The sequence below is a fragment of the Elaeis guineensis genome, chromosome 10, assembly GCF_000442705.2.
Source record: "Elaeis guineensis isolate ETL-2024a chromosome 10, EG11, whole genome shotgun sequence".
Lineage (NCBI taxonomy): Eukaryota > Viridiplantae > Streptophyta > Magnoliopsida > Arecales > Arecaceae > Elaeis > Elaeis guineensis.
Window position 1 is genome coordinate 79,658,958 of NC_026002.2, and position 72,089 is coordinate 79,731,046.

Below are 72,089 nucleotides of genomic sequence, written 5' to 3' on the forward strand. Positions count from 1 at the left end.
GAGGTTTTAATTACTTTGCGACGGTTTTTTATTTTTTTTCTTCTTTAAATTAGCACTTTGAAGGCACAGATAACCACAGATCTTCTCCCATTACGATTCTTCTATTAGAAATCGTGTAGGTTACATGTATGAATTTTAAAACGATTTTTGATCGTAGCAGAAAATAGATCTAAGTTAAACCCCTTTAACCCCACATGCAACAGATCTAATTTATACTACCCAAGCCCCTGGATCTATGACATGCACATAATTTGAAAAATAAAAGAGAAAATATTGAGATCGAATCTCAATATCTTTGCGTGGGTCGATCTACACCACAGTCGATGATCGTGAATCTGAACAAATTTTTTTAGCCGCGCATGTGTCCGGCTTCCACAGATATCCGCACGAGAACTCGTTCTGATCAAAGGTAGGTATCTTCACCGAAGTGCTAGCTTCCTTGCAGAAAACTCCTCTTTGATGGCTAAGGTTGTTCTCTCACAGATCTTACAGACTCTCTTGAGAACTAGGGAGAACGGGGAGGAAGAGAACTCAGATTTTTCAGAATATTTTTCGCTTAACTTTTCTTGACTTTTCTCATTCTCTTTAGGATCTAAAAATTAGTCCCTATTTATGAGGAGGACTAGGGCTTCTTGGGAGAGGGGGAGCCACCTATTACATGCCAAACAATTTTGGCGTCCAAAAAATTATCGCCAAGAAATAAGGAATGGCTTGAGAAATCAAATCTTATTTCTCACGCTATTCCTTTCTCAATGCACCAAGGGAGAGGTTGTTAGGTGCCACCAAAAAATTTCATAAAAATCAGATTGGTTTTCCTTCTTATCTCTATCCTTGATTTGAATCAAATTCAAATTAGGAAAGAGATCAAGAGATAAGGCGGATGAGTCATCAACCAACTATCTGCCATAACAATCTCTCTCTCATATCTACGTCTAGAACTCTCATGCAAATTATTTTTCATGCCAAAATATTTTTGTCGTGGAATATGGGATGTGAAAACCAAAAGGGGGGTGGTGGAGAGAGAGTCCCAGCTCCAATGGACTCTAGGGTTTTCAAATTTGAATTAAACCGAATCCGATTCGATTTGATCCAAATAAGAAGAAGGAGCCTTATGAAATTAGGAATCCAATGTCCTCAATTAAATCCTAATCTTATTAGGAATTAACTGAATTCAAGTCTTAATCAAATCAAGAATTAATCTCCCTCACAATTAGGTTTCATCTAATCAAACTTAACCCTAGTCAAATTGAATCCAATTCAATTAGACTTGATTTGATCTCAATTGCTTAATCAAATTGAGCTAATTAGCAATCCAATTATTAATTAATCCTCCTATGATTTACTAACACTTAGTGAATTACCTAATTACAATATTTGCATAAGATTAATCATCAATCAAATTGACGATTTTATTCTTCAATGATTCATAATCATCGATCAGCCATCTGATCAGACAAGAACCTCTTTTGTGTATGACCCCATAGGTTCCATTTTATCTAGTAGCGAGACATACTGTGATCTCCATCACAGTATCATCGAAATTTCTTTCGATGGACTGGAACGATTCTAACACACCCCAATAAGGATCATTGATCCGAAAATGATCCTAGTGAGTTCTCACGATCCACCAGTAATGCCTAATAGCATGTAGTGGCAATCTAGCAGAATGAAAGTGTGAATCTCTAGATGCAGTTACCGTATGATATAGTCCTTCTATCGTGAGTCCCGACTAGACGGAGGTCGTGGAGAACTCGTCAAATTTCATCGTCAGTCATATGCCAGATTGGCTCGATTCGAGTTCATCTGTGAATTTTGTAGAAACTCTTTTTCAAAATTCATACTTACTCTGAGTAGAGATTTTCTGAACTCAGTCTTGTAAATCGCAAAGGACTACTCCTTTTCTACCAAGGTCGATAGATTTTATCTAGATATATCTTACTCCAAACATCAAACTTGAACCTACAATAGCCAACATACACAGCAAGGACCCGAATGGCTAGGGACCAAGAAAACGTGCAATCAAACTAAGTAGCATTGCTGTGAATAGCTAACACACTGCAGGTCAAAGAATCAGTCATACCACTGCAGCATCGAAAAAATTACTGACAAGTGAGTAGACATCCAAGTAGTTTCTCGTATTGATCACGTTTAGTGCAAGTTATTCTCTAACAACCACCTGCACTCTTACCTTAGTGTTCCCACACTGCAGATCAAGATCCACTGCTCAGAATAGAGGTGATCTGTGCATCAATTTTAAATGAATTGATCACTGTCCTCCGTAATGATTCTACAATTGAAAGTATTTAGAAATTAATTGTTAATGATGTATGTCTCAAATTTTTAATATTTTGAGAATATACAAAATCATCTTTGTTAATTTTTTAGACAAATCATGGATACATACAGCATGATTGGTAATTAAAAGTTATCCGACAAGTACAAAAATATGTCGTAGAAAAAAGTATGCATTAGCCAAAATTGACTTCTAGGACACACATCTAACAAACTCCTACTTGTACTAAAACTAATCTGCTATATACCTAAGCCCCATCTTATGAAGATAGACTTCGGTCTTTAACTGGCTAAATGACTTGGGCCTACTACAATTCATGTGAAATCTATTCTCTGTACCTCTATATATTTTTACTTGAGATAATCGCGTATATCTCTGTTCTATGTGTTTGAACTTCTGATGAGACGTTGGCTCTTTAACAAGAGTTACAGACCATTATCTTTGCAGTACAGTGTCATAGCATCTGATATCATGACATCAAGTTCCACAACTATTACAAGAATCAGAATTCATCCTACACATCTATAGCATATTCAACTTTCATTGATCAATTGCTTGGAAGCCTTCCAATATACCGATTTAACAAAACTCAAGAATACATACTGATGTAGGCATTCTACCATCAGTGTATCCTTTCTCTCTTAGCTCTAACCTTTCTCCAAAGATCAAAATTTAACTCTTAGTGCTTCTCAAGTACTTAGGGATGTCTTTCACAGCAATCTAATACTATCTACTCATGACTCTCACAGTAAGATATACGAAATTGACTACATAGTATGGCATACATTTATGCCCAAGAGGATAATGGATCTCTCTTGGAAGTTTCTATGCTGAACCCTTTCAATACCTCTTTCATGTACTTATAAAAATAAATATCCTTTAAGATCTATCTCTATAGACCTTTATTCTCTAAATATAGGACGTTTGTAATAGATCTTTGATGAAAATTCTATATTCAACTCATTATAATTGATGTTAGTATTGGATCCTCCCACTAACTTTCATGTAAACACATGATTCCTCCTTATTTTTGATGAAATCAAATAATATGATCACATCATTCCGAGTTGTTTGCTTAAATCTATGAATAGATCCTCGCAGTGTGATTTCTTATTACTGGAAGTGAAATCCATAGGCCACTGTATATAGATACCTTCCCAAGATATCCATTCAGTAGGGCTATTTATACATCTATTTCTCGGGGTCGATGTCCAACATCATCTCGTTGTAGGTTTCAGGATCATCTCTATGTTTCCAATCTTTCTAGAAAAATACTTTCTCTTAATCCTTTGTAAGAATACTAAGTTTCTTTTAGAAGGATGGAAGATCCTACTAGATCTACGAGATAGAGGAGGTACTACATATACTGACTCATTATGAAAAAGTTCTATAGATTCTATGACTTGTTGTTCTTTAAAGACTCTCTTTTTGGGTTTATCTCCCATTATTTTCAAGAAAATAGTATGATTGATCACAATCACATTGTAAACCACTGTGAAGAGCAAGCGGCATCTCAAAACTTTTAGGATATCCCAAAAATGAGCTCTCAAAGATCTTTTCTCTAACTTGTCCATCATGCCATATCTCATACGGTGTGATGGAACCAACTTTAGAGAAAACCTAATTTAAATTTTAGAAATTTAAGCTTCTCTAAAGAAACAAAGGTTAAATCAGTGGAGTTCATAATGAACTGGACCATATCTCATATAGTGTCATTCCTCCTCACAGATACCCTATTGAGCTGAGGTGTACTAGGAGGATTCCATTATGAAACTATGCCATTTTTTAAAGATAATTATAAAATTTTCTATTTGATATTGCATCATCGATCTGATCGAAGTACCTTTAGGGTTCTTCGGTTTACTTCTCTACTCCATATCTGAATTCTTCGAATCTTTCAAAAAATTTCAGATTTGTATCTTATATATATACTTATACCATGACTGCTCATCGGTAAAGATAATGAAGTAGAGATAATCTTCTTCGTATAGCTCATCAAATGTGCCGTATACATCAAAAATGTACTAGAATAGGTATCTCAACAGTTCTATCTTTTTATTCTATAAAAGACAGCATGGTCATTAATCCTCAAAGAGATGATTCATAGACTAGATATGACTCAACAGTCAATGAGCCCAAAAGCTCATATTTCTCCAGTCGATAAATTATTTCTTCTCCTATATAACCTAGCCTAAGGAACCACCTATATACTTCAAGTTATTTGATTTTTAGATCTCTCAAAACTAATGATATTCACTATTTGCTCAAATAAGTTCATATTTGCATCACTATACAAATATTAGAGAACTAAATTCAAAGCGATAATCATCAAGATTAGGTGTCCACGGTCACAATGCAACTTTTGCGCCATCACCGACTCAAAAGAGTCACTACACTTTCCCTCAGTCCTCTTCCTTCCTTTGGATCCTATATTGAAGTGCGTAACATGCACTAGAGTCTAATACTCAAGAAGAAACTGTAAAATCAAATTTGAGTGACTCAACATATTTTTCAAAGGTGTGTCTATGTTTCTTTAGGCTTTCTAGGTATGTACCTCTGAACTTTTTAAGGTCCCTTTAGTTACCAATATATTGACCAATTCAGTTAAGCTGCTATAATGTTTATTCATATAATAGTTTCACAAACTATCCATATGAATTAAAAATTGTAAGATCAAATTCATTAGCAATTCCTTGTGCATGGTCATGTTGAGCTTCTCAAGCTCTTCAATGTCCTTGATCATTGTCAAACAGTGATCATAAACAAACTGTCCATCACACATCTCATATGCTGTGCGACTGATCATCTCACAAGTATTGCAGATTAATCAGCATGTCGTTGGTAGTCTTCATATCCTTATGCACATATTGGAGTTCATCAACTATGGACTCCAATTTATAGTACCTAATCTAATTGTCAATATCTAACCATTTATCAAGTATAGCTTGTTGACTGTGGATTGGATAAGTTAATGACATTGGGTTAATCTAGTCAAGAACATGACTTAATTTTTAAAAATTAAGAACTATTCTTAGGTTTTTGAACCAGAATATGTAATTGGTTTCAGTTAAATGGTTGACATCTAGGATTCAAACTAAAGGGTTGGAAGCTGACAGAATTAACTACAGAGAGTAAAGATTTAATCAGATGATTGTACTTGTAAAAATTTATTCTAGAGACTTAAAAAATAACCAAAGGCTCCCACTAATTTTTTGAATCTCTCATACTCTTCGGGTCGAGAAATAGAAACTCTAATGCGATAAGTGGTTCTAGTGGGTACTGTGGTCTCATCGATGTACAGCACCTTACCTAACAATTTTTGAGGACACGTACACCAATGTGTGGATAACTCTTTGTCCAGATGCTTCTCCAAACATGTTGCAGCGACTTGATCTCTAAGTCCTGTAGTCTCACCTAACAGTTATTGGTACATTTTTTAGTTAAGTCTGACCCATCATTCACAAGTGGATGTAGAGCCATCGTTGGATCCCTCACCTAATAGTTATTGAGTCCAACCCCATCTTCATCTCGGGGCATCAGATGTCAATAGAGTGGTTGTGCCTCTCTGATACAATCAAACCACTGTAACCAATCGAGAACGATCAACGTTAGGAAAGGCATCCACATCTCTACAATGATGGAAGACCGCTAGACATAATATTCAATCGAAGAGATTTAATTTAGGTCTCATCTACTTAGTCACATACATTAAATGTAATAACTAAACTGGTTTAGGTCAGCCCATCTTATGTTTGGCCCATCTAGTTGGCATGGGTGAATACGAATCACTAATCAACTAGACTCAATCCATAATCTACCAAATGACTAGGTAAGTGAGATCGATGGGAGGAATATGCCATTAACTCACCATAGATGTCATCTATGTGAGTAGCTCTCAATTAAAGACCACCGGTCAGGAATGTCAAACTTACCTTAGACACCAAATGGTCTATTAGAATCAAATCCATTGACTTAATTATTCAAGCTCCAACCAAGGAGCCAAATTCAGTCTTGAGATAATCAATTTACATCAAGTACGAATCGATTGATCAACTACAACTAATCTCAATTTTGAGCCCCTATTAACTCAAACCCATCAATATCTGATTGTGTTCGATCAACTACTCAAAATTGAAAAAAAGGTTCTAACCTGATCTAATCATGGATCCTATTGTAGTTAATCTTTAGACCTAATTGGTTCAACCTATATCCAAGTCCATGTTTTATGCAATTAAAATTTAGATCCTGAATTCACAATTTTAGATCCTTTAAATTCAAATCTTAATTCTTAATTAAGTGCATTATGCATTATGGACCAGTCGTAATTTCATATTTGCTTTGCATCATTTAAAGTTTCAATTTAGATAAGAAATAATTTTCAAATCTAAACAACTTTACCATGCAACAAAAATAAAGATCCTATGGTTTTAGATCTAAGATTTGACTGAAAAGTAAGTTTTAGACCATGGGTGTACAAACCATGTATCATATACATCATTTTCAGATATAAAATAATCAAAAATATATATCAATATATGTATAAACATCTAGATGTAAAATAAATCAAAATACATATCTAACATATGTATTAAAGGATCTATATTTAAAATATGTCTCACATACATGCAGTTTTAGATCTAAACTACAACTATATATCACACATATATTTTAAGTTTCAGATTTAAAACTAATAAAACATATATTTCATACATGTAAAATCAGATCTAAAATAATGATTAAAATATTTTAAAAATAATTTTTCAAAAATCGATTCACATCAGACTAAGATAATTTTTTCAATATAGGAGGTAAACCCTATATCAAAACAATCTTATATCAGTCTGATGCAAACTTTTAATTATTCTAATTTTAGATCTAATATGATTAAACACATCTAATTTCAGATCAAAAAGATCAATTTAAAAGTTTTGAAAATAATTTTTTAAAAGCTATTAATCTTGTGCTAGCACAACCTTTTTAATATAGGGGTTAACCTTATATTAGGACAACCTTATATCAGCACAAGATCAATTTTAAACCACTCATATTTTTAGATCTAAATCAGAAATAAGATTATACATGTCAAAAAAAATTAGTGACTTTGATACCACTGTTAGAAATCGGGTAGGTTGCATGTATGAATTTCAAAATGATTTTTTATCACAGTGAAAAACTGATCTAAGTTAAACCCCTTTAACCCCACATGCAATAGATCTAATTTATACTATCCAAGCCCCTGAATTTATGATATGCACATAATTTGAAAAATAAAAGAGAAAATATTGAGATCGAATCTCAATACCTTTATACGAGTCGATCTACACTGCAGCCAATGATCATGGATCTAAACGGATTCTTTTAGCCGCCCACGCATCCGGCCTCCACAGGTTCCTACATGAGAACTCATTTCAACAAGAGGTAAGTGTCTTCATTAGGGTGCTAGCTCCCTTGCAAAAGACTTCTCTTTGATGGCTGAGATTATTCTCTCACAGATCTCATAGACTCTCTTGAGAACTAGGGAGAATGAGGAGGAAGAGAAGGAGGAAGAGGACTCAAATTTTTCAGAATATTTTTCTCTTAATTTTTTTGACTTTGTTCATTCTCTTTAGGGTCTAAAAATTAGTCCGTATTTATGAGAGGGAGGACTAGGGTTTCTTGGAAGAGGGGGTGCCCCCTATCACACGCCAAACAATTTTGGCGTCTAAAAAATTATTGCCAAGAAATAAGAAATGGCGTGAGAAATCAGATATGATTTCTCACGCTATTCCTTTCTCAATGCACAAAGGGAGAGGTTGTTAGGCATCACTAAAAGATTTCATAAAAATTAGATTAGTTTTTCTTCTTATCTCTATCTTTGATTTGAATTAAATTTAAACTAGAAAAGAGATCAAGAGATAAGGTGAATGAGCCATCAACCAACTACCTGCCATAACAACCTCCCTCTCTCATATCTACACTTAGAACTCTCATGCAAATTATTTCTCATGCCAAAATATTTTTGTCATGGAATATGGGGTGTGAAAACCAAAGGGGGGCGGTGGAGAGAGAGTCCCAGCTCTAATGGACTCTAGGATTTTCAAATTTAAATTAAACTGAATCTGATTTGATTAGATCTAAATAAGAAAAAGGAACATAATCAAATTAGGAACTCAATATTCTTAATTAAATCTTAATCTTATTAAAAATTAACTAAACTCAAGTCCTGATCAAATCAAGAATTAATCTCTCTCGTAAGTAGGCTCGATCTAATCAAATCTAACTCTAGTCAAATTGAATCCAATTCAATCAATCTTGATCTAAATCTCAATTACTCAATCAAATTGAGTTAATTAACAATCTAATTGCTAATTAATCCTCCTATACTTCACTAATACTTAGTGAATTACCTAATTACAATATTTGCATAAGATTAATCATCAATCAAATTGATGATTTTATCCTTCAATGATTCATAATCATCGATCAGCCATCTGATCGGACAAAAGTCTCTTTTGTGTGTGACCCCATAGGTTCTATTCTGTCTGATAGTGAGACATACCATGATCTCCATCATAGTATCATCGAAACTCCTTTCGATAGACTGGAATAATTCTAACTCACCCCAACAAGCATCATTGATCCGAAAATGATCCTAGTGAGTTTTTACGATCCACCAGTGACGCCTAATAGCATGTAGTGGCAACCTAGCAGAATCAAAGTGTAAACTCCTAGATGTAGTCACCGTATGATACAATCCCTCTATCATGAGTTTCGACTAGATGGAGGTCATGGAGAGCTCATCAAACTCTATCGTCAGTCATATGCCAGATTGGCTCAACTTAAGTTCATTTGTAAATCTCATAATTTTTTTTTTCAGTATTTACACTTACTTTAGTCAAAGACTTTCTGAACTATCTTGCAAATCACATAGGACTACCTTTTTTCTACCAAAATCGATAGATTTCATCTAGGTGTATTCTACTTCAAACAATGAATCTAAACCTACAATAGCCAACATACACAGTAAGGATTCGAATGGCTAGAGATCAAAAGAATATGCAGTCAAACTAAGTAGCCTTGCTGCGAATAGCCAACACACCGTAGGTTAAAAGACTAGTCATACCACTGCAGTATCGAGAAAATCACTGACGAGTGAGTAGACATTCAAGTAGTTTCTCGTATTGATCATGCTCAGTGCAAGTTGTTCTCTAACAATCACCTACACTCTCATCCCAGTGTCTCCACACTGCAGACTTGAGATCTATCTGTCCAGAAAGAAGGTGATCCGTGCACCAATCTTAAATAGATTGATCATTGTTCTTTGTGATGATCCTACGATCGAATGTATTTAAAAATTAACCACTAATAATGTATGTCTCAAATTCTCAATACCTTGAGAATATACAAAATTATCTTTGTTAATCTTTTGGATAAATCATAGATACATACAATATGATTGGTAATTAAAAGTTGCCCGATAAGTACAAAAATATGCCCTAGAAAAAAGTATGCATCAGTCAAAATTGACTTCTAAGGCACACATCTAACAAATGAGGCAAGATGGATTCATAGTGCGTGAAGAGACTTGAGCAAATCCTGGTTCATAGGAGATAGGTTGTGGTTTTAGTTGCTGAAACAGAATCTACGATTAGGAAAGAAGAATATGCCGCTCCTGTCGTTGAACTCATGTCCCCACCATTGGAAGCCATGGCGCAGGCTTCTCTAGAGAAAGTTCTGATCGACGGGGTGCCGACAAAGACAGCACCAAAAATGAGCACCGAAGGATGCTCCAAAAAGGATTCGACGAGGTAGTGCAAATGGAGAAGATGGTCGACAATCCGGAGAAGGATCTGACGACAGTGATGAAAACTGAGAGATCTCTGGAGATAGCGACTCCTGCTTGACGCTTTCTTGTATCCACTTCTCCAGTGGGACCCTCAGATTTGACGCTTCATGTTCCATCCATAGGGGAGAACCTCCAATCTGCGATGGAGTATCTGAGAAATCTCCTACCGTCAGTCGAGAGGTTGTTCCTCAACGAACAAAGATGGGAGAAGCGATTTGCCGACACTTTAAGATCCCTTATGCATGTGGGCTAATATTTGGCAAGCCTCGCTAGTTCCAATCTCGATGTTCCGGCAATGAAGAAGGAGAAGATCGATTTGCTGAAGTATTGATTAGAGCAGCTAGAGAGGAATAATACTGAGCTGGTCAAAGAACTCAGCTTTACTGAAGATGCTCTTCAGGAAGCTCAGGAGTCGATTCTTTGTCGGGATGAAGAACTATGGCAGGTCGAAAGATAGATTGTGGCCTTCGAGCGGCAGAAATCCAGAGATGACAGGAAGGTTGAAGGTCTTGAAGAGCAGATTAGCACTCTTGAGAGATAGAGGTCCGAGGTCGAGAGAGACGGTCGTCGGGCCTATGATGACCTGGAGTATCTAAGGAGGATGCTCGAAGCGGGAAGAGGTTCCCCTCATCTTGGGATTCACTCTCGAAGGAGCCCCAGTGGTGGTCTGTCCAAGAGGGCCAGAACATCCGAGGAGACGAGCCATGGAGAAAGAGCTCCTCGAGGAACCGGACGCTCCACTTTCAAAGAAGTTCAGGTCTTCCCAAAGCCACTCTCGGGAGTCTAGGAGATCGGATCGGAGGTGGAGCATCTAAAGAAAAGGTTGGAAGAGAGAAAGATAAATCATAAGCTTTTCTGGAGCAAATTTATAGATCAAAAATTTTTACTCAAACGTGTTGAAAGCAAGAGAAAGCAGTTGGAGAAAAAATAGGTTAAGATCATAGCCCAAGCTTGCAAGGCGGCGTTCTTCGCGGGCTTTGAGAAGTGCAAGTCCATTATCCAAGTGCACCTTCTTCCTGACTTCATTCAGCATCTTCAAACTAATTGGCTGGATGAGGATTTACAGACGATGTTGTCAGGTAACCTGTCAAGGTTTATGATGATGTCCCACCTTTCAGATGAGGTGGACATGACCGATGCAGCCGTCCAGACTGAAGGCGTCATCAGCGTCAAGGAATACCATCCTACAGACGACTGCTCCAACAATCCTCTTGAGGAATGATTTATGCCCTCTTTTTCTTTTATTCTTTATGATCCGAGGTCCCTGATCTTGTAATAAAATCTTCACAGAAACAAATAAAATCTTCTTTTGATAAATATAAATCATGTTTTTAAATGTGTGAATCAAAATTTTTAACATATACTTGATTTCTGGCTATAGCTATAAAATTAATAGCCCAGGCGAATACTTAGCCTGTGTTATGCTTCAAGCGAGGCACGGGCCAAGCTAAAGATAAGACAAAAATCTGAGTTGGCTCTAGCTATGGTTTAGAATTTCAAGAGATTATGATTCTTATTATGATCTGGGGTGGATTTCCATACCTATAGTACAGATTTTGAAAAAAGTTGGAATTTGAGTTGCATCCGCATAGGAGCAATTGGTGCATGTCTATGCACATTCCTTCAAAAATGGTATAAAGTACGTTCGTCTGCCACTAGCATTAACTACCATATCGACAGCAGCAATCATATCCATTTGCAGTCTCCACGTGTCGCACGTACGCTAGTCTTCTGATGATGCACGTCTCCTGCAATTAATGCGTAGATGGGAGGTGGCTTTTGGTGGTCCCGTTCAAGTCTGAGGTTATTTAAAATTTTCAGACTGGATGAGACACAGACCTTGCAAAGTTTCGATTATCTTCTCTTTCCATTGCGAGTTCCTCTCTTCTTCATCTTTTTGTGGCTTTCCTACACAAGAGAGAAATGGCCTCCACGGAGCCTAACTTTGCACTATTGGGCTTCAAATCAAAAGTGAAAAAGCAAGACATAATCATACTGCATGAACAATATCAAATACCTTTCGCATTTCAACTTGAAGTCTCAGGATCGGATGATCGAGTCTACTGTCCATCTCCAGGATGTATGGACTTCTACGATGAGTGCTTCCGAGCTGGACTGAGGCTTCCTCTCCATCTTTTTTTATGGCATTCCTCCAATACTTCGAAATATCGTCGTGTATGGTGGTCCCGAATGCATGGCGGCATATCTGTGGCTTCACTGCGGTATGCATGCTAGTCGGGGTTGTGCCAAATGACATATTCTTTCGCTTTCTCTTCAGCCTTAAGCGGCATCCAGACTCGCGCGGGTGGTGGTATGTGACTCCACAGAAGAAAAAAGATGGCTTCCACCTGGTATTTTCGGATATGCCTTCTGTTGTACACGTTTGGAAGTCGAGATTTTTCTTTATCTCAAAGACATCAGGCGAAGATTAGAATTTTACTACCTACGGCGAACCTCAAGAGGCTTCGCTGAAGGAACCTTTGACGGACTAGAGCTTAGAGCAGGAGATGGCAGCTCTGTGGGGCTTCAGAATTCTCGAGTTGAAAGAGCTGCTGTCAGCTCAAATGCTGTTTAATATTAGTATTAGTCAAGTCGCTCCTCAAGGTATGTGAGTCAGCTGTCTAGCCTTAATTCTTCTAGCTCTGTTCATCTTACGATTTGATCACCATGATCACAGAGCTAGATGCGGGGAAGAGTTCGAGCCCATTGAAGAGGGAGAGAAAAATCCCATAGAAAAAAAGTGTCAAACCCGCTACTGGGTGGAGCCTCCGGGCTAGAGTCAGAGATCCCGTACAACCAATCTCGGAGGCCAGGGAATGTGAACCTTCTTCTTTGAAGGATCGTGAGATTATGTGGGTGAGAGAGGACTTGCCTACCATCTCAGCCACCGCAGGCTACTGGGTGAGCCGTGCAGACCAAGACCTGAAAGAGATGATTCTAAGCTTACTTGCTCCTCCCAGCTTACTGTCCCGACCAGCTTCACCCACTGTTGAATCTTCCTCGGATGAGGCTCTAGCTGAGGTTATCAGTCCATCTAGAACTACACTATCTGGGCTGAAGCTTGAGGCCTCGATGCTGAGGGTTCCCACACTGGCGAGCGAGCTACTCTTTGGACCACTCCTCCCTACCGATGCAAATGAGCTGCTGAACATTTCTTGGAGGGAGATGAGGAGAAGAGCCATGGATTGCCTCATCCGGATATGTTGGGACTTTCTCATTTAGCACTTTCAGTGTGCTCATTTATCACTTATAAACTTTTCTTCACTTACTAGCTTATCCATCATCTGAATGGGTATAATGAAAGCTCCCGTGAGCTAGCCAAAGAGGTGAAGAAGTCTGGGCTTGAAGCTGAGATACTTAAAAGAGCAAAAGAAAAGGTTGAGAAAGAGGTCGGTGAAGTCTCCATGAAAGTCGATGCCACCTAGAGGAGAGCCGAAGATACTGAGATGGCGTTGAGGAAGGTTGTTGAGGAGAATTCTCAACTGCTAGGAGAAATAAAATAGTTGAAAGCTCGACTGGGGGCTGAGGAGAAGCGAATAGCCAAGGCCGCTTCTAAAGCTATGGAGGACTTTCAGGCTTCTAAAAAATATGAAGAAGAAAGGGCTGCATACTCCGCTGATGCTTATGACATCAAAAGACAGTCTATCTGAATCTGAGTTGCTGCCAAATATCTAGGTCTGGACTTGAATTTTTTAGATAAAATTTGAGATCCTACTTCGATGGATGTCTCAGCGGCTGGCACCTCAACTCCAGGCATCATCCTGTAATTTCTATATTTCTCTTTTTCGTGTTTAGATCCCTTTGGGATTATTTGTAAGAAAATTTTGAAAAGAATAAAATAAGTAGAATCTCTGTCATACCTCGGCTAGTGGACTTACTTACGTCAATCTGAGGCAGTTTTTATTTGAACGATAACCTCATTTTGCTACCTTAAATGTGGACGATTATGAAGAATGGCGATCGATGACTCACCCGATAAGATCACCCCTGGGAGATGGCACAGGGCCTAAGAAAATGTACCACGTGGGCCCATCCCAGTTTGCGAAGCATCGTAGGGATTTATTCCTACTTCGAGGAAAGCACGTCATTAACTGTTTGGCCATTAACTCTAGAGAAACATCGATTGGCGATTGATGTGGTTGCCAGCACTTATAAATAGGGAGCCAGAGAGCAAAGGGATCCCTACTTCTTTTGTGACAAGAAGTTTTTTTTTTTCGCTTGTTGCCATGTCGTTGCCTTCGAATCTACCACCTTTGGAGCAAATCAAGCAACGAGTGAGAGAGCAGAATGCCTTTGCAAGGGAAGCCCGTCAGAGGCATTTAGATCATGAAAGCGAGAGAGTTAGACGGACTGATGCATCCTCTTCTCATGGGGTTCCCCCTTCTTCCAGAGCTGCCGCTCTAAGGACAACACTGGTGTCACCGTCACCATCCCCTCTACCTGAGCACATCCCGTCGGTAGTTCAGGAGTGCTGTATTGTGGAGTTCCAAAATTTTATGACGTTTAGGAGGAAAATACTCGACGTCACCGCCGCCACCTTCATCCAGGGCTTTGATGATTGCAAGGTCCATCTGCAGAAGATAATATCATATCTAAAACTTCATGGCATACAAGCTGACAGTATTGATGAAGAGGTAGAGACCTCGATGGATGAAGATTGAATTAGCTCACTCGGATAGTGAGGTGGCGAAGTCCTCGATGGATGAAGATCGAACCAGCTCACCTGGCCGATCTGATATTCCATCGATTGCAGTAGGACATCCCTCCTCATCTTCTTTTCTTATTTTGCTCTCCTTCTCCCGTCTTCTTCTTCTTTCTCTTACCTTCCTTGTTTTCTTCTCTTGTTCCTAAGACACTACCTGGAGCAATCGTCCTTTCTTTGTAAAGCATACATCAGCTTTTTCTTTGTAAAAACTTTAATAAAAAGAAATGCTTGGTTTTTGATTTCAAATTTGTATCGGTGAATTTTGTGTGAATTTTACTTGACTCATAGAGAATTGCTTGGCTCATAGAGAACAGCACAGGCAAATTCTTAGATTGGCGCGAGGAGATGCTTACTGCTTAGCTTAGTATGAGTAGAGTTCTAGGTAGTTTAGCTTTAGCATAACTGAGGTATCATAATTATCATCTCAACACTTCAATATTAACCCCCTATTCCTGAGTCTGAAACAATATTTCAGGTGGAAGGAATGCTTGTTGAAATACCTCTGACTATATATTGTTAGTCTTCTTACTCCTCTTTTAAAGAGGCAGTGTGTGCCGATGGCGATCTTGTGCTTGTGGCATTTAGGGTTCTTCAGCAGCATTCTGAGGGTCTGATTAGTTATTCCTCTAGAGATTCTCTAAGGGTCTTCCCCACTTCTCAAATGACTCAGACTCTACATGGATCTTATAAGTTAGTCCTGCCTCAGAGTCATCGAGATCGTCTTAAATATTTAATAAGTTAGCCCTCACGAGTGGCATTGTGTGCCTACGGCGATCGTGTGCCTGCGGTATCTAGCACTTCTCATCTTTGCATGAGAGGCAATATGTGCCAGCGGCAAGCTTGTGCCTGCGGCATCTTACACTTTCGACGGTCTTTTGAAGGTTTAATTAGTTATCCCTTTGGAGATTTTCTATGGGTCTCCCCCTCTTCTCGAATGACTCGGGCTTTGTAGGAGTCTTGTAAGTTAGCTATGCCTCGGAGTCGTTGAGATCTTTTTGAGGGTCTGATAAGTTAGCTCTCACGAGTGGCGTTGTATGCCTGTGGCGATCTTGTACCTGTGGCATCCAGTACTTCTCATCTTCATGCGAGAGGCAATGTATGCTAGCGACGAGTTTGTGCCTGCGGCATCTTGCACTCTCGATGATTTTTTGAGGATCTGATTAGTTATCCCTTCGAAGGTTCTCTAAGGGTCTCCCTTCACTTCTGGAACGACTCAGACTCTACAGGAGTCTTGTAAATTAGTCCCACCTCGAAGTCGTCGAGGTCTTCTCAAGGGTCTGATAAGTTATCCTCACGAGTGGCGTTGTGTGTCTACAGCGATCTTGCACCTGCGGCATCTAGCACTTCTCATCTTCGCGTAAGAAGCAATGTGTGCCAGTGGTGAGCTTGTGCCTGCGGCATCTTGCACTCTCGATGGTCTTTTGAGGGTCTAATTAGTTATCCCTCTGGAGGTTCCTTAAGGGTCCCCCCGCTTCTCGAATGACTCGGGCTCTGCAGAGGTCTTGTAAGTTAGGCCCACCTTGAAGTCATCGAGATCTTTTCGAGGGTCTGATAAGTTATCCCTCATGAGTGGCATTGTGTGTCTGTGGCAATCTTATGCCTATGGGATCTAGCACTTCTTGTCTTCACGTGAGAGGTAATGTGTGCCAACGGCAAGCTTGTGCCTTTGACATCTTGCACTCTTGGTAGCCTTTTGAGGGTCTAATTAATTATCCCTTTGGAGGTTTCCTAAAGGTCTTCCTTCTTTTTTCAAATGACTCAGGCTCTACAGAGGTCTTGTAAGTTAGCCCCACCTTGGAGTCGTCAAGGTCTTCTCGAGGGTCTGATAAGTTAGCCCTCACAAGTGACGTCGTGTGCCTGTGGCAATTTTGTGCCTAGGATATCTAGCACTTCTCATCTTCGCACGTGAGGTAACATGTGCCAGCAGTGAGCTTGTGCCTGCGACATCTTGCACTCTCGACGATCTTTTGAGGGTCTGATTAGTTATCTCTCTAGAGCTTCTCTAAGGGTCTCCCCTCACTTCTCGAATGACTCGAACTCTACAGAAGTCTTGTAAGTTAGCCCCGCCTTGGAGTCATCGAGGTCTTCTCAAAGGTCTGATAAGTTAGCCCTCACGAGTGGTGTTGTGTGCCTGCAGCATCTAACACTTCTCGTCTTTATGCGAGAGGCAATGTGTGTCAGCGGTGAGCTTGTGCCTGCAGCATCTTGCACTCTCGATGGCTTTTTGAGGGCCTGATTAGTTATCCCTCCGAAGGTTTCCTAAGAGTCTCCTCCCACTTCTCGAATGACTCAGGCTTTGCAAGGGTCTTACAAGTTAGCCCCGTCTTGGAGTCGTCGAGATCTTCTCGAGGGTCTGATAAGTTAGCCCTCACGAGTGGCGTTGTGTGCCTGCGGCGATCTTGTGTCTGCTGTATCTAGCACTTCTCATCTTCGTGCGAGAGATAATATATGCCAGTGACGAGCTTGTGCCTACAGCATCTTGCACTCTCGATGATCTTTTGAGGGTCTGATTAGTTATCCCTCTGGAGATTTCTTAAGGATCTCCCTCTGCTTCTCGAATGACTCAAGCTCTGTAGGGGTCTTGTAAGTTAGGCTTACCTCGAAGTCGTCGAGGTCTTCTCGAGGGTCTGATAAGTTATCCCTCATGCCAATAGACTGTTGTTATAGTTCAGGATCTCAAGTAGGTGGAGGAGGAGGCGACTCTTGGAGGACTCGAGTGCCCATTACAAATTGATGAAGTAGGAGGAGACAACTCTTGGAGGTCTCTTATGCTCATCACAAATTGATGGCTCTGCAAATTTTATTTTTATGAAAAGTAAAATATTATTACATCATTGGTAATATATGCGGATGTTCGTCGAGTTCAAATTGGAGTCTACCGAGCTACTTTAGCCTATGAGTTTTTGTGTGCTGGTTCATCCAGGTACATGATCTCCCAAATGGAACTGGCTTTGAGCAGCTTATCGACCTTCTCGGCTATAGCTTCTTGACGCTCCTGAGCAAAACTCTGCTTCTTTTGCTTTATCGGTCGACAAATTGAGTGCACCCTTAGGTGATGGGATATCACCTCAGAATCGATGCTGGATACATTTGCAGCAATTCAAGCGAAAAAATCCGCATTCTCCTACAAAAGATTACTTAGTCACCATTTGGTTACCTCATATGGACGTAAGCTGATTTTCACCATCCTGCTTGGATTCTCCTCCTTGGATGGTTGAGGGCGTCTGTCAACCAGGTCCTCCTTAGAATCCAAGCCTATCGTAAGCCCTAGATAACTCTCCAATAATCATGTGGATTTCTCCTCAACGGATCGTTCTTCTTCCACCATCTGCCCTCCGACCTGCTGCCGCTCCTGCCGTGTTGGTGCTTGCTGCGGCTGAGGCAGAGGGAGAGGCTGCTGAGGCAAAGAGGGTGGCTGCTGAACTCTCAGAGCTCAGCATTGAGGGGTTGCTCTTCGAACAAAATGATTCAGCTGCCCTTGCCTAAGAAGCCTCTCGATCTCGTCGCGAAGCTGGTGGCAGTCCTCAGTGTCGTGACCCCAGTCACAATAATAAAAACAGTATTTATTCGAATCTTGACGACACTCCGACCTTGTTCTTATTAACTGAGGTGCATGTAACTCAAGCTCCATTTGTAACAACACCTCGCTTCGAGGGACAGTCAAGGGCGTGTAGCTATCGTACTGTCCAGACGGTGATGGTCGTTGAACCTTCTCGGAGGACTCCGAGATCGATGACTTCGACATCCATTATTTCACCTCTGGGGAGGGGATCGAGAGCGTAGGCGGCTTTTCTCTACTCGCCTCAGATGGCGCTCCTTGTTGGATCCTGCCGCAGCTGAATCGATAGAAGTATCATTGGTAAAGGCCTCTTCTATACGGACATACTTCTCCACACAAGCAAGCATATCCGGGAGATTTCGAAGATAAGTTTTAATTAATGACTTTTTCAAGTTGTTCTTCAGTAGACCGCTCATCATTGCGGCCATCACGATCGACTAATCTAAGTTTTGGACCTCCAGGGTAGCCATATTGAATCTATTCATGAAGGAATGGATTGACTCGCCCTCCTTTTGCTTGATGGTATGGAGATAGTTGGACTGCTTCTGCTATCACCGGCTGCTGACGAAATGGCCAACGAAAAACTGGCACAGGTCTTCAAAGGAGTGGATTGACATCGGCCTCAAACTCGAATACCACAGCCGAGCGGTCCCTTTAAGGGTTGGAGGGAATGCTCAACAGATGATTGCATCTGATGCTCCCTGAAGGAGCATTGCTGCCTTGAAGGTCTTCACATGATCGACGGGGTCAGTGGTCCCGTTGTAGACCTTCAGCTGAGGCAACTTGAAGTACAGGGGGAGCGGCTCTTGCACAATTCTCGAAACGAAGGAGCTGGCTGTTATACCCTTCATAGGGCAGCACCGAGGGGCCATTATTGTTGAAGATTTTTTCTATTTTCTGGCCTAATTACTGATCGAGCTCCTGAAATCGTCTTTCGAAATCAATCTCACGGACGGTACCAGCCTCAGAGAACAGAAGAGATCGGCATCCAGGGATTGAGTCATGGCTCGATTGTGGGTTTGGAGATCGCTGCCTGGCTGGCTGCTGGGCTCTAGGGTGACTTTGATGAGTCAAGCTCCTCTTCGGACTTCGAGGAGGTGCCTGCGGCTCTAGTTGAGATGGTGGTTGCGGAGCCGCAATCGAAGCAGAATTCTAGAGAGGCGCCGCTGCGAAAGGCACAAGCGGCACCATCGAGGGAACTGTATGACGCACCACTGTGGGGGATGTAGGGACAGCTTGGGGAGGCTGTGGCGTCGTTTGAAAGGACACAAGAAAGGTCTAAACCGCTTGAATTACGGTCGTTAGATGTTAAACTTGCAGGGAGAGCAGACCAAATTGATCAACCGTGACTGGCACTGACGGGACCAGTTGAATCGATGGAGGGATTTCCAGTGCCACCGGTTGAACTTGATTGTCAGCTTGGCTGACTGCCTGTCGAAAAGTGGCAGCGTTGAAAAGCCAGAAAGATGTCCGTCTTGGAGCCATGAATGCAAATGTAGCTCCTTCCTCTATCTGTTGCTGCTTAAATCGGTCAAGGTCGGATGACGGACACCTGATCTTTGTGCAGGGATGCTGGCACTGGAGTGACCTGCAAAACAAGTCCCAAATTGGAGGTTGTAGCTCCGGCGAAGATCCTCCGATGCCAAGTCAGAAAAACAGAGAACAAAAGAGCAGCAACTGGTTCTCTGAAAAGAATTTGATTTGACTTACCTGGGTCCTCAGGACTCTAGTTGTTTATACAAAAAAATATCGGACAGCTTGGTTGTTGGCTGTGAGATCGCACGATCTCGAAATTGTCGGGCCGTTGGATATGCTAAACTAGGTGAGATAATTTAGTCCTTAATGACTCCCGTAAGATCAGGGCAGACGATTACGTCGGATCTTATCTATTCAGAATGGATAGTTGTCGTATATGATGAAAGGATGAGTCGGCTGAGGCAGCTCAGGTTAGACCCCGCGGATATCTCAGCTCAGTAGAGATACGGATTCCTCAGCTCATACGATGGTCAGCGATTGTGTTAATGATCCGAGAGCTTGAAATACCCTATGATACAGTGCCAATCGAGATGCTCACGATAACCACCGTAACCAAAGTAACGAAAGACTCCAGGTTTAACATATAAAATTTATTTGCAAAGCTAAAGGCACCATCAGTAGGTAAAAGTTGAGAACACTGGAATTTCTTGTATCCGAAGACACCACAAACATAATTAATATATGAAACTCAAGATAACTGTTAAGTTTATGAGCAGGATTGATTAGGATAAATCTCCCAGGCAACATTTCCTACAGACGATCTAACCAGTATTACGTAAGGGGATCACCGCCCATGATAGTTGGTTAATAACCCAACTATCATAGCGACGGGATGTTGCACAACTTAATCATTCCTCATTATAGAGTTTGGAATTAGTTGTTTCAAAACAGAAATTACTGGGGAAGTGAACCGAAGAAAACGGGTGAGTGTATATTTTGGATTGATTGCAGTAAATACTTGCACACGTCGATAAAGTATAAGGTAGGTGATCACCGAAGCTCATTAGTTGAAATGGAAATTAGATGCATTTGCTTAGCATGATGGTTTACTTGAGGGACTGTATGACCAGAACGGGAGCCAAAACTACTCTCAGGTCTCCACACAACAAGCGCTCCTCTATTTACCATGTTCAACACCACTTCTGACATCATATGTGTTATAGCCCAAAAAAAAACCCAGCCCAAACAAAGCCCAGCCCAGCAGACCTAGCCCAAAAAAAAAAAAAAAAATAGGGGAATCAAAAATCGAGAAGAAGACTCCCGATAGGAGTCTTCTTCTCCGGCGAAATCCGGGCAAAATCAGGACTCCTAGGACCCCTCGGAGTCCTAAGGTTCCCTATAAGAAGACCCCCTCCCCCTTGAGACCGAACATCGGCCTCCTCCCTCTCTCTTTCTCTCCGATTTTCTCGAATTAGAGCCGCGGACACCGCTTTGTCTTCGCCGTGACTGCTGTCCGACGAAGTCACCGGAGGTCAAGGTAAGCTTCCCTCCTTTTCCTCTCTTCCTTCTCCTTTTTTCCGTGCTCTTGTGCGCAGCTGCCGGCGACGAGAGTCGCTGATTTTCGGTCGGGAAAGAGACCCTGTTTTTGGGCCTTTTTCCTTGGATTTTCCGACGCCGGCGATCGGAATCGATCGCCGGCCACGCTCCTCCGTGACCGGGGGAGTGGCCCCCCTCTGCCGCCGGCCTCCGCCGCGGCGGCCGCGGCCCGAACGGCCGATCAAGGTCGAAGAAACGCCGGTCCCCTGTTCCGGCGCGGGAAGAGCCAAGAAGAAGAAGAAGAAAAAGAAAAGAAAAGAAAAGAAAAAAAAAAGAAAAGAAGGAAAAGAAGAAAAGAAAAGAAAAGAAAAAGAAGAAAAAGAAAAAAAAAAAGAGAAAAAGAAAAGAAAAGAAAAGAAGGAAAGAAAAAAATAATAATAATAATATATATATATATATATTTATATATATATATATATGAACAAATAAATAAATAAATAAATAAATAAATAATAAAAGAAAAATGATGAGAGAGAGAGTTTCTCTCTTCTCTCTCTTCTTTCAGTCTGAACCCTGACTTTCTCTCTCTGGAATTGGACTTTTTCTCTCTACTTTCTCTCTCTAGAATTTTCTCTCTCTAGCTTGTTTCTCTCTCTTGATGGATTTCTCTCTCTCTAAAGTTATTCCTCTAGGATTAGCGTAGTGAAAGGCTTCATATGATTATTTTGATCGAATTTAGGGAAGAGTCTGATTTTAAGTGAGGTTTTGATTTTGGGATTTGTTAGATTTAATTTTGAATTAAAATTAATGTAAAAATATAATTTTGGATAATAGGTATGGAAGAATCTCCTAGAAGTTAGTCGATCTGTTCATTCAGTGCTTCTTGAAAGGTAAGTAATGAATCATCTTCTCGAAATATTCCATATTTATTCTGAAAATAAATAATTATTCTCTGATATTATGCATGATTTATGAAATTATGTTTTGAAAGAAAAGTGCTTTTGAAATGTTATGGTATATCGATTTATGCACATGTTTAGTGAAAGATTATGATATATATTATGGTACAAAGTGTTTTGATACAGATCGGATTTATGCTCTCAGCCTAACTATGTTTCAGTGGGCCCCGCCAATGGGGATTATACGTTGGTACTCAGTGGATCCTGTCAGTGGGGGTTGTGCGCTGGTGTTTGTGGACCCTGCCAGTGGGGGTTGTGCGCTGGTATTTGTGGACCCTGCCAGTGGGGGTTATGCGCTGGTATTCTGTGGACCCCGCCAATGGGGGTTAAACGTTGGTCATAGTCAAGGCTGTTGAGTTACGAGTGTTTTGAATCGAATCGGATTTATGATTATATTATATGTGAATATTTAAAAATATTGAATTTGTATTAAATCAGCATGAAATATATTTTTATATTTATTTGCAGCATTATTCTTGAAAATTATATAATATCTGAAATATCTGATAGAGATACTTGTTACTTACTGGGCTGTCTAGCTCATTACCTTTCTTTCTATTTTTCAGATTCAGATAATTAATTTCGAGCGTGGGAAGAAATATTGGGACAGAGCTTTTAGAGGCGAGATTTAACGTTGTCAACTTCAATTGAACTTAGATCTATTGTTTTATTTTTAGCAAAAATTTTATTGGATGTAAGACATTCGATTTAATTACTTGAATTAAAGTTGAATAATAATTATTTGAATTTATTCCGCTGTGATGCATTGATATCGTGATGAGATGCCTTACATGCTTATGGAGAGAGTTCTTTATGAGTATGCGGCGGTTGCCGCGACCTTCGATTCACAATCTCGGATCGGGGACGTGACAATATGGTATTTTTAAAATTATATTTACACCAACAGTAGCTTCAAACATTATGATCATTAACACCAGCGGCTACCATCAGGAGTCATCAGTTTTCCTTCCACCCTTGGCTCTTCAAGAAACAGAAGAACATGATGCAGTTTGTTTGAGGAGAACATCAAAGGAATCTGCAAAGGAGACCATAGAAAATAAAGCATTATGGTACCCAAGCCACCACATTGGTATCCGATAGCATAACAGCACAGAGGCAACTTGGGTTCTGGCCTGGCTTCTGCACCTCTGCACGGCACCTTCTTTGAACCTGGGCATGGGCATCTTGTGATGCTGATGCACATGGAGGCATCCGAAAGAAAGGTCATTCTAACCACGGGAATCTCTCCACATTCCCCGGTTTTATCTACCCTCTCGAACCCAGTGATACTTGCAGCCACAAACAATCTAAGAATGCAGAGGTGCTTTATTGTAACCTCCATCCGTTCCACTTCAATGCACAGAACATGATCGATATTGGGTATATATAACTAGATTAGCTTCTAGAAGACATTATCTGAGGCCCTAGATGACTGCAAAGCCCAGATGATCTTAACGGAGGCAGCACTACATCAGCTACAATTTTGCTGTTGTCGAACTAATACCCACCATAAGGATGGAGCATTATCACCTACATCGGTCCCCAAGGAAGGGGATATTTGCAATAATCATTCCCATTCTTTGCCTTAGCTTCTTTACAGATGTACAGTGAATACCCTCATTGCTCTGTTTCTCGCAACCTAACCTTTGTTGGTGAGTAAGCCTAGCCAATCGTTTCTGCTCCAAAGGACCCAGAACAAGTAAATTTGGCCCAAGATCATCCTTGTATCTCTTACCCCATGGTCGATCCCCGGCAACTAGGACATAAATCTCTCTCTGGAAGATCTTGTGTCTCCATGAAGACCAGTTTCAGTGCTCCATCATCATCATTCACCGTGGCAACTCTCTGTTGATACAGAGTGCCGAGGTTCTTCTGGACCATGGAGGAGATGTTGAACAATGTCAGAATGCATGGTTTCATAAGCTATGCCATGCCAAGCAAACAGAAAGACGGGTGAGATTCCGAACACGAGTCGACCATGAAAGAGCCCACCCAACACGGCTAGTATGAATCATGTCGAAGGGTTTCTCCGTGGAAAACTTGGAGATGGAGTTGATCTATTCTATTTGACTCGTCGAGTCCTTCCATGTGCATAGTGCTGGTTTTTAGGCGAATTTTGGTAGGAATCCATCAGAAACCACCTTTCAGTCAAACTTCCTTGAAGGTTTTACAGTCGAAAACATGGTTACCTCATCGGTACTAATTCGATGTTTCCAAGCCACGAACAACTCACACTATAAGCAATGAAATAAAGAGAGAACAACCCTACCACCACGTCGAAATTATACATTTCTAACTTCTTGGCAAAATACGAACATAAATTATGGCAAACAGAAAAGATTGTTCGCGAAGTTCCATCCCCCTCCCCCACAAATCAAGTATCTGGGGAAAAAACAAAACTAAGAAAAATGGTACATTGAGAGAAATGACAAGATAAGAACCCCAACCCTATTGCCTAGAAAAGGTTGGTGGGTTTGAAGCGATTGAAATCGTGATGATTAGCGAGTGAAGGCGTAGAAAACGATGGCGGTGTAGATGATCATGGCAGCGGGGATGAGGGTAACGAGAGGGATCACGGCCCCCACGGAGGCGGCGCCACCGCAACCGAGCCTCCCCAGCTTGATCTCGACCATATTAACGAGGGCCAGCATCAGGAATCCGCACCCGAACACCGAACCGACGGCGGAGGCCAGGATGCCACCGCGAAGCGCCGCCCGGTTGATGCGCGCCGCGCGGGAGCCCCTGGTCGGCGGGTGGACGAGGCGGACGGCCTGCTTGAGGCAGAGGGCGACGAGGCTGGAGAAGAGGAAGGAGGCGAAGGCGAGGACGTGGAAGGAGACAAGGCGCTCCTCCGCCCGGTTGCCGGCGGCGCAGTCGCCGGAGGGCAGGCCGCCGTCAGCGGGGTCGGAGGGATTCCAGGCCAGGCCGACGAAGACGGCGAGGGTGAAGAGGGAGTTGACGTTGATGATGCCATCCAGCGCTGTAATGTGGATGCTGGTCCCACCGCCGCCGCTGCCGCCGTAGGATCCGGGGCTCCACGGCCGCTGGTTATCGTATTCTAGTACTTCTCCGTCGTCCATCTTCCGGCGACAGGACGGTTTTGGTGGGTGGCGGATCTCCGGCGATAAAGAAGAGAAGCGGTAGGATGGTAGCGCGAAGACTGAAGACTTTGGGGTTCACTTTGGTCAGGCTTGTATGCGTACGATGTGGACGGCTGAGTCGACGAACCAAACTGTACCAAGATTAAACTAAGCAATCAGGAAGGGGTCCCAAGTGAAATTATTTGAATTTGTCGAAGTCATGACCGATGGACCATCTGATCCGCGTTCCTTCCATGTAGATTTGCTTCTATTCCATCCTTGATTTACCAATAATTCTTATTAAGGGTTGTTTTAGTCAATAATCTAAGCATTTTTCAGATGCTTTTGCATAAATTATATTCATGTCGATCTAGATCTTCCGCTCCCCTTTTTAAATAACTTTCGGCACTTTCTTCTAAAAAGGATTTTCAAATCTCTCTTCAGTATATTCGTACTATGCCACTTGTTCCCCACCGTTCTAACCTTTTTTTCTCAGCATGTTGGCATCCCCTCCCATCCTCAACTGGAGAGAGGGCCTGCCGGTGGACAAATTATCATCTGCTGGCGGAGAAATTATTAGGCGGATCAGGTTCACCCTGGGGAACAGTGGGAACAAAGCTTGAAGGACCAAAAGCTTGTTTATCACCAGCAACACTCCCATTTGGTATCTGTTGCCACAAAGCCCTAACGAGTTACTCGGTTTGAAACTGAGAGAGTTGCATCTTGGTTATGGTGGTGTAAAAACCTGCTAGACAAGTCCACTGACCAGTGGTTGTCTGACTAAAAATCCTCTAATGATGAAGTCAGCCAGAGTTTAAGGAACAGAAAAGTTAAAATAAATTTTTTTTAAAAAAAAATTAGCTTATCATGTTCTCCTGCCTACCTCCCTTCATATAGAGACGAACCTACAGTTGTAACTCCCATTTCGAGAATTTGGAAAATGTAGGAGTAACCGATTCAGTTATGTGCATTGCGGGCTGTGGGAATTACTAGATCAATTGTAGGTAGTTGGCCATGTTTGCATCGTGGGCAAATAACTGTTATTCTCCTCTATTTTTCGGAAGGCAAATGCCCCTGTTCAACAGATGACCGAGTGGAATGTCTTGTAGTCTTGTTCGATAGAAGGCCGAATATGTCTAATCGGTTGTATAGTAAAGTCCATAGCCGAATAATTTCGGCTTGGTCGGTAGTGGTCTGTACATCTTCAATATTCAGAGACAGTCGATGATCGTATCTTTTGAATTAGTCGGAAAAAAATAGAGTGAATTTTTAGTCGCTCAGCATTTTAGTCGATCATTCAGATATTTCAATATTTATCTCAATACTTATCCTCCAACTCTCATGTCTGAATAATGTAATTGGTCGGCCAACGAGAATTTTTTGAACTTAACACTATTTCAACTGTGCACATTTATTATCACCTTAAACAGGAGCAGCTGTGGTTTCATGAAATGTGCACCCTCATTATTGCTCCACTAGTCGTGCCATTGATTTGCCATTTCGAAAGATGCACGGCAGTTATGGTGTAGGCTACGAGAAAATCTTCCGTATTTATTATGGGAGATCAAATAATTCGAATGCCGATTCTCGAACCGATCATCAGTTACATATTACGAGCAGATTGGCTTTGAGCTATTGCTTGCAGATTGTGCTTACACGATAGAATCTTGCCGATGGTACTTTGAACGGCCAAGAAAATGTTCAGCCGAGATGAAGGACACTTGTCAGCATCTTTAGGTTGCTCAAATTTCTGAGTGTTGATTAAGATCGCTATTGGTCCCTATAAATAGGGAAGTCTTCATCGACAGAAGGACTTCTATTGTTGTCTTCTCCATGTGGATCTATGAGTCGTTGTTTCACTGCATTCAAGCACAGTCAAAAGAGAAGATCAGGCCCAGGTTCCAATCGCTGTGAAGGTTTTTTTCTTCTTTTCTTTGCTTTGTGTAAGCCTTAGGCTTCTTTGTCTGATAGACTTTATAGTCTCTTCCTTCTACAAGTCTTTTTTGTTTCTGTTTTCGTTAGTAAGCATTGTAGAATGTCTAGGGTTGAGTCCAGTGGAGTGAATCTAATGGAAGGCTAGGGTTCTCGTGATCTACGACTTACAAGTGGTAGTAGAGCAGAACTACTTTCTCGAGGTAATCCCGAGAAAGGTTCTTCATCTCGTAGAGCTCGGTCGGACTCTGAATAGTCTGAAGAACAACCTTTGTCGGGTCCTCTCCATGAGCGACCGACTTATCTGAAATTGAAATCCATCTGGTATGGGAACATTACTGAGTCTCAAGTCGATATCGATTCTCGGCACCTGGCTGAGATGGTCATGTGACTCTTCCTCTGAATGGTCACATAGCAATCTATGAGAAATTTTTAAAATCTGGTCTTCGGTTTGCTCTGTATCATTTCATCACTAATATTCTTGATTTCTATCGAATAGTTCCGGCTCAGTTGGCACTGAATTCTATTCAAATTTTGTGTTCTTTTGTTGTTCTTTGTAGCCTTCTCCAGATTTCCCCAAGGCCTTCTCTTTTTCGGGCCTTGTTTTCTTTGAAAAAATATCATCGGGAACGAGAGCGGTGGTTCTTCGATCTTCGATACCGTTGTCAATTTATTATCGAGCTTTTATCTTCCATGCATGGATGGAAGAATAGATTTTTTTTTGTCTCCTCTAACCATCCATTGGGGTTTCACACCGTTTGGACTGCTCCTGATCTTTCTTCGAATAAAAATATCGTTGTGCTCGAGAGCGACAAAGAGCATTATCAAATGTTGCTCGATGTCAAAGTCCCAAAGCAACAGCACCTACTTTCGGGGTAGTACTTGTACGATGCCGGCTTGAGTCTAGTAAACACCCTCGGTAGGAGTTCTTTCTTCATCGGTATACCGAATATTTTTTTTGATGTTTGTTTCTATTGAAACTAACCATGTACTTATTCGATTTTACAAAAATGCAGCTTACGGCTGAATCCATCTGACGGGGTATTTGGAAGAAGCCTGCCCATCAGGATGCTCGAAGGCAACCTTCTCAGGAGCCCCTGAGAAAGAAGCATGCTCCATTGTCATTGATGAAGCATCGAGAAGTTCCTCCTCCACTGAGATCGACTCCACCGCCAGCATCTTCTTCGCCTCCACCTATTCCCGCAACTAGGGAGCCTCAAGATAGTTTATCAGAGGGCGATGACGATATTGTCATCATTGGGGATGTGCCGACCAGGGTCATTCCCATTTCTATTCGTGCTCTACTTCATCAGTAGATGTCCGTCGAGGCTGGATCGTCGAGAGCACCATCGTCGGTGGCTGATCGAGGAAAAGCTCCACAAACATCGAAGCCTGAAGACTGAGCCCCTCCCGAGCAAGAGGGGTTTGTCACACTGGGGATGCATGTCCCTAGTAATGCTGAGGCATTGAAGAACCATCAACTTGCTTGGGAGTTGATAAAGATGGTAATGCTCCCAGCCGACCGGGAGCAAAGCAAGTCATGCCCCATAGAGCAGATCATCTCGGGGTGCTATAAATCACTTCTTTCGGTGAGGTTTTCTTCAATTGTCTTTATCTGAGTTTTTGTATCCAACTTTCGTACTTAATGAAATTTTCACCTTGTTTTGCAGCTGATTCATGACACCATAATTTTCTATCAAGGGCTATCCAACTTTGGGCAGCTTAGTCGATCTTTGCAGGATGTGGCCCAGATTGTCAATGCTCAGGCAGAGGTCACAGAGGAACTTCTTTGGACCGTCGAGGAGCGGGAGAAGAAGTACCAAGAAGACTTTTCTTGGTTGAAAGATGAAAAAATAAAGTCGGATGATGAGATCAGCAACCTCAAGGGGTTACTTGCTGATCTAAAGAAAGATATAGACTTGGCCGAAATAGCCATGATTGAGGCCAGGGAGAAGCAGAAGGAAGCCGAGCGAGTTGCTCGAGAAGTGGATGAGAAGATCGCAGCAGCAGAGACTCAGGCCCAAAAGGCAGCTTCTCGGGCACTGATCGAGTATAAAACTTCTCAAGCTTATGAAGAAGACCTTACAAACAGGTCGACCACAGTATACCAGATCGGCTTCGGGGACTGCAAGGATATCATTTCTCGATTACACCCTGAGATAGATTTGAGTGGGGTGCAGCCTCCTGGAGAAGAAGAAGAAGACACCGCTGTCGAGGGAGAAGCTGCTCTGGCTCCTGATGTGGACTCTTATATTTTTCTTTTCTGCTTACTTTTGTATTCGGTTTACAACCGAGAATGTAAAAACTTTTTTAGTAATGAAATAAACTTCCTCTTTTATCTCATATCCTGACTTTCTGTGTTTACTTTTGAAATCTCTAAGTAAGATAGTCGTCTCCCTTTAATAATATCAGGACTATGATGTAATTGTCATTGAGGATAAAATTTTTCAAATCTCTTTCTCAGTAAATAGCCGATTATCATCCAGAGAAAGAATGGATCCATTGGGCGATGAAAATATTCTAAGTATCCTTCTTGGAAGATAATACAGAATAGTTGAAATATTCATCGAGAAGTCATCGATTTTTGATGGAGTATTTCATTAAATTACATTCTCGGAGAACTTCCAATCATTGATGAGATATGAAGAAAATTTCTCCAAATTTCTTTTTCAAAGTATAGACAGTCATCGAAATAATCATCAAACTTGACAAGTACTCAACATTATGTTGTAATGCGGCGTATTCAAACTTTTAGTTAACCAAGTATTAGCCAGTTAACATAAATGTCAGATGCAAACCGACCATTCTTTTTATGATCGAGTATCAATCGATCATGTTGGTACGATCGAGGGTTAATTGATCACAAATTTTGGTTATTTATCGAATAAATATTTTGGCACAAAAAAGTAGACACTGAATGGAAGACACTACAAGAAATAATTTTTTTGCGATGAAATTATTTACGATGAAAATATTTTCATCATCAATAAATCTATTTATGATGAAAAAAATATTCATCATAAATAATTTATTATTTATAATAAAAATAATTTTTCATCGTAAATAGTCGCGTATCAATGACGGAAAAAATTTTTATCTTAAATATAAATTATTTATGATGAATATTTTTATCATAAATAATGTGTCATTTATTTTAATTTTAATTTTTTAAATATTAGTAATAAAAATATTTTTATCATAAATAATTTACATATTTATGATGAAAAACTTTCTTTCATTACCAATAAAATTATTTATAATGTAAATATTATCATCATTAATATTTGAAAAAAAATTAAAAAAAATTAAAAATTACTAATTATTTATGATAAAAAAATTTTATCATAAATAATCAAATTCTATCATAAATAATAATTATTTATGATAAAAATATTTTCATCATCAATATTTAAAAATAAAAATTTAAAAAAATTAAAAATTACTTATTATTTGTGATGAAAATCTTCCATCATAAATAATCAAGTTTTTTGATGAAAAAAATTTTCAACATCAATATCAAATTATTTATGATGAAAATATTTTCATCATTAATATTTAAAAAAATTAAAAATTTAAAAAATCAAAAGTTACTTATTATTTACGATGAAAATTTTTTATCATAAATAATTAAGTGTTTACGATGAAAAAAATTTACATCATAAATACTTAATTATTTATGATAAAAATATTTTTATTATTAATATTTAAAAATTTAAAATTTAAAATAATCATAAAATTTAATTTTTGATTTTGTATAAGACAACTACATCAATTTTTTGTAGTAGCTGTATACATCTTTTATCTTTTTACATGATAAAGAAGCAAATATGAGTTATGATCCAGATCAAACTATTTATATAAAAAAATCATATGAAAGTGGATGATATTCATGGAGTAGAATGAATAGATCTTTTTGAATGAAATAAGTTATATATTTATTTACGACGTAAAACTCATCTATTCATCACTGTCACTATTACTAGTGATATTAATGAATCTTTCTGATGCAGTATCTGTCTTAAGCTGCATGAAAAGAGCCTCATTTCATACAGAAATTATATAATTAAACAACACATTCTAGTATGACTTTCACAATTTTGAAAGGTACCATGCTTTTCGTATCGATCGACGCTCAAATATTTCTCTGTAGAAGTTTCAATAATGAGAAAACAAATAATATGTGCACTCATCTTTCTAGCAATGCAAAGCATAAATATGAGCTTGTACTTTATAACATAACTTGTACTATCCGTAGATTTGCTTTGATTCTCGTTAATTGCTCTTTGATGCTCACACAATTTTTTTTGAATTTCTCAAGCTCGATCCTCACATGCAATATACGAGCTTCTGGACCTCTAACTTTCTGTCTCTATTCTATCCTTCAAATCTCAATCTTGATAGATTTCTCTTACGATCTCAGAATCATCGTAATATTTCTGTACTCCAACTTTCGAAATGAGAACTCCAAGAAGAAGATGAGCTCCTTGGAGATCGAAGACCTCAAAACTATCATTCTCCTATAATGTCCATTCCATTGTGAAAGTCGAAGAGCTATTATTATAACAATTATTAGTGACATAAACTAAACTTTTCATCGTAATTATATTTTTTATGTAATTTTTTTTGAAAAAAAAAATTTATAAAAAAATTATAAATTAACTATTTATATAAAAATTTTTTGATTAATAGAAAATTAATTTTTTTGATGAAATTATTTTGAAAATTTTTTTTAGATCAAAATTTTTTAGATTAAAAAAAATTAATTTTATTTTTCATCATGAATATTTTTTAATATCATTTTTTGTTCAAATTTTTTGGATAAAAAATTTTTTTGATGGAAAAAATTTAAAATTAATTTTTTTATGAAATTATTATTGAGAAGATTTTTTAGACTAAAAAAATTTGGGAGAAATTTTTTTTTAATTATTAGTGATGTAAATCAAATTTTTATCACAAATAGTTTTTAATTTTTTTTTAAAATTCATTTTAAAAAAATTATTTATGATGTAAATTTATTTTTCATTGGCAATCATATTTTAAAAATATTATTTTAATCAATTTTTATGAAAAAAATTTATTAATGGAAAAGAAATTATTAGTGATGAAAAAAAAAATTTCAGGAAAATCATTTTAAAAATATTTTTTTATTTTTTGAAGAAAAAATTATTAGAGGAAAAAAAATTTTGGATGGTATTTATTAGCAACGGAACCTTATTTTTGTCGTTAATATCATTACTAATGATGCATATTTTTATTTTCATTGTCAATTAAATTATTTGGATGAAATTTTTTTAGAAGAAAAATTTTTTTAGTGAAAAATTTTTTGATGGAACTTATTGATAATGAAAATTACTATTTCTTCACTAATAAGCGTATTAATGATGAAAAATTTTTGTCGCTAGTAGTTCTTCATTTATTACAGGTCAAGTCGACGTCCCATCCCTTCGTGTGAAACCCTCTTCGATCCCTCTCCGAGCTCTCCCCCCTCCCTTTCTCTCCAAGCTCGATCTCCCCTCGCCCTCTCTGATCTTCCACCGACCGGCTCAGCCATCACTTTTTGGGGTCCACCGTCGCTTCCACTGACCATCACGGACCAGCCACCAGGTATGATCTTCCACCGACCAACTACCAGAGCCTTTTTTTTTGGTTGATCGGGCCACCAGTGAGCGACCTCCGACACCCCCATCGGCACGTGCCGATGGCCGCCATAGCACGGAGCTGCTGGTGGGGAGGAGGGGGGGATGGGGAGGGGGTCCGATCATGGGGAAGGGGAGGTCGTGGGGTGCGAAGGAGTGACGTTGATGGGGGTGGGGAGCCATGGGGTTCATTGGGATGGGGAGGAGTGAGGTGGTTGGGTCACAGGGGTCCGTTCGGCGATGATGGGTGCGAGCGCAAGAGCCGAGGGTTAAGGGGATGGCGGCGGGGGTTAGGGGGATGGCGGCATCGCGGAGGAGGGTGGAAGGGGTTGCAGGGGGCTGGAGGGCCAGAGGGTAGAGGGTGTTTCATGGGGTGGGGGTGGGCGACCGGGGGCGACATATGGGTTGGAGGGTGGAGGGGGTGGCACGACGGGGAGGGAGAAAGGTCGGCCAGGGCGGGGAGGGAGGAAGGAAAGGGAGAAATGAGAGAAAAAAAGAAATAAAAAAAAATAAAAAAAAATAAAATATCAATCAAATATTTTATTATTTAATTAATAAAAATAAAATTTAGATCACGATCGAAATTGGATCGAGATCGGGATTCGAGACGAGATCTTGATCCAGATTGAGATCCAGATCGAGATCTGATCAGGATCCGAGTTGGGATCCAGGTTATAGGGGGTTGGAGAGGGCGGCAACACTGCAGGGGATGGGTTGCGTGGGGTGGGTGACAGCGGCAGCACCGTGGGAGCGGGAGTCAGGGGGATCGAGTTCAGATGGTGCGGGGTGGGTGACGGCGGCAGTGCCATGGGAGCGGAGGTCATGGGGGCCGAGTCTGAGCGGTGCGGGGTGGGTGACAGCGCCGACACCACATGATCAGGGGTCATGGAGGCTGAATTCGGAGCCCATTTAGGGGAACAAATATTTAAAAAAAAATATTTTTAGGTAAAAAATATTTTAAGAAAAAAATAAAAAATTATTTATTATATATATAAAAGTTAAAATGCAGATTGGGTCAGGATCGGGGGAGAGGAGGGTTAATCGACTCGAACGCAATCGGGTCAGCTCTAGGTCGGGCCAACTGTCTGTCCAAGCCCAGCCAGATGGCCAAACGAGCCTTATTTTTTTGGCTAGAGCCCAGCCTGAATGGTTTGGGGCCGTCCGAAGCCCGGCCCGATCGGCCCAACCCACTTTTAGCCCTATTTGCAGGACTGCCTCCATGGTATTGCTTTTGATGAATTTGAAAGATGAGAGAGAGGGAGCAGAGGATATTCGGCATGAGATTGAATTTTATGTTATTATTTTGCATTAATATTATTTTATACGTTCAACTACTTATAGTTTATTTTATATTTATTACATAAATTTTTTAGTATTACTGCTAAAATTTATAAATTTTTTATTGTTCCACTAGCACTATGCACATTGCTTTTACTTATTACAATTTAATTATTTTGTGTACTGTTTTGTATGCTTTTGCTTATTATAATTAAATTAAAAAAATATTTTTATTTTAAAAAAAATTATTAAAATTTTTGATGAAAAAAATTTAATATATAATTTTTTTTTTGATAAATTAGAAATCCATCTCTAAATGTATGTTCAGATATGGTAGTTAAATTGTATTGAGCCGTAGATTTTCGTTCAAGAGTCGATTTTGATCGAGATCGACTCTTGGATATCTCGTATTCAAATTTTTTAGAAAAGTAATAACCTTATTATTATTAATAGTTGATATTTTATTTTATTATATGGTAGTCAGCAGTTATCTATCCACTGTACTTCGGATATATGGTGGATAGGGTGCGTAGGCATCATATTCACGTCGTACACTTAGAGAACTATGGAGAGATACTGTCAAAATTTTTATAATAATAAAATAAAATATCAATTAATAATAATAATAAGATTATTACTTTTCTAAAAAGGATGAGGCCACATCTGTTAGTAATAATTTGAAATGGATAGGATCATGCATTTTTACTTCATTAAATTAGTAGAAGGAGATTTTTTGTGTTACTGTTCAGTCTGTGTTCTTTAATGTATACTATTTTATATAAAATGATCCATCTCTAAATTCAGATCAGGATTTGATTCAAAATTTGGATCGAAATTTGAACCAAAATTCGAGTCAGGATTCAATCCGAAATCCGAGTCAGGATCCAGTTTGGATGAATACCACTGAAAATTTTTTTATTGTTAATGGTTTTTATGTTTGTTATTAGTTAAATATCAACAAAAGTTGAATGAATGTTAGAGATATTTTTTTGCCTAAATATCGAAAAAATATTTGAGATTTTACTGAGTTTGCACGGCATAAAACTGACAGTGCTAATCGGATAAAGTATCTAAACAAGAGATGTGTCAATATGGTATATCATTACATAACACTTGTTAAGGAGCATCTACTACGTTATGGTATGGATAAAAAGTATACTCGCTGGATATGGCATAGGAAGGATGATCTGAATGAAGTTGTACACGATGATGATACTGAAGATGATAGTGATACTGCTGAACCTATCGAATATAGTGGTATAGAAAAACTATTGAATGATTTACATCTGGATGCTTGTTCAAATGTACGTATGAGTACTAATGCATCTGAAGGCAATTTTGATCGTAAACACAATATCTGGCTTGAGGTAAAAGAGACTTCTAAACAGTTTGCAAAGCTTGTAAGGGATGCACGAGAGTCACTCTATCCAAATTGTGCAAAGCTCTCCAAGTTAGAGTTTTTGATAAAATTACTTCATATTAAAATTGTAAACCGATGGAGTCAGAAGTCATTTGATCAAAATTTGGTATTGATTAAAGTAGCTCTTTTCGATGGAGATAGAGTTTCAAAATCATATTCTGAAGCAAAAATATACATGCAAAAATTAAAACTTAGCTATATTTTTATACATGTCTACAAAATTGATTGTATATTATTTTATAAAGATAACGAATAGGCAACTGAATATCTGAAATATGGTGAGTCTAAATACAAAACTGATAATAGAAAAGAAAAGAAGATTTCTCAAAAAATTTTAAGATATTTTTCATTGATTCCAAGATTTCAAAGATTGTATATGTCCACAAAGACAACTAAAGAAATGAGATGGCATTACGAGCAATGGATTTCGGAGAAGAATATACTTAGCCATCCGACCGACTCCATAGTATGGAAAGACTTCAATACAAAGCATTCATACTTTGTGAGTGATCCGTGTAATATCTGACTTGGTCTAGCGATAGATAGATTTAATCTCTTTGGTAATTTGAGTACTTCCTACAGTATGTGACTTGTGATGCTAGTTGTATATAATGTGTCACCTTGAAAGTGTATGAAAAAATTATTTATTTTTATGTCACTATTGATTTCAGATCTGAAAGCACCAGATAATAAAATTGATGTATATCTACGATCGTTAATCGATGATCTAAAGGAGCTATGAAAAAATGGAGTACAGACATATGATTCTATAAGTCAAAAAAATTTTAAGTTGCATGCTTTGATTTTATGGACCATAAATAATTTTTCTGCATACAGAAACTTATCTGGATGGAGTACTAAAGGATATTTGGCATATCCAATATGCAACAAGGATGCGTCCTCCTTACATTTAAAGTATGAAGAAAAATATGCTTCATAGGTCATCGATGGTTTCTACCTGATAATCACTTTTGGAGGATCCGTTACAACTAATACTTCGATGTTCACCACCTAAGGAGTTAAGTGGAGTGAAAGTTTTAGAACAATTTGAAATCATTGGAAACATCCAATTTGAGAAAATATTGGGTACTCGCAAGCGAAAGCGTACTGAAGCGGAGCTAAATTAGATGAAGTGAAGCATTTTTGTCAAACTACCATATTGGAAGTAGCTACTACTTCGTCACAATCTGAATGTAATGCACATTGAGAAAAATATTTGTGATAATATCATCAGTACAGTATTAAACATCTCAAAAAAAATAAAAGATAGTACTAAAGCTCATCTTGATTTGTAGAAAATGAGAATCTGGCCAGAGTTGTATTTAGTTCGTCGAGATGATAGATTTTTAATACCATCTGCATGTTATTCACTATTTGATGAGGAAAAGAAGAGTTTCTGTGGATGGTTCAAAATCGTAAAATTTTTTGATGCTTAGATTTCAAACGTATCGTGGTGTGTTGTCAACAACGATAGTAATATCTCTGATATGAAAAGTCATGACTCTCATGTGATTATGTAATGCTTGCTTTCTATGATCGTGTATGGCTATTTGGATGGTGATGTTCAAACTGCATTGACTGAGTTGGGAGCGTTCTTTCAAGAACTGTATTGTCGAAATTGAAGATTAACTTACTTGAAAAGTTTGAGAAGGATATCATGCTCATTCTTTATAAGTTAAAAAAAAAAATTCATCATCATTTTTTGATGTTATGGTGCATCTAGCTATTCATCTTCCAAAGAAAATTTTTTTAGTCGGATCGGTACATTATCGATAGATGTATCCTATTTAAAGATAAAAAAAAATATACATACTTTATCATATTAGTTATAAGATGTAAATATATTTTTAAAATTAAATTTATTTTTATTTATAAATTTTTGTGTATCCTAAAAAAATATATGCACAATAAAGCATGGCCTGAAGGGTCTATAGCGAAAGCATAAATAGCTACGGAGTGTGTCACGTTCTGCTCAATGTATTTTGATGATATCGAAATAAGATTTAATCATATAGATCGTAACACAGATCATGAATTAGATGACAATGAACTGACACTATCTATATTTAAACAAATGATTTGATCCATTGGTGGAAGAAGATATGAGTTTATAGACATGAATGAGCTATTCAAGGCACACTTCTACGTTCTAAATAATTATGAAGAAATTGAAGATTTCATTGAGTAAGTACCATCTTAACATACTATTTAATATTCTAAGTAATTTTTTTATATCGATGTAAAATTAAAAATCATGACTTATTGCAGTGAGCACAAGAGTATACTATCCAAAGAGAATAATACGGATGCTGATGATCGACATAGAAAAAAATTTATAAAATAGTTTGGAGACCTTGTAAGTTGCACTAGTAATATATTATTTTTAATAATTATAAAAATAATTATTTAAATCAACATAATTTTTTATGTTATGGTGTAGATGAAATATAAGTATTGCAATAAAGAAGAGGATGTGATCGATGAGTTCTATGATTTAGCATGTGATCCCGATCGAAGGGTTAACCACTACATATTTTGTATCATTGGAGGAATGAGATTTCATACAAGAGAACTTGAGATGCAACGACGGATCCAGAATAGTGAGATTGATACGATAGGATATGAAGGAGAAGAAGAGATTGAATATTATGGTATACTGATAGATATCATAGAACCGTATGGATCCAGTAATTCTGTATTCTTGTTTCAGTGTGAATGATGGGATATTAGCAATAAAAAAATTAGTATTCATATCGATCCATACTTTATCAGTATAAATTATGCACGAACAATATACCAGAATGAGCCGTATATATTAGCAACTCAAGCGAAATAAGTAATATATTTGGAAGATATAAAGTATCGAAATAATTGGCATGTCGTATAAAGAATAACACCTAGAGGCGTATATAACATATCGATCTAACTAGAGATGGATGAAAATTTAGATTTACATAAACAGGAAGCTTTTCAAGAGGAAGATTAAATATTAGCCGAGCTTCTTGTTGATGAAGAACTTGTAACAGCTCCTTTGAATAGGGCTGATCTGTCGCCCAATGAAGTTGAAGCTAATTTTGTATTTAATCTTAGTGAGTCAGAGGGTGACGATCAGTTCATAAATAATGATGAGATAGAAGATGATACATTAGTCGATTATTGTGATTCAAAAAAAGACCTACATATCGAGGAAGATATGAATATTGATAAGTAGATCTATATTCTTTGTTGAATCTTTTCTTACAATAATGGTATGCGATATAATCCTATTCATTAGGATGTAATTTATTTTTTACTATTATTATTTAATATTATATTTATTTATATAATAAAAATTATAGGTGTGGCATCAGAAGACAGATGACGATGTTCATGTTCGCAGCCTACCCCTGAGGCTAAAGTGCCTTCACCCATTTCCAGTGCCACACTAATAGAGTCGCTAGAGGGTCCTGCACTGGCAGATCTCAGTGAGGCAAGTTCGAGTGAAGTGGATCCGAGTGATATTATTATATCTTTTATATAATAAAATTATTTTTTTTATTTGGATAGCTATCATACTAATAATTTATTTATTGTTGTTTCAGGTCACTCTCCACCAGTGGCGAGGTGAGGGCGAGGTCCATCGAAAAATCTCGCTGTAAAGTGTTGGAGATGCAAGCACCCAAGACAATATCTCCATATTGAGATACCACCTAACTACACCAAGCCCATTAAGAGATGGTGCGAGCCATGACAGATCGAGCTGGACATCATATGCTGTAGCTATGCACCCGTGATGCTTTTCGATTGATGTCACATTATACGAGCACAGAGAGAGATTTTCTATATTCAGTTATAGGTAAAATAAATTATACTATAAATATTTAATTAGCATGATATTCTTCTAATATTTATTATTGACAGGGTGTATTTGATATTGTTGATTTTGAGGAGGATCGCGTGCAGCGAGCTATGGATGCTCATTTATACTTGCATTTCAAGGAGTATCACCATCATATGCATCAACATTTGTACCATATGATGCAGGACCATGGGGTGGAGGCAGCATGGCAGCGGCCGTATGACAGCATCACTATGAATAATTGGGCTCTCGTATGCCGGCATTGCGAAGATCCAGCATATCAGATTATACATCCAAACTTATTTTTTTTAGAGTTTAATGATTAAATCATTTATTCTTAAATTCAGTTTGTTACCTACTAATTTGACTGCTAACTATACAGAGATAATGTGCCCAAAACATCGCAAATTAGGCGAGACAAATCATGTCGCATTGTGGGGGTTCGAGGTCGTTCGTCCATCATATGGAGCAAATGGTAAGTAATTTTTAATTAGCATATTTTAACTCTCTAACTATTTTAAAAAAAATTAATTAATTATTCTCAAATTGTAAAGAAATGCAGAGAGTGGCAAGCTTCTTGGTAGGATTGATATCTACTAGTGGATCTACCAGCGATGGTCAGGGGAGTGGACGACAGGGAGCCAGGAGCTTTTTATAATTTTTTAATTATTTTTTTCATTCACAATTTGACTTTCAGTATGAAATTAAAATAACTATTACTTTAATTTTCAAGATCATGTGATAGGAATCAGATCCCAGTCTATCCCTAAGAGCTCAATCGCACCCACAGATGATGAGATCTGTGATCAGGTACTTAGTATGAGATCCTATTATTTTAAAAATCTAGGATATGGGATCAATGCTCCCTCATCCTCATGATCATCCAGGGCTAACATCCAGACTGTCGGTGATGCTCGACTGATGAAGATGCAGAGGCAGGCTACTGAGGATCGACAGCAGACAGAGCAGTGAGCTGATGAGTTGACTGCACACGTCGATAAGTATGAACTACTCTAAATCTAGATGATGGAGTAGATGGCACAGATGGAGCAGATGATGCAGCTGATGAGGCAGCAATAGGCCAATCCGAGCTCTTTCGAGCGCTCCCCTTCCTCAGCCTGTTCTCCTTCTACAGATGCCGATACTTGATGGTCTGTTTATATTATTTTTTATTTTTATTTTAGATCTTTTATAATTTTAATTTAATATAATAAAATGATAAAATTTATTTATAAATTTATTATATAAATTTTTTATTTTAGTTTTAAAGATTATAAATTAAAAATATTATATATATAAATTAAAAATATATATTCATAAATTATTTATAAAAAATTTGTGTAAATTTTTAACGATGAAATTATTTCTGATGATATATTGGTCGCTAAAAAACTTATTAGCGATAAAAAAAATGATCATAAATATTTTTTTAAATAAATTTTAGGGTATTAAAATTTTATATTATATTATTAATGATGAAAATTATTTTATCATAAATAATTATTAATTTAGTAGTGATAAATTTTTTTATCAAAAATTATCGTATTTGCGATGAAACTTTTACATCGCTAATATTTTTTTTATAAATCTGAATTTTATAAAAAATTTTAATTAAATTAATAGCAATGAAAGTATTTCATCATAAATAATTTTTTAAATTATGTTTTATTAGTGACATAATAATTCATCACAAATTACCTTCTTTTACGATGAAAATTTTTCATCGCTAATGGTTTTCGAAAAAAAAAATTTAATGATCAAAATTTTTGATCGATAATATCTATTATTGATGATGAAAATTTTTTTCATCGTAAAAAATTATCAATGATGTCATTATTTATGATGAAATATTAGCAATGATAATTTAGTCACTAATAACTTTACCGATGAAAATATCATATTAGCGATAAATTTTTTACGTCGCAAATATCCTGTTCTGTTGTAGTGAGAGAAGAATCAAAATTTATTATGACTCACTGACAATACACTCATAGATTTTTAGTATTTTAAGTTTGAAGAATTTTTGTGCCATCCAGGATTGTAATTCTATAAGCCCTCGGTCGGAGAACTTTTGAAATTATATAAGGACCTTTCCAATTTGGGGATAACTTTTTTTGCTCGGTAGGCTTAGATACTTTGACTTTTCAGAGGACTAAATCTTCCTATTGAAAAATTTTTGGCTTGACATGGGAGTTATAGTATCGAGCGACTCACTGTTGGTATGCTTCCATCCTCAATTGGGCTTGCTTTCTCATTTTTTCTAGCAAGTCTAAGTCAATTCATCGTCGATCTGCATTCATTGCTTCATCGTAGTGCTCTATCCTCATGGATGGTAGACCAATTTCAATAGGGATCACAGATTTAATTCCAAAGGCTACATTAAATAGAGTTTCTCTGGTTGAGATCCGAGGGATAGTTTGGTATGACCATAGAATACTGTAAAGTTCATCAACCCATAATCCTTTGGCTTGATTCAATCTTATCTTCAGGCCTTGAAGTATGGTCCTATTGGTTATCTCACTTCTCCATTTGATTGCAGATGTTTGACTGAAGTTAGTCGGTGAGTGATGTGGAACTTGAAACAGAATTCTTCATATTTGATATTGTTGAATTGTCAGTCATTGTCCATGATGATTGTTTAAGGAAGCCCAAAGTGACAGATAACCAATTTCCACATAAAGTTTATCATCTTTTATTTGATTATCTGTGCTAAAGGCTCTGCCTCCACCTACTTTGTGAAATAATCAATAGCGACTATGATGAATCTTCTTTATCCACTCATAGAAAGAAATGGATCGAGTATCTCGACTCCCCACTAATCAAAAGGCTATGGGGCTGAAACAGACGTAAGATGACTTAATGGTAGTCATTGTATATTGGCAAACCTTTGACTCTGGTCATATTTTTGCACCAAGTCAACAGCATCCTTCTGCATAGTCGGCCAATAATAGTTTTGTCAAAGATTTTTATAAGATAAGGATTTGCTCCCCAGGTAATTGCCACATATTCCTTCATGAACTTCTCTAAGGGCATCATTGGCTTTGGAAAAAGGGAGGCACTTGAGCAGAGGTAATGATACTGATCATCCATATAATTTTTCATTCATAAGTATATACCGACAAGCCTAATGCTTTAATCATCGAGCGTCGGTGGGCTCCGTCGGTAAAGGCCATTCAATAGATAGTCAACAAAGGCGTTGATCCAACTCGATTCGTCATCGACTTGGATTTAATGCACTTCTTCATCTTTGTCGATACTTGAAACTTTGAGATGTTGAATAAAATTTTTTCTCAAATCATTGCAACTAGAAGTTGCCAATCAAGATAAAGAATCTGCTCAGGCATTTTTCGAGCGAGAAATATGAAAAATATCCAAAGAGTCAAAGTATGACTTTATTGTTTGAAATCTAAGGAGATACGTTACTAAAATTGGATCTCGAGCTTCGTATTCTCTTCGGATTTGTCTAGTAATTAATTGAGAATCGGAGAAAACTTTTAGTTGCTTTACACCAAGTTCCTTGGCCATCTTTGAATTGGCTATCAGAGCTTTATATTCAACTTAATTGTTCGAAGCTTTAAAATCGAATCTGATAGTATATTCAGTAACAACTCTTTCAGCATTAATCAAAATAAATTTGGCTCTGCAATCTTGTACATTTGATGCACCATCAACATGTAATATCCATGCTAGTCCCGAGAAAACTTCTTCAAAGAGCTCTTGAATTACTTTATCTTCTTCGAAAATAGTGCATTCGACAATAAAGTCGGATAAAACCTGAGCTTTAATAGAGGATTGAGGTTGATAACTGATATCAAGCACATTGAGTTCTATCATCCATTTCGCCATTCTCCTAGATGTATCTAATCGTTGTAGCAGAGATCTCAGAGGCAAATCAGTTAGGATTTTCATCGAGTGAGCTTGAAAATATGGGCTCGGTCGTCAAACTGTGAAAATAATTGCATAAACTATTTTCTCGATTCAGGAGTATCTCGTCTTGGCACCATGTAGGACTTTACTAGTGTAATAGATGGGCTTCTGTATTCCTTCACATTCTCAGATCAAAATCGAACAAATTGCTTCATGTGAAATGGCTAAGCACATAAGCATTTTATCACCTACATTCGATTTTGTCAGGAAAAGTGGTGAGCACAGGTATGTCTTCAGGTCATCAAAGGCTCATCAGTACTCGTCTGACCAAGTGAAGTCCCTCATATGTCTTTAGGTCTTGAAAAGTGAGAGACATCATTCTGCCAATCTAGAAATAAATCGACTGAGGGATGCTACTCTTCCCACCAACTTCTAAATTTTGCACTTGGTTGTTGGAGGCTGGATATCAAGAATCACTTTGATCTTTTCTGAGTTGGCTTCTATTCCTTGTTTTATTACTATAAAATCAAAAAAAAAATTAGAGATTATGTCAAAAGCATATTTGGTCGGGTTCAGCTTCTTATTGTGCCTTCTCAATGTGTCAAATGCTTCTTCTAAGTCGGTGATATGTTGAAGATCATCATTGCTCTTCACAAGCATATCATCAATGTAAACTTTCACATTACGATCAATTTGATCTTTGAAAATCTTATGTACTAGCCGTTGATAAGTTGCTCCCGCATTTTTAAGTCCGAATGGCATGACTTTATCACAGTATAGGCCCTTTTTAGTAATAAAGGCCATCTTTTCTTCATCTTTGGGAGCCATCCGAATTTGATTATAATCAAAAAATACATCCATAAAGCTTAAGAGTTGATGTTCAGATGTGGCATCAACTAATTGATCGATTCTCAACAAAAAAAGCTATCCTTTGGATAAATTTTGTTGAGATCGGTATAGTCGATACAGATTCTTCACTTATCGTTGGCTTTTTTGACCATTACCACATTGGCCAATCAATCAAGATAATGGACTTTCCAAATAAAGTTTGCAGCCAACAATTTGTCAACCTCTCCATCAATCATCATTTGTCGTTTGAGAGCAAAATTTCTCTTCTTCTGACGAACAAGTTTGCATGTAGGGTTAACATTTAACCTATGCATATTACGTTAGGAGGTATACCTGGCATATCTGACACCGACCATGTGAAAATATCTGTATTTTGTCGAAGGAGAGCTGTCAGTTTGTCTCAAAGATCTGGACTTAGTGAAGATCCAACTTGAACAATCTTAGTTGGATCTTCTTCTTTGAGTGGTATTGAGATTAATTGCTCGGCAAGTTCTTTACTTTCCTCTTCCCGTTGATCCAGTCCATTGATGGCAAGACTTTCTAAGGGATTTTTTCCTTTAATTATTGTCATGTAACATTGCCAGGCTACATGTTGACCTCCTCGCATTTCATCGATATTATTGTTGTTGTTTGTCAGAAATCGGATGAGGAGGTGGTATGTAGAGACAATGGCCCATAATTTATTCAGAGCAGACCATCCAAGTATAACATTGTAGGCCGATAGAACTTGGACTATAAAAAAATTAATCATCATGGTACTTTATCGAGGGTACTGTCCAGTAGTAATCAATAGAGTTATTTCTCTCTCTACTTTAATAGAATCTTCGAAAAATCAGACTAAAGGGGTAGTAACACATCTTAGTCGGTCTATAGTTAGTTGCATTTGAGAGAAAGCATCATAAAATAAGACATCTGCTAAACTTTCATTATCTATAAGTATCTTTTTTACATCATAATTGGCTATAGTCATTGAAATGACTATAGCATCATCATGGGAAGTTTGAACTCTCCAAAGATCTTCATTAAAAAAAAAAATTAAGTGTCCACCCCTTTGTCGTTTAGAAGAGCCTTCCGAGGATTCTGCTCTCTCAGTCAGTGTTCTTTTGGAGATCATATTAATGACTCCCGTTGTTGACCGATTGTTGTTAACTTTCTCAAGTTGAGGCCAAGATTATTGGTCGGTGGGAGATGATAAATATTTGAATTAAGCCACTAGAAGCATATAATTCTATTGAATTATAATTTATTTATTAACAATTTGATGCTCTCTAGTCTATTTTGTAGATAATTAGGAGTTTGGATTCATACGATTCAAATTGGATCCAAATCGGATCAGATTTGAGTGAACCAAGCAACCAACCCCCATTCTAGTGTGAACGCGACTTAAAGATCAAGGATCAAGAAGCAGCCTTTTCAATTAAGGACTCAGATTAGAAGATGAATAGAATCAAGTGTGAACATGACTTAAATATCAAAGGCTCAGATTAAAAGATCACTCTTCATGAAGATCCAAGGGTCCTTATTCACGCTCCTATCTCTCTTCTTATGAAACCCTAGTCTCCTCATTCTATAAATAGAACCTCAAGGCCTCCATCTTCTCCAATCAAGCCAACCCTAAGTTCTCTTCAAGCTTCTCTCTCTCTCCCTCTTTCTCTTCTTCATTAGTTTAAAGGAGGTACTAACTCTAGAACGACACCATATCCCTGAAGGAAATGTAGGTAGTGCTATGCATGTAATTTTAAAATTTTTATGCAGTGCAAGAATAAGATTAAACTATTTAATCTAAATCACATGCATAAGATCTAATCTAGATTATCATACCATGAAGAAAATATGAAATATAATATATTTTAGATCTGAAAATAAAAATACACATCGATCTCATCGATGCTGAAATCTTAGATCTAATTATTAGATCTAACGGTATGATCAAAATAGGCTAGAGATGATTACCAAATCAATTAAATTTTGATCTTCTCTGATCCAATACTTAGAGAGGGTATTTTTTAGGTCACTCACAGCCACACGAAGTCATCTATCCTCTACAAAAAAATGGATGCGAAGACTGGTGCAGATCAGGGACTTGGAGGTGCTAGCCTGCAAGCAACTTTGACAGCTGGTTTCATCCTTCTTCTTCAAGCAACTTGGACACTCCAAAGCAAGAGAGGATCTAGAGGAGGAAGAGAAGAGGAGGAGAAGAGGCTCTAAAAATAAAAGTCAATAAGAGAATTGATCATGGGACGTCCAAGAGAGAGGACCCCATTTTATAGACTAGGAATTAGGATTTTTATAAAGAAGGGCACCAATCGTCCACACCAAAACTACCTTTGGCATCCCAAAGAATTTCAAAAAAATTATTAAGACATGAAAAAGGATTTTAAAGTCTCACACACCAAAGGATTCTATAAGAAAAATAAGAAAAAAAATAATATGGCACCAACAATATTTCATGTATGAAATTTTTTTTTTCTAGTTAACATCTTATCTCTAATTCAGATCGCATTCGAATTAGGTAGGAGATAAGATTATAACTCATCAAATATTACCACCCACTCTTATTGGACCCTTTACCATGATGCCAAAAATTACAACCCAAATCCAATTAGACGTGAAGAAATTGGCATGGGTTCAGGAGTGGTGCAAGAGATAAGGATAGAGTCTAAGTTGATAAGGACTCTTCATTTTCAATTCTGATTCTAATCCAAATCAAATTTGAAATGAACCCACTAATAAAAATGAATCTAATCTAATTAAAAATCTAGATATCTCATTAAATTTTTAACCCAATTAGAAATTAATCGAGTTTAAATCCTGATCGAATCAGGATCATATTATCTTTATAATCAAGATTGATCATATCAAATCCAATCTGAGTCGAATTGAATCTCATTCAATTAGACTTGATCTAAAGCTCTTTACTCAATTAAATTGAGTCAATTAATAATCTAATTACTAATAATTTTTTTATAAATAGTAGAGTCCTAATCTCAATGAGACTCTGCTTCAAAGTCTGAGTCCCAGTACGACTCTCCACCAAAGTCACAATCCAATTGGACTCTTCAGCCATCTGATCTGACCAAATCTTCTAATACGTGTGACCCCATAGATTCGAATTTATACTGATAGTATAAGAATAACTTTCTATACTAATCGATGTAACCATCTAGCAATGGTGATCCGACGATCGAATAGGTCAAAGTATTGCAAAGCAACCTTCTAGAACCTACTGACGTTTGATTACCGTATAATTCATTCCTTTGACTCAAATGCTCAAGGTGACTTAGGGTTTCACTGTCAACCCTAATTAAGTCGACCATATTGTATTTCAACCTTTCAAATCTATCATATGGATTATCTTCGTCAAGATTTTACTAAATTAAAATATACTGATGCATATCTTCTCCTAATTCAGAGGGGTCAATTCTACCTTCACTCACACACCGACTTGTTAAGTATTTGACTACACCCAATATCCTTCCATCACTGAATTAGAAACTCAGATGGTCCGATACTAAAATATAGTGAGTTGCTTACAAGTCATCATGGTGGTCTCAGGTCTGAGGGACACATACCCATACCCTTCTCAAACTACTCTTGATAGTAGAGTGCCCGATACATGATCATATTCGATGTGCATGTACTCCTACATTTCATCTGCACGTCATAACAGTGTCTCCACACTCCTTAGTTAAGAAGACAACCAACTCATATGAAGCGTAATGACCTACACTTGGTATCACTATCATCTTTGTAATAGCATATCGTTTGATCGCGAATATTTTTAAGGATTTAACGATAAATCCTCCTTTATCGATTAATTATAGTCCTAAGGACTTCATTACAACACAGGAGTTCAAAGATGGTCAACTTATAATAAAAAAGTTAAATAATTTTTATTAATAAAAATTTATATATAATTTATAAAATAAGCACAATCGTCTAACGATTAACTTTGGGATATATTTCTCAACAACTCTCGCTTGGACTAAAGTCAATTAGTACAGTATCGTTACCCATCTTCTATTTGTAATCATCGAACTACTTAATCCTGAGAGTTTTAGTAAATGGGTCAGCCAGATTCTTCTTTTCATTGATCTTCTAAAGATCAACGTCACCTCAATCTACAATCTCACGGATCAGATGGTAGTGATGCAAAATATGCTTGGTGCGCTGATGGGACTTCGGCTCCTTGGCTTGAGCAATGGCTCCAGTGTTGTCGCAGTATAACAAGACAGGGCCATCTATGAAGGCTGCCACTCCGAGCTCACTGATGAACTTTAGCAACCATACAGCTTTCTTCGCAGCATCGGATGCCGCGATATACTCTACTTCACAAACAGAGTCAGCCACAGTATGCTGGTTGAAACCCTTCCAGCAAATTGCTCCACCATTCAGAGTAAAAATTTAATCCGATACACTCTTGCTATCATCATGGTCTGACTGAAAGCTAGAGTTTGTGAACCTCACTAGTTTCAAATCAGTTTCACCATATACAAGCCACTGGTCTTTAGTATTTCTCAAATACTTAAGGATGGTCTTTATGACCTTTTAGTAGTTCTGTTCTAGATCAGACTGGTATCTGCTCACTATCCCTAGTAAATATAATACGTCTGATCTCGTACATATCATGGCGTACATTATAGAATCACTGTTGAAGCATATGAAACTCTACTTATACGCTCTATCTCTCTTGAGGAGTTATCGGACAATCTTTCTTCAAGAGAGAAATTCTTTGACCTATCGAAAGATAGCCTTTCTTAAAATTCTCCATACTGAACCGCTTCAGTATGATGTCAATATACGTGGACTGAGATAATCCAAGCAATCTTTTCAGTATATCTCTATAGATCTTCATCCTAAGAATGTAGGATGCTTCTCTCAAGTCCTTCATAGAGAACTGAGATGATAATCAGACTTTTATTTCTTATAATACAGGGATGTCACTTTCGATTAAAAAAATATCATCCACATGTAGAATGAGAAATACAACCACAAAATTATTAACCTATTTTTAAATGCAGGGCTCTTCTTCATTCCTAATAAAGTCATACGTTCTTATAACTTTATCGAAACGTATGTTCCAACTCTTGGATGCTTGCTTCAATCCATAGATAGATCTCTGAAGCTTGCATATCTTGGACTCACTATGGATGTAAAATTCTCAGGTTGTATCATATACACCTCTTCTTACAGCTCTCCATTTAAAAAAATTATTTTCACGTCTATTTATCAAATTTCATAGTTTATGTATGTCGCTATCGCAAGCATAATCTGAATAGATTTAAGCATTGCCACAGAAGAAAATATCTCATCATAGTTAATACTATAATGCTGATGATAACTCTTGATAACCAAACAAACTTTATAGGTCTCCACCTTTCCATCTGCACCCCTCTTCCTTTTGAAGACCCACTTACACCCTATGGGTTTAACCCCTTCAGGTGTGTCAACTAATGTCCATACATCATTGACCTTCATGGACTTCATTTCAAATTTTATGGCTTCAAGCCATTTATCAAAGTTGAACCTCTGCATTGCATCCATATAGGTAATCAGATCCTCATTATTCTCATCGAGTTCAACAGGATCTCCATCCCGGATCAAAAAATCATAGTATCTATTCGGTTGACGCGATACTCTATCGGATCTCCTTAATGGTGCCTCTACAATGGGTTTCAGATTTGATCTCATCAAATTCGGTTCTATGAGTTCACTAGACTGTGTCGGTTCTATTTGTTGAATTTTCTCAAGTTCAATCTTAGAAGCATTAATCCCTTCCTCAAAGAATTTTTTTTCTACAAAGACTGTCCTAAGACTGACAAACATCTTTTGTTCATCAGCAAGGTAGAAGTAATATCCCTTGATTTCTTTGGGATACCTAATAAAATTATATCTATCAAACCTAGCTCCTAGTTTGTCCATTTTCAAACATTTGATATAAGCCGGATATCCCCAAACCCTAAGATGAGTGAGCGCTGGCTTACGTCTAGTCCATATCTCATATAGTATTTACTTACAGACTTATTAAGAATCCTATTAAGCACATAACAAGCTGACTCGAGTGCATATCTCTAAAAAAATATTGACAGAGTAGAAAAATCCATCATGGATTGAACCATGTCCAACAGGGTTCGATTCCTCTTTTTCAATATACCATTACGTTGTGGCATTCCAGGAGGTGTCTATTGAGAGAGAATCCTATTCTCCTCAAGGTATATCAAAAATTCACTAGAGAGATATTCACCTCCTCAATTTGATCGAAGAGTTTTAATACTCTTTTCAGTTTATTTCTCTACTTCATTATGAAAATGTTTGAAAATTTCAAATGATTCAGACTTATGTTTCATCGAGTAGATAAATCTATATCTCGATAGGTTATCTATGAACGTAATGAAATAGTGATACCCTCCTCTAGCACTTGTGCTCATGAGTTCACATACATCAGTATAGACAATACCTAGAACATCACTGGTTCATTCATCTTTTTCAATAAAAGATGACTTGATCATCTTTCCAAATAAACAAGACTCAGAGGTAGGTAATGATTCATAATCATCTTTATCAAGAATCTCTTCTTGAGCTAACCTATTTATCCTGTTCTTGTTGATATGACTTAGCCAATAATGCCAAAGCTAGGCACCCATGACATCGACAATCTTAGGGTACTTATTTGACATGTACATTACATTAGGCCTAGATACAACATAGATTTCATTGTTCAACTATCCACGTAAAACTGTAATACCATTCAAAATGATATCACAAAAAAAATTTTATTGGTATTTCATAATTTTAATTGGCCAAGAGGCCTACAGAAATAATATTTAAAAAAAATTAGGACAGTAATGACATTCATTTAGAACAATAGAATGAGATTCGAATATAAGCTTGATGATTCTTAAAGCTAGAACTGGAACTGATCTTTCATCTCCAATGTTCAGGAATCTCTTGCCATCTCCAAACCTCTCACTGATCTAAAGACTCTGTAATGAATTGTAAATATTAATGGGGCTTCCAATATCTAATACCCAGGTTATTATATCAAAAAGAGAGAAGTTATAAGATGTTATCACATAAGTACCTTATTCAGCAACTAATTGCTTCTTCTTCTTTTGCCTGATCGGATCAAGAGAAGCTTTATACTGAGAATAATTTCTCTTCCAATGACCCTGCTTCTTACAAAAAAAGTACTCTGCTTGACTCTGATCGGCCTTAAACTTGGGCTTCTAGGTCTGACTCCCAGCACTTTGCACCTTTTTATTTTTTTTCTTTTTTTTCTTAAAGGAATGATGACTGCCCGAAGAAGATCCTCTCACTAAATTCACCGTCTCCTTGTGGAGCTGGTGATCCTTCTCAAAAGTCTGTAGCAACTCCAACATACCATTATAGTTGACTATAGACTTCGTCATTCTAAAATGACTGAGAAACAACAGGTAAGACTTGGGCAGGGAGTTCAGGATCGCATCCTTCCCCAGTTGTTCATGTAAAAAAAAGCCGAGTTTGCTCAGTTTCTTAATCTGTAACAGATGCACCCTCCCTCATTTGAGCATTGAAAATAGTGCACTAGTCTTGTGCCGCTCGACATCGTCAGGATTATCAAAAGAATCCCTCAACACTTGAAGTATTTTCTCTGGCTGAGTTTCTTTAAACTTTCAGCTAAACTCATCATTCATGGAGGCCCGCATGATGCAACGAACTGTAGTGCGATCGTTGAGCCACTTCAAATAAGTATCTTGAACTGTGCCTCAGACGTTGGGAGCAGGCTCCTCAGGTGTCGAATCTGTAATCATGTACAGGATCCGCTCGTGCTTCAGGATGATCTTTAACTTTCGATACCAGTTATCAAAATTGAATCCTGTCAACTTCTCATTATCCAACAGTGATCGGAGCGATAAATTTGAGGTCATATTCACACACACAAGAAAAAATTAAAATCTAATTAATATATGAATTATTAAGCCTAAAGACATAGATTTTAGTCTAAAGATTCTCTCACTATTTTATACGAATCGGTAGCCTCTACCTCCAATTCGAGGAATTACTTTAATTTCTTAGTGGGTACTAGAATCCACACAGACTGCACATGAGCCCGACTTTGGTTGGCTCACCCACGTGCATCTATGCATAGGTTCATTAATCAATTATTTCATTAAATAACTTTTAGTAGTTGATTTAGCCCCAGGTAACTTTTCAATTGACTTTGATCTTCTTTGCAAGCTCCTAGTTAGGTCCAACCATTAAGATGATCATACTTACGAATCTAACTACCAAATGATTAGGCCCGACTTTGATCGGCTAACCTGACTACCTGACAGAGAGACTCGACTAAGTCATCATATTATGAATGATAATTCCAATAGCAGATGAGCATCAGGCCTTTGGATCTCCAATGATCATCATACTAATGGATCTATTATCATCCAACTTAATGGGAGACTATGATCCAGTTATTATCATAACCAGTTCATTTAAGAGACCTAATAATTTAGAAATTTTAATTTTAATTTTTGAGAAAAAAAGAGAAAAAAATTAATCAGTAGACTATAATCCTCCCACTGACTTTACCAAGTCACTGAATCAGGTTAGGGTCATGCTAATTGAAATGGTACCTAAATCAGTCACACTGATCAATCTTAATAGCATGGACTAACTCGAATCACTTAACGATCTAATTAAAATCTAATTCATCAAATTGGCCAGTAAGTAAGATCGATGGGAGGGTCTACTAAGCTTACCTTAGACACCATCGAAATAGTCAGGTAAGCCGCTCCTAATTAAAAATCATTGATCGAAATGGCAAACTTATCTTAGACACCAATTGGTTAACTAATTTCGATTTGACCAACTTAATGATTCAAATTCAACCATTGAGCCACAATCAAGGTCTATTTGGTCTAATCAAAGATATAAATTTGACCATCTACAACTATTGTATTAGAGAAATCCTGATTAATCTAATTCAATATTTAGATAGACTTAATCAATTTCTTTACATGGTCAATTAATTTTTTGATTCTAATCTTAGGTCTAATCTAATTAAAAAGAAAGATCATATTTGAGCTAACCCATACCCCATATTTTATGCAATGTCATTAGATCTAAATCACAAATCTAGATCTATTGAGTTCAATACTTAATTCTTAATTAAGTTTTGCATCAACATGGTTAAGATTTTGAAAATAATTTTTACATGTAAATCTTTTACATTAAATCATAAAATCTTTTGGATCAAATCTAAATTTTTATAATTTTAAATTAAAATAATTTTAATTAAATAAGATTAGATATAACTAATTTTTTCATAACTTACATCACATACAATAACACCTAGGGTTTCAAGATCTAAGATTTTACAAGAAAGTAAGTTTTCTTCTTTCATTTTCTTCTTCATGGGATATCATAGTGGCACCCCTACACGTCATGAAGAGCATCCCATTGAACGAAAAGAGAGGATCATAAAATTTTACTTGAACCTATGATCGGACGGCCTGATGATTATCCAATCCGAGTATTTTGCTACTCAGAACATCTAATCTAAACAAATAATAATCAGATCTAAAATAATTATATTTAGATCTAATCTAAATCATAAATAATCAGATCAAATTTAAAAAAAAAATCAAATCTAAAGGTATAATAATTCATATCAAAACAACTATGACTCTAATACCAATAGAAGGAAATGTAGGTAGTGCTATGCATGCAATTTCAAAATTTTTGTACAGCGACAGAATAAGATTAAACTATTTAATCTAAATTACATGCATAAGATTTAATCTAGACTATCATATCAAGAAAAAAATATGAAATATGATACACTTTAAATCTAAAAATAAAAATACAAATCGATCTCATCGATGCTGAAATCTTAGATCTAATTATTAGATCCAACGGTATGATCAAAATAGGTTAGAGATGATTACCAAACCAATTAGATTTTGATCTTCTCAAGTCCAACACTTGGAGAGGGTGTTCCTCAGATCATTTGCAGCCACACGAAGTCATTTGACCTCTACAAAAAAATCCATACAAAGACTGATGCAGATCAAGGACTTAGAGGTGCTAACCTGCAAGCAACTTTGACAGCCGATTTCTTCCTTCTTCTTCAAGCAACTTGAATACTCCAAAGCAAGAGAGAATTTAGAGAAGAAAGAGAGGAGGAGGAGAAGAGGCTCTGGAAATAAAAATCGGCAAGAAACTTGATCATGGGACGTCCAAGAGAGAGGACCCCTTTTTATAGACTAGGAATTAGGATTTTTACAAGGAAGGGCACCAATAATCCATGCCAAAACTACCTTTTGGCATTCCAAAAAAATTAAAAAAAATTATTAGGATATGGAGAAAGATTTTAGCGTCTCACATGCCAAAAGATTCTCTAAAAAAAATTAAAAAAAAATATTATGACACCAATAATATTTCATGTATGAAAAATTTCTTTTCTAGTTAACATCTTATCTCTAATTCGGATCGCATTCGAATTAAGTAGGAGATAAGATTATAATCATCAAATATTGCTGCCCACCCTTATTGGACCCTCTATTATGATGTCAAAAATTACAACCCAAATCTAATTAGGCATAAAGAAATTGGCATGGGTTCAGAAGTGGCGCAAGAGATAAGGATAGAGTCCAAGTTGACAAAAACTCTTCATTTTCAATTCTGATTCTAATCCAAATCAAATTTGGATTGAACCTACTGATGGCAATGAACCTAATCCAATTAGAAACCTAGATATCTCATCAAATTTCTAACCCAATTAAAAATTAGTCGAGTCCGAATCCTGATCGAATCAAAATTAGATTTTTTTTGTAATCAGAATTGATCATATCAAGTTCCATCTGAGTCATATTGAATCTTATTTAATTAGACTTAATCCAAAGCTCTTTACTCAATCAAATTGAGTCAATTAGTAACCTAATTACTAATAAATTTTTCATAAATAATAGAGTCCCAGTCTCAATGAGACTCTACTCCAGAGTCCCAATCTCAGTAGGACTCCTCACCAGAGTCGCAATCTAATTGGACTCTTCAGCCATCCGATCTGATCAAATCTTCTAATGCATGTAACCCCATAGGTTCGAACCTAAGCCAATAGTATAAGAATAACTTCCTATACTAATCGATGTAACTATCTAGCAATGGTGACTTGACGATCGGATAGGTCGAAGTATTGCCAAGCAACCTTCTAGAATCTACTGATGTATGATTACCGTATAATTCATTCCTTTAATCTAAATGCTCAAAGTGATCTAGGATTTAACTATGAATCCTAATTAAGTCGACTATATTATATTTCAACCTTTCAAATCCATCATATGGATTATCCTGATCAAGATTTTATTAAATTGAAATACACTGATGCATATCTCCTACTAATTCAGAGGAATCAATTCCATCTTGACTGACACATCAACTTGTTAAGCACTTGACTGCACCCAATATCCTTCCGTCACTGAATTAAAAACTCAAATAGTCTGGTACTAAAATACAGTGAGTTGCTTACAAGTCACCATGGTAGTCTCAAATCTGAGGAACACTTATACTTATACCTTTCTCGAGCTACTCTTGACAGCAGAGTGCCCGACACATGATCACGTTCGATGCGAATGTACTCCTACATTTCATCTGCACGTCATAACAGTATCATCATACTCTTTGGTTAAGAGAATAACCAACTCATATGGTACACAACAACCTACACTTGATATCGCTATCGTCCTTGTAATAGCATATCGTTTGAACGCGAATATTTTTAAAGATTTAACGATAAATCCTTCTTTGTCGATAAATTATAGTCTTAAAGACTTCATTATAATACAGGAGTTCAAAGATGATCAATTTGTAATAAAAAAAGTCAAATAACTTTTATTAATAAAAATTTATATACAATTTACAAAATGAGCACAATCGTCTAACAATTAGTTTTGGGACATATTTTCCAATAATTTCTCCATAGATATCTTTTTCACATCTCAAAAAATCTAGAAGAGATCCTAATCCTAGTGCCGTTACCATTTTTCTTCCACACACTCTCTTCCATCTACCTTTTTTCCTTAAAGTTTCTAAACTAAGCCTTCCAACCATTCTACCGCTGTCTGTATAGAAGAAGATGAAGGATTCAAAGAGATATATCTACTATCGGACGTAGCTAGAAGATCAACTTAGTTTCGTTATTCTTGTATCGAACTTTTATTTTTTTTCATTATATTTTTTTATTTAATCAAAAAAAAATATTTTTATTGTAATCTCTTTATTTTTTTCTTAATTTTTTGTAATCTATTTTTTTATTTATATTTTTAAAATAATTGACCTAAGATCTCTGTGATACAATCCCGACTCATCCTATCTACATAGTACTGAGTAGGATTAATTTTGATATACTACGACTCACATCAAATTTTGATACCATTATTGAGAATCTTGACATGATTATTTTGAAAAAAAAATTAAAAAAATTATAAAATAATAAAAAAAATATTTTATTACTTTTTAGATTTTTATTTCTTACTTTGGATTGCTTGATTGCCTTATATGCTTTACTGCTTTATATTTTTTATTGATTATTTTCTTCACTTGCACCTTACTTTTCATACTTTACTTTGCTGATTAGTAATTTATTTTTTATTATTAATTAATTTATTTTAATTATTTAATTATCTTCTATTTATTTTTTTTAAAATTTTTATCTTATATTAATTTTTATATATGGTAGATTTACTGCTCTCTAGCTGGATTACTTTATTTGCATGCATAGAAAAATTTTTTGCTTTCTATAACCTAGTGATTTACTGCTTTCTATAGCTTAGAATAATTTATAACCCTAAAAGTAGATTTAATTTGATTCTTTATTTGTAAGTTATCTACTTGTCTTTTAATCTTAGCATTATTTACTTTCTATTTAGTTATATTCATTAGATCTTCTTATACCTAATTAACCTAATTTAAAACTTATCTCTTATTCCTTCTTGCTTAAAAAAAATAAATATAAAAAAAATACAAAGACACCACATAACACTTGACTAATATAAATAAATTAATTAAATTTTAAAAGCTACTTAACATGTTTGGACACTTTTTCTTTTTGCATTGCATATTTTTATAAAAAATCTTAAGAAAAAAAAATCTTAATCAACATAAGGTGAAGATTTCATCACCCTTTCTTGGCCCACAAACCATCATCTTACAATTGCATTGACCTAAACCTCTAATTTAAAATCAATTAGACGTTGACCCCTAAAGATCTTCGAGCTCAGTAGGATAAGAAACCCTAAAAGTTGGATCGAATTCAGGTTAGTCAGTTTAACTGGTGTCTAAGAAAGTGGTTCAAAGATTCCGTCCTGAAGGAAGGTGGTTCATTAATTGATCCCATTCGCTTACCTAGCCAATGCAGTTGGTGTCTAAGGAAGCAACGGGGGGACCCCACCAATCTTACACTTATCTGACCAATTGAGCGGCTAGTCTACTACTTGGAGTGCTTGAAGGTGACCTTGGTAGTTAGGAGCTGTCTAGATTCAGGATAACCCATAGTCAGGATTGATCGAACCACTTAATTGTTAACTAAAAACATCAAACCTAATTAATCTTTCTCTCTCTTCTTAGCCTTAGAACTCCTTAGGTTCTCTTCATTAGAACTCTTTTCTCTCCCCCTCTTTCTTTTCTCCTCTTCTATTTCAAAAAAAAAACTTGCTGAAATTAAAACTTGATGAGATCTTTTGGGAGCATGCTAGGATGCCGATCATTACAACATGATTTACATCCATTAGACTAAGAGCTAGAAAGAATGATTCGAACAAACTGAAGCAAAATCATGGATCCAAAACAAGAGACTGACCCACCATGACAATTGAAGAAGTATTTTACTCCCTCATCTTACACCTACTCACTATGTATCCAGCCTCCTCTTATGAAGGCGACATAATACAAAATCAAGTCTAGTATTATTCAAATGCTACCATCATTCTATAGATTGACGAATGAAGATCCGTACAAATATTTGGATGAATTTTTTGAGATATGCTCCGTAGTAAAAATTCAAAACTTCTTCGATGATGCCCTCAGGTTGAAATTGTTCACTTTTTCACTTAAAGACAAAGTCAAGCATTGGTTAAACTCTCTAAATTCTATAACCATTTCAACTTAGGACCATCTTCAGAAAAAATTTTTCAAGAAATACTTTTCAATTAAAAAAATAAATCAAATTAGAAAAGCAATTATTAGTTTTTCTCAATTGGATGGTGAACTTTTTTATGAGACATGAAAAAGGTTAAAAGACCTTATTCGTAAATGCCCCCACCACGCTGTCTCCAAATATCAACTTGTTCAATATTTCTATGATGGTCTATCAGAGAAACACCGATAAATTATCAATGTATTGTGTGGTGGGATATTCATGCTAAAGAGTGAGGATAAGGCTTGGCAGCTCTTTGAAATACTTAGTAAGAACTCCTTGCATCACATGTCTGCCACCTCTAGAGAACAACCCATGTCTCAATAGAAAAAAGGTAGAATCTATTAGATTGGAAACATTATGAATATCCATAGTGTTGGGTATAAAATACCCACAGCCGGAACCCACGGCGGAACCGCCATCAGCAAGTGCAGCACCGCCCGGACTCCTACGGGAGTCGGGCTCCGCCGCCGACATCAGCGCAGTTCCACCCAGACTCCTACGGGAGCCGGGCTCCACCGACATCGGCAAGTGCAGCTCCGCCCGGACTCCTACGGGAGCCGGGCTCCTCCTTCAACAGCAGAACAGCTCCGCCCGGACTCCTACGGGAGCCGGGCTCCGCCGCCGACATCAGCGCAGTTCCGTCCAGACTCTTACGAGAGCCGGGCTCCACCGACATCGGCAAGTGCAGCTCCGCCCGGACTCCTACGGGAGCCGGGCTCCTCCTTCAACAGCAGAACGGCTCCGCCCGAACTCCTACGGGAGCCGGGCTCCTCCATCAACAGCAGAACGGCTCCGCCCGGACTCCTACGGGAGCCGGGCTCCTCCTTCAACAGCAGAACAGCTCCGCCCGGACTCCTACGGGAGCCGGGCTCCGCCGCCGACATCAGCGCAGTTCCGCCCAGACTCCTACGGGAGCCGGGCTCCACCGACATCGGCAAGTGCAGCTCCGCCCGGACTCCTACGGGAGCCGGACTCCTCCTTCAACAGCAGAACGGCTCCGCCCGGACTCCTACGGGAGCCGGGCTCCTCCATCAACAGCAGAACGGCTTCGCCCGGACTCCTACGGGAGCCGGGCACCTCCTTCAACAGCAGAACGGCTCCGCCCGGACTCCTACGGGAGCCGGGCTCCGCTCCCAATATCAATTGCTGGTAAGCTCAATCCGGACTCCTATCAGAGCCGGACTTCACCCTTGACTTTGTTTGCAGCGCAGCTCCGCCCGGACTCCTACGGGAGCCGGGCTCCGCCGACGACATCAGCGCAGCTCCGCCCGGACTCCTACGGGAGCCGGGCTCCTCCATCAACAGCAGAACGGCTCCGCCCGGACTCCTACGGGAGCCGGGCTCCTCCATCAACAGCAGAACGGCTCCGCCCGGACTCCTACGGGAGCCGGGCTCCTCCTTCAACAGCAGAACGGCTCCGCCCGGACTCCTACGGAAGCCGGACTCTGCCATCGACAGCAGGGTGGCTCCGTCCGGATCCCTACTCCACCCGCGACCTCGTCCGAAAGGGGGACTCCTCCCGGATTCCTACAAAGGCCGAACTCCGACCACTGCCGAGCCTTGATCAACAGATCCGTGTCCCTTGGCAGATAACAATAACTGCCATGATCCTGTTCCACTTCCTGTAGCGGATTCCCCGTGGTTCCACCCCCTCCTGCGACAGGTGCTGCACGATCCCACTACCCTCTGACAGGCTGTGTCAGCAGCTATGATGTTGCCCCGCTCCCTGCGGCAGGTGCTGCACGATCCCACTACTCGCTGACAACTAGCAGCAACGGACGCCACTCCACTACCTGCAGTAGGCCCTACGTGGCGGGCTGGGGCGATGGCCACGGGTCTACCCCACTATCTTCCGCAATCAATTTCCCTGACCACGAGCGGCCCACTACCAGGCGGTTACAAATGTCGCCATCAGTCCATTGCCTTCCCCGCCTATAAAATGGGGACTCAGATACGTTATTCTTTAAGCTCTTTTGCCTTATCTCAAAACTCTGCTAAATTCTCCGTTCGAGCACTCCATTCTTGTTGAGGCAGAGAACTGACTTGAGCGTCGGAGGGTCTTGCCGGAGCAACCCCACCTCCGGTTTAGACTTCCCTTGCAGGTCCCGACGGCGACCGCGGCTTCCTCAACTCCAGCTTCTCCGGCGCAGGCAGATTTTTGCACCAACAGCCGGGTCCCTACGCCAAGAAGACTTCACCCGGACTCCTACGGGAGCCGGGTTCCGCCGAAAAAAAAAAAAAAACCTTCGCCCGGACTCCTACGGGAGCCGGGTCCCTATGCAAAGAAGCCTTCACCCGGACTCCTACGGGAGCCGGGTTCCGCCGCTAAGACGGCTTCACCCGGACTCCTATGAGAGCCGGGTTCCACCGCCAACGACAGCTGCAGGACAACTCCGTCCGGACTTCTACGGAAGCCGGACTTTACTTATAACTTTGATTGTAGAAAAACTTTGCCCTGGCTCTCACGAGAATCGAGTTACTCCAACTCCCGGAGGGCTTCTCCGTTCGGACTATCAAGGGAGCCGAACTTAGCCCCGACTTCAGCGGAGAAGAATCCAGGCGAACCCGACAAGTGGGTATCCCCGAACGGCACAAAAGCCAAAAAGAAGCTCGGCAAATGACGACCCCACGTGAACTGAAAAAGTCGCCGACGACCTTGAAACAACGTAACACAGACAAAGAGAACGAAAGGAAAATGAAGAAGTCCGGCAGACAACTATTTAACACAAGATGCAAACAAGGTACTGAAATTACTTTTTCATTTAACAGAAATACACATTACAGGACCCGGTGGGTCAGGAAAAAAGAAGATACACGTCATCGCACGTATCGCGGGCACGGTTCGGGCAGGACGAACCGGAGACTGCTCCGAGCTGCGAACTCCGTCTCTATCCTTCTCAATCGCATTCACCAGTGCGTGTAACAGCTCTCGCCCATCTCGCCTCATTCTGTTCCCGAGGTCCCAACCTTGGCAGAAGAGGGGTGGGGTAAATCCCCGGAGGCGGAGGGGGCAAAGACGGCCGCCACCCGAGACACTCCGGCAAGGTCAGCATGCGTTACTTCCACCGCCCCCGCAACAAGTTCTACTGCCCCACCGTCAACGTCGACCGCCTCTGATCCCGTCATGGCTTGTGACGTCTACTCTGCCCTCTTGACCGATATCACCCCGCCTTGCTGCCCCGAGACTCGCGGGCAGAATAGCTTCCCCGACAGCCCCCGTTATTAAACCCCTGTTGTTGAAAGAATTCTTCCTTGGGCTCCCTTTAGAGCGACGGAGATTCTCACCGGCCGCCATTCTCCTCCTCTCTTTCCTCCAAACCCTAAGAATTCCCTCGAGGACAGCCTCCCAAGTAGACAACATGGTTTAAGGGAAGGAGACAGGGACTGGGGCGAGGGAAGCAGGGCTCTCAGATGAAAGAACAACGCCAGAATGAAGCTATGAAGGGGCCGAGGGGTTTAAATAGCCGATGGATCCTGGCGCAGTTATGGCGGCGGATACTCTTGGGCCAACTAAGGTGTGCCGCGTGGCGTGCTTATCCCCTTCACCGCCATCGAGGGTTGATCGCTCACGAATTCCCGCAAAGCGACGCTTAGGATCGCATTTCAGCGGGGGTTCCGAAAAGACTCTTCAAGTCACCTTCACCGAAAAGCGGACTCTGACGTGCGCGCATTTAATAGGGGCGGCAGTGCGCAAGATTCGAAGGGACGGTTCTGGCTGTACTTCTGTGTACTTCCTTCATTTGAAATTCAAAACTCGGATGTAGGGGGACTGGTGTTGGGTATAAAATACCCACAGCCGGAACCCACGGCGGAACCGCCATCAGCAAGTGCAGCACCGCCCGGACTCCTACGGGAGCCGGGCTCCACCGCCGACATCAGCGCAGTTCCGCCCAGACTCCTACGGGAGCCGGGCTCCACCGACATCGGCAAATGCAGCTCCGCCCGGACTCCTACGGGAGCCGGGCTCCTCCTTCAACAGCAGAACAGCTCCGCCCGGACTCCTACGGGAGCCGGGCTCCACCGCCGACATCAGCGCAGTTCCGCCCAGACTCCTACGGGAGCCGGGCTCCACCGACATCGGCAAGTGCAGCTCCGCCCGGACTCCTACGGGAGCCGGGCTCCTCCTTCAACAGCAGAACGGCTCCGTCCGGACTCCTATGGGAGCCGGGCTCCTCCATCAACAGCAGAACGGCTCCGCCCGGACTCCTACGGGAGCCGGGCTCCTCCTTCAACAGCAGAACAGCTCCGCCCGGACTCCTACGGGAGCCGGGCTCCGCCGCCGACATCAGCGCAGTTCCGCCCAGACTCCTACGGGAGCCGGGCTCCACCGACATCGGCAAGTGTAGCTCCGCCCGGACTCCTACGGGAGCCGGGCTCCTCCTTCAACAGCAGAACGGCTCCGCCCGGACTCCTACGGGAGCCGGGCTCCTCCATCAACAGCAGAACGGCTCCGCCCGGACTCCTACGGGAGCCGGGCTCCTCCTTCAACAGCAGAACGGCTCCGCCCGGACTCCTACGGGAGCCGGGCTCCACTCCCAATATCAATTGCTGGTAAGCTCAATCCGGACTCCTATCAGAGCCGGACTTCACCCTTGACTTTGTTTGCAGCGCAGCTCCGCCCGGACTCTTACGGGAGCCGGGCTCCGCCGACGACATCAGCGCAGCTCCGCCCGGACTCCTACGGGAGCCGGGCTCCTCCATAAACAGCAGAACGGCTCCGCCCGGACTCCTACGGGAGCCGGGCTCCTCCTTCAACAGCAGAACGGCTCCGCCCGGACTCCTACGGGAGCCAGGCTCCTCCTTCAACAGCAGAACGGCTCCGCCCGGACTCCTACGGAAGTAGGACTCTGCCATCGACAGCAGGGTGGCTCCGTCCGGATCCCTACTCCACCCGCGACCTCGTCCGAAAGGGGGACTCCTCCCGGATTCCTACAAAGGCCGAACTCCGACCACTGCCGAGCCTTGATCAACAGATCCGTGTCCCTTGGCAGATAACAATAACTGCCATGATCCTGTTCCACTTCCTGTAGCGGATTCCCCGCGGTTCCACCCCCTCCTGCGACAGGTGCTGCACGATCCCACTACCCTCTGACAGGCTGTGTCAGCAGCTATGATGTTGCCCCGCTCCCTGCGGCAGGTGCTGCACGATCCCACTACTCGCTGACAACTAGCAGCAACGGACGCCACTCTACTACCTGCAGTAGGCCCTACGTGGCGGGCTGGGGCGATGGCCACGGGTCTACCCCACTATCTTTCGCAATCAATTTCCCTGACTACGAGCGGCCCACTACCAGGCGGTTACAAACGTCGCCATCAGTCCATTGCCTTCCCCGCCTATAAAAGGGGGACTCAGATACGTTATTCTTTAAGCTCTTTTGCCTTATCTCAAAACTCTGCTAAATTCTTCGTTCGAGCACTCCATTCTTGTTGAGGCAGAGAACTGACTTGAGCGTCGGAGGGTCTTGCCGGAGCAACCCCACCTCCGGTTTAGACTTTCCTTGCAGGTCCCGGCGGCGACCGCGGCTTCCTCAACTCCAGCTTCTCCAGCGCAGGCGGATTTTTGCACCAACACATAGTAAGGTAGATAAGTTGTCCTAAAAATTAGACTATCTTCTGAATATCATACACTCTCTGATTCTACCTAATCCAGTCCAAGATGTTTGTGCATTGTGTGCAAGTCCAACCTATTTTGTTAGTTAATGCCCAACCGCACCTCAATTTCTTGAGTTTGTGCACGAGCAAGTCCAGCAAGCTCAAACCTAACAAGCTCGTAGATCAGAAAATGATCCATACTCGAACACTTATAATCCCGATTGGACAAACCATCCAAATTTTTTTTGGAGACTACAGTCAGTGGTTGGCCCTGCTATACCTAGATCCAACTATCAAGACCCGACATATAGGCATGGATCATACCACCGATTTCAAAATGCTCCTCAACCGTCTACCACTGGTCACAGCTTAGCTTTTGAGAAGAAGATTTTAAAAGTGCTAGAATGATTAGAAGTCAACACTCAGATTCTTAACTCCCATATGTAATCTATTGCTAAGCTAGAGACCCAAATAAATCAACTAGCAACTGTATTCAGTAGGAGGGAAGGAAAAAAATTATTTAGCCAACTTGAGAGCAATCCGAGAGGACAATTCATAGCTAAGAGCTTTAATGCTTCAGAAATCTTTTTTGAACATGCCAAATCAATCATGACTCTTAAAAGTGGAAAAGTCATTGAACACATGAGTAAAATCAATGAGACCAACCCTAGACCTCAGACCAAGCCTGAATCACCCAAGAACAAGGAGGACCCAAAAGTAGAGAATGAACCAACTGCACCGGGATCACCTTACTTGTCTAAAACTCTATTTTCGAGTGCCCTAAAAGCCCCTACTCCTATGGATAAGAAAGGAGGAAGACTCGACGACATGTTGGAATTATTTAAGCAAGTCCAAATTAATCTCTCTCTTCTAGATGTAATCAAACAGGTCTCAGTTTAAGCAAAATTTTCAAAAAAATTATGCACCCAGAAACATAAATCTCGATCACAACTTTTGAAGAAAGTATGTCTAACCGAATAAGCTAGCTCTATCTTCCAGCACGCTACCCTTCCAAAGCTTAAAGATCCAGATACCCCTACCATTTCTTGCATTATAGGAGACTTTCACATAGAACAAGCTCTCCTAGACCTAGAGGCCAGTGTGAACCTTTTATCTAGCTCGGTATATAAACTTTTTGGGTTTGGAGAACTGAAACCCACATCGGTCACTTTATAGTTAGCTGATAGATCAATTAAAACACCACGTGGGATGATCGAGGATGTTTTGGTCAAGGTAGATGAGTTTTATTTTTCAATTGATTTTTTAGTCCTTGACATGGAACTGAGTGGCAATCTAAGGCAAATTCCTATTATCTTAGGCAAACCCTTTCCAACTACGACAAACACGTGCATCACTTGTAAGACAGGAGTCATAGACGTATCATTTGGGAATAAAAAACTAAGACTAAATATGTTTAGTGTATCCCAAACCATCAATGAATAGTTGCTTCGAGATAGATACATTCGAAGATATTATAGAGAAAGCAATATCAATGATTTTTGCACATGATTTTTGAGACACCCACTTGATGTACTTTGAAGTGGATGACTGTGATATGAAAAGAGATAGCTAAGAAGTAAACATTCTAGTTGATACATCAAATGCTGAAACTACTCTCCCTTAGACAATCCAGAACGAAAAATTATCTGCATTAGCCAATACACTCACAGCCCCATCATTAGAATCACCACCTGCACTAAAATTAAAGTCATTTTCGATCGTACTAAGTCTGCATTTTTAGGATCTAATGACACCCTCTCAGTGATCATTGCATCAGACTTGACCTCGGATCAAGAAGCACAATTGGTTGGTATTTTGAAGGAAAATAAAGAGGCTATCGGCTACTCCATTATCGATCTAAAAAAAATTGATCCCTCCATCTGATGCACCACATTCATTGCGAGGTAGATGCCAAACCCCATTGAGATATGTAGAGAAAACTGAACCCAAATATATGGGAAGTAGTGAAGAAAGAGATAGTAAAATGATTAGATACTGGAATCATCTACCCTATATCCGACAGTAAATGGATCAGCCCTACCCAAGTATTATCTAAGAAATCAGATATTACTGTAGTAGAGAATGAATAAGGTGAATTGCTTTCCACTCATACACCATCTGATTGACGAATGTATATTGATTATAGGAAACTAAACACCGTAACTAGGAAGGATTATTTTTCATATCCTTTATAGATCAAAATCTAGAACGACTAGCAGGTCAATATTTTTTCTATTTTCTGGATGATTATTTGAGATACAATCAGATACCTGTATTCCTAGATGATCAAAAGAAGACCACCTTCACTTGCCCTTATGGCACTTTCATTTTTTGACGTATGCCGTTTGGGCTCTGTAATGCACCCGCTACATTTCAATGGTGCATCTTATCTATTTTTTTGAATATGGTGGATAAATATCTCAAAGTATTCATGGATGATTTCTCCATATTTGAAACTATTTTTTAGGATTGTCTTCATAACCTCTCCAAAGTCTTTAAGCACTGTACAGAGATAAATTTGATTTTAAGTTATAAAAAGAGCCATTGCATGGTTCGGAAAGAAATCATATTGATATATATTATTTTCGAAAGGAGGATTGAGGTAGACAAAGTCAAAATTGAGGTCATTTCAAAACTACCATCCTATACTTCGATTCGACAAATACGATCCTTCTTAGGTCACACTGAATTTTACAGATGCTTCATCAAAGATTTTAGCAAAATATCAAGACCCTTGTGTAATCTGCTAGCCAAAGACACGCCATTTATCTTTAATGAAGAATGTCTATAAGCCTTCCACACATTACGAACAATCCTAACAACAGCACCCATAATAAAATCTCTTGATTGGTCCTTTCCATTTGAAATCATGTGTGACGCTTCCGATTTCACAATAGAGGCCGTCTTAAGTCAAAGAATCAACAAAGAGCCATATGTGATCTATTATGCTAGCAAAATTCTATCCGATGCCTAATTGAACTACACCATGATAGAAAAAGAGCTATTAGCGGTGGTATTCATCCTTGATAAATTTCATTCATATCTGTTAGGGTTTAAGATTCTAGTGTATTCTGATCACGCAGTTCTGAAATATCTGCTCTCAAAGAAAGATACTAAACCATAATTGATCAGATGGATCCTTCTACTTCAAGAATTTGATCTAAAAATTCGAGACAAGAAAGATTCCGAAAATATGGTCACTAATCATATTTCTAGAATCTTAGTTGATCATACGATGGGTACAGATGAAGTCAAGAAAAAATTTTTTGATGAACAACTTTTTACAATCCCCTCTGATCAAATCTCATGATTTGCCCATATTATTAACTATTTGGCAATAGGACAAGTTCTTCTCCATTAGATAAAATAGGAGAAGAATCGATTCTTCTCACAGGTCAAACATTATTATTGAGAGGAACCTGAATTGTTCAAATATTACTCTAACCAAGTGATTCGATGCTGTGTCCTTGAGAGTGAGTATCAAAGTATACTTACCTTTTGCCACTCTCATGCATGCGGGGGATATTTTAGTGGAAAGAGAACGGTCGCAAAAGTATTACAAAGTGTGTTTTACTGGTCGATATTATTTAAAGATGGACATAAATTTTGCCTTGAGTGCTTGCACTGTTAGCAGATGGAGAATATTTCTAAAAAAAATATGATGCCTCGATCCCCCATTTTAGTCGTGGAAGTTTTTGATATTTGGAGAATCGATTTTATGGGCCCCTTTTCCCCATCATATGGATACAAATATATTTTGGTTGCGGTAGATTACATATCTAAATGGATTGAGGCTACGCAACCAGGACAAATAATCATAAGGTGATAATCAAATTCATCCAATAGAACATCTTAAGTCGATTCGGTTTCCCAAAGCATTATTAGTGACGGAGGTGCACACTTCACGAATGGGCACTATGAAAGCTTAATGAAGAAATATGGAATCACTCACAAAGTTGTCACACCATACCACCCCCAAACTAGTGGCCAAGTGGAAGTCTCCAATAGAAAGATCAAATGAATTCTCGAGGAGATAGTTAGGTCTGATCGAAAAGATTGGTCTGCACGATTAGATGATGCATTATGGGTCTACCATACTGCATACAGAATTTTGATAGGAATATCTTCTTATCGGCTTATTTTTGGAAAAGCCTACCATCTGCCGGTAGAGCTAGAACACGACGTATTTTGGGCTATAAAGTAATTCAATTTCAACATGAAAAATATAGATAGTAATAGGAGACTACAATTGAACGAATTAGAAGAGCTATATAATGAAGCATACGAGAGTTCGTAAATTTATAAGGCTCGACTAAGGCTTATCATGATAAATACATTTCATGAGAAATGTTCGAATCTAATCAAAAAGTGTGGCTTTATAATTCGAGGTTGCGATTATTTTCTGAAAAACTCCATTCACATTGGGATGGACCATATGTCGTAACTCAGGTGTTCTCTCATGGAGCAATTAAAATCAAAGACCCTAAACAGAAAAATATCTTCAAAGTAAATAGCCAACGATTGAAATATTATGTGGACGAAATCAGAGATGACGAGCAAGTTGACTCAATTGAATTGCAGAATCTAATCTACAATTGAACTTTGGCTTGATCTGGCTTAAAACCTTAAACTTAGCAGTTGTTGGGAGGCAACCCAATATTTTGTTTTTCAATTATCCAATTTTTTTTTATTTTGTAAGAATCTAATTAGGACAACTAACTAAGTTGAGGGGAGAAAATCATCAACATCTGATGAGGGGTCTTGAAAAATATGAAAAAATTTGCAAACAACAGCAAATCAGATGGTATCCCTCCTTTTGTATTTTTTTTCTTCCATTAGGGACAATAGAAATTAAGTTGAGGAGAGAATAACTAATTTAATTAAGTCCTCGAGTATGGTCAGAAATAATTAGTTTTATATATCTGAATTTTATCTCGATTTGAAGTTAACTAGGCATCTTAATCAATGAGTGATTAACGGTCTAGATAATTTTAGAGATATTAAGAAAAAAATTATTAAGGACATCCAATTAATGAAAGAATTTAAATCAAACTAAATTTTGAAGTAATTCTAGAATTTTCTTCTCACTATCTCAATGAAAAATCTGCTTCATGGGGGTATGGATGGAAAAGTCGAGGTATGCAAAAAAAAAATTATTATAAAAAAAAGATAAAATAAAAAAAATTAGCATTGCTTCACTGAGAAACCAGATCTCTTCGTCTAAGTAAGCATTGTAGTTCGCATCAAAAGGTGAGAATGCTAAAAGACTGTTATAGAGTCTGTCTCACTTTGTAGCTTTTTTTGGACTTGAGTCAGTAAGTCTGAGGGATGTTCTACATCTAATGCCCTAAAGCTAACTAGTTTGGGAGTCATTAGCTGAAAGCTTGCTACAAGGGTCAACTAGAAGGCTCAAGAGGCTAAGACATTGCACTACATTTTTTTTGAAAAAAAAAAGTAGATAATAAGAGAACTAAATTGTAAGAAAATAATAAGCCCTGCTCACATCAAATTAGAGGACTTAAAGAGTAGAGTAAAAAGTTGGTGAAAGAAGATCTCTAAAATTTTCTATGGCAAATACTCAACCACTAATTGGGTCAAATTGATAATCTAATAAAGTACCTCTTTAATGGTCTAGCCGGATATCCACTACAATTAGGAATGTCTAGGATAACTTTTGATTCAAAGATAATTTGGTGCACAATGCTAATTATCTATTTTACTCGAGGATGAGTAAAGTTCAAGTTAGGAGATGTGATGAATATTTGAATTAAGCTACTAGAAGCATATAATTCTATTTAATTATACTTTATTTATTAAGAATTTGATGCTCTCTAGTCTATTTTACAGATAATTAGGAGTTTGAGTTTATACGATTCAAATTTGACTCAAATCGGATGAAATTTGAGTGAACCAAGTAACTAGCTCTCATTCCAATGTGAATGCGACTTAAAGATCAATGGTCAAAAAATAGCCTCTCCAATTAAGGGCCCGAATTAGAAGATAAATGAAACTAAGTGTGAACGCGACTTAAATTTCAAAGGCTCAGATTAAAAGATCACTCTTCATGAAAATCCAAAGATCCTTATTCACGCTCCCACCTCTCTTTTCATGAAATTCTAGCCTCCCCACTCTATAAATAGAACCCCAAGACCTCTATCTTCTCCAATCAAGCCAATCCTAAGTTTTCTTCAAGCTTCTATCTCTTTCTCTTTCTCTTCTATATAAGTCTAGGAGAGGTATTAACCCTAGTACGATACCATATTCCTCCATAGATCTCTTTTCCACATCTCAAAAAATCTAAAAAATATCCTAATCCTAGTGTCACTACCCTTTCTCTTCCACATATCCTTTTCCATCTACCTTTCTTCCTTGGAGTTCCTAAACCAAACCTTCCAGCCATCCTGCTGCTGTCAACTTTTATTTTTTTTTATTGTATATTTTTTTATTTAATCAATAAAAAATAGTTTTTTTGCAATCTCTTTATTTTTTTATTAATTTTTTGTAATCTATTATTTTTTATTTATATTTTTAAAATAATTAACCTAAGATCTCTGTGGATACGATCCTGACTCATCCTATCTACATAGTAATGAGTAGAATTAATTTTGATGTGCTACAACTCGCATCAGGAGGCTGGACCGAACAGTCGCATAGATATTTTCTAAGATAGCCCCATCGAATTAGAGCTTCTATCTCGTTCTTGAGTTGGATACACTGCTCGATATTGTGATCATGATCATGGTAGAATCGACAATACTTCTTCTTATTGTGCCTCGTCGGAGGCACCCTCATTAGCTGTTGGCGATGAAGGTATGCTTCTCCCTTGATCTCCATTAGAATCTGCACACGAAGAGCAGAGAGAGGAATATAAGAGTCATACCTGTAACCGAAGTTATTTAGTTTTGGACTCCGTCGGTGGGGTGAGGCTTCCTTATCGGTTGAAAATCGACTTGGTTTTGCTTGAGCCCCATTCTTTTTCTACTTCTTCTGATCCTTTCCTTCAGATTGGCATTGGTCAGTAGCTCTCTTGTCCATGCAAATATACTTACACGCGCGATCGATAAGTTCTACATATGTTCGAGGGAGTGTCTTGTCCAAAGAATAGGAAAATCTGAAACTTCTAAGTCTCCTCTTCATGGTGGAGATGGCCATGTCCTTGTTAAGATCTCGGACCTCAAGCGTGGCAGCATTGAAATGCACTACAAAATCTCGTAGAGTCTTTCTCTCATACTGTTTGATGGAAAAAAGACTATCAGATATTCGTGGCATTCTCCTGCTGGTGCTAAAGTGGGCCACGAATAATTGCTCCAGCTGCTCGAATGAATGAATACTTTTCGGCTGGTGGTTGGGGAGCCTAAATATAAGAGGATGTCAGATGCCCCCTGAATCATCATTAGAGTCTTGTAGCTTTCCAAGTGATCAACAGGATCGATGAAGCCGTTGTAAGGCTCTATTTGTGGCATTTTGATCTGAGTCGAGATCGGCTTATCCAAAATGCGTTAAGAGAAATGTGGAGAGGTGTGGACACCAAGGTTGCTGATAGAACCTCGGTTGTCCACTTAAAGCTGAGAAATTCAATGATCGATTTTTCGTAACTTGTCCACTTGAAACTTGGGGCCACTTCTCTTTCTTTGAGTTGTGGTGGGGAGAAGAGGGAGGATTCCATCGATGATGGTGGGCGGCATGGTGGGAGTGCCGGGATGGTTGTGACTCGATATGGTGGGAATGTCGAGTCGGTTGTTGATCCGATGAGGGAGATCACTGTGAGGTGCGGGGGTTGTGCCTTGAGAGCGCTCTGCACGGTGCCTGCTTCTTCACTGAAGCTTGCTGTTGCTACTGTTCTACAATATGCTGAAGACTGTGGACCGTCTCTGTTAAAGTCTTGACTTACTGTCCTAAGGTAGCAAACTGTTGTGCATCCGCTATAATGACCGGACGTAAAGAATTGGGCTCCGCAAGTGGTGGTGAGAAATCTTTCCAATAGAAAGATTGCTTGGCGGAGCTGGTAGAAACTTTTTGAGCTCTCATTTTTGACATGGGTGTTAACAGGAGATTGATATCCCTCTTTTCCTAC

General features: G+C 38.9%; 1 protein-coding gene and 1 non-coding gene across 2 annotated transcripts; both read right to left on the reverse strand.

The window, feature by feature from the left end:
* Positions 1-24,519: 24,519 nt before the first annotated feature.
* On the reverse strand, positions 24,520-25,499 carry LOC105052158 (uncharacterized). Its single transcript, XM_010932880.4, has one exon. The coding sequence runs from the start codon at positions 25,431-25,433 to the stop codon at positions 24,852-24,854; it is 582 nt and encodes a 193-aa protein (XP_010931182.1). The 5' UTR covers positions 25,434-25,499; the 3' UTR covers positions 24,520-24,851.
* A 32,949-nt stretch (positions 25,500-58,448) lies between these two features.
* Positions 58,449-58,554, reverse strand: LOC114914592 (small nucleolar RNA R71). The gene has a single exon (XR_003802074.1). It is a non-coding gene; the product is annotated as a small nucleolar RNA R71 (small nucleolar RNA).
* Positions 58,555-72,089: the final 13,535 nt, after the last annotated feature.

What these genes read in the sequence shown, in the direction of transcription:
- LOC105052158 (XM_010932880.4), bottom strand. Translation starts at nt 25,433, where the DNA reads ATGGACGACGGAGAAGTACTAGAATACGATAACCAGCGGCCGTGGAGC.